At 37.0% G+C, this 72,089-nt stretch overlaps 1 protein-coding gene across 1 annotated transcript; it reads right to left on the bottom strand.

Annotated features, from left to right (window-relative positions):
• Positions 1–14,196: 14,196 nt before the first annotated feature.
• On the bottom strand, positions 14,197–70,058 carry LOC149578541 (formyltetrahydrofolate deformylase 1, mitochondrial-like). The gene is made up of 8 exons (XM_089829724.1): positions 69,734–70,058; positions 69,533–69,645; positions 60,611–60,761; positions 60,158–60,231; positions 59,877–60,036; positions 14,957–15,055; positions 14,759–14,845; positions 14,197–14,636 (listed from the first exon to the last, which is right to left on the bottom strand). The coding sequence occupies exons 1-8, from the start codon at positions 69,905–69,907 to the stop codon at positions 14,487–14,489; spliced, it is 1,008 nt and encodes a 335-aa protein (XP_089685850.1). The 5' UTR covers positions 69,908–70,058; the 3' UTR covers positions 14,197–14,486.
• Positions 70,059–72,089: the final 2,031 nt, after the last annotated feature.

Raw genomic sequence — 72,089 nt, 5'->3', positions numbered from 1 at the left:
CTAACCATTTGACATAATGAATCCTCCTAATTTAGTCAGTTTTCAATAGATCACCAACCAGTTAGAAGTAGTAGAAACTTAAAACAAAGCTCTAACAGATACTATTAGCTCTGTTTTCCACCTCTCTCACATGATAATTGAGCGGGTGCTTATGCTTGAATCTAAGGCCGACAGTTTAGAGAAATTGGAAGATGACAATAGAATCCTCAAACAGAGAATGGATGCTCTATAGATAGAGAACTCAAAGCTCCAAACTAAAACCCTGTAGTACGCTACCTCTATCTTTGAATTACAGCCAAGCAACACCTTGATGAGATCCCCATCCATGTTACCTAGATCAAAGACATTAAGGATATGCAAGATGAACTCCTTGATTGCCATAACATGTTGGAAAGTAACACTGAATGACAACAACAACAACAAAAAAAATCAACTTCAACCTCCATCAGAGGAAGTTGAGGAGCTTTTTTAGTCCAAGCTCTCGAATGAATAGGTACAGCGGGCTAGGGAACTTAACCTTAAGGTTCGCAACCTCCCACCTTCCACTGCTAACCTAGTGGACAAGGCCTATACCTTTCTTCATGACTAGCTAGAACTCTTTGAGATTCTGATTGATAGGGCATGGATAGGGTATGATTCCACACTTTTCATTAGATTCCACAACACATCAAATAGGTTACAGGTCCTAAGGGCCCATAGAAAGCTCTTCTTGATGCCTTCAAAGATATACCTTGATGAAGATCTCACTAAAGCATAGGTTACAGAACTCAAACACGCCCAAATTTTAGTTGCAGCAACCCACCTTGAGGGTAAGTGGGTGGTTATCCATAACCTTAAGGCAGTTATCCAAAATAGTCCTCCTCCTAGTTGGGTTTTTGGGTCAGCCCCCAAGCCTAAATGATGATGGCAAGCTCAAGGAAGGAAGAAGTGTAGGGACTCTTTGATTTTCCATTGTTGGAATGGTAATGGTACTCTTTGATCTCTTCTCGATCTTTTTATGCATTTCGTTGGTAATGCAGATAGTATTCTTGTTACAAAGACTCATGAGAATCCTACTCATCCTCTTCCTAGGATTCTTGGATTGCGTTGGCTATCTACTTATCGTGATGAGTTTAGGTCTTCTAGAGGTATCAAGGGATCTGGTGGGGTCGCATGTCTCATCCATGACCACCTTGTCAGCAGAATGATAGTTATGCATTCCAACAACCTTGCTAGGTTCATGTGGGTTTGTATTAGAGGCATGTTGGTTAGAGATCTTTTCACTATGATTTTTTATTTCCCTCTGGCTACTTCTCCTTATGTGGTCCAAGGTTCTGAGAGGGACCATTATGGTGATCTCCATGATTGGATTGGCAAGTTCTCTACTCTAAGGAATTTAATCATTTTAGGGGACTTCAATGCTCGCACCAAAGATCTTCAAGCCCCTTTCAATGATCGATGAATAGGCTCCATGTGCACTTTTGAGTTTGACAGGGATGATCTTAATCTACACCATTTATCCAAGGACATCGAGGACCCTCTAACACGATATGGTCGACACCTTCTTCATCTCTGTGAATCTTCCTCTTGTGGTTTCTTAATGGGCTCTCTTGCTTCCTTGATTTTGGTCATTTCACATGTTGGCCCCATTGTAGTGGGGCTAGTGTTGTGGACTATGTCCTTGTTTGTACCTCCTTCATCCCCTTCATTAGTTGCTTCTTTTTTTCCCACCTTCCATTAGCAGGCCACTCCCTCCTTTATATTGCCCTTCATGTCCCTCCACTCAACCCCCTTTCCTCTCCTACCATCCACCTCCACTGCCCTTCAGCTCTACCCTCTCCCACTTGCACCACATTCTCCTTTGCCAATTTTGATCTTGACCTCTTCCTCACCCACCTTTGACACCTCCTTCTAGTTTCTTCCCTCACTGACCTACCTTGTGCCTCTAGTTTGACCTTATCTCCATGGCACTCTATAGATCGGCCACCCTCTCTCTCCCTCACTCCTCTATCACTCTTTTTCTCATCCCTCCCACCCTAGTTCTTGTCCTTAGAATCAATGGTTTGATGATGACTGCAAGTCCTTCCACTGCCTACTCTTTTCCATGCACATGGCTCTAGATCCCTCCTTTCCTTTGGTCAGGTTCTCTTACTATAGCTTTCTTCACTAGAAGAAGTGTTTCTTCTACCTTGAGCAGTGTAGGTCTCTCATCTCCTCCCTTCAGGTCTCCCTGAAACACTTTTGGTGCATGCTTTTTCCTCACCCCCTCACTCTTCCTGCAGACTTAGACTTTGGCTCCCTCCTTTCCCACATCATCACCCTTTACAATATCCCTAACCAGTTTTCCTCTTTACATCACTCCCCCACCCCCCCCCCCCCCCCTCCATTGCCACATCTTTACCATCTCTACCATCTCTGAGATCGTTAGAACCATGAGTTTTAGTAAGGCTACTGATGAGGAAGGATTCTAGGTGGAGCTCTTCAAGATGGGGATCTTGGTCCTTGGATCATCTCTTTCTGTTCTTTTCAACAAAGCAGTTTGCACTAGTTTTCCACCTTCTTGGTCTCACCATATTATCCACCCAATCCATAAGGCTGGTTTGACATCTAATATGGGCAACTACAGGACTATTATAATTAGGCATACCTTTGCCAAACTCTATGCCATAGTGCTACATATTGTTCTCACGAGACAGCTGGATAGTTTGGGTTGTAGGGCTAGAGGTTAGGCAAGTTTCAAAGAAAATTTCTAGACCACTAACCATATTCTTGCCCTTAGGGCCATTATTGAGGAGGCTCAGCACCACTCTATGAAATTTTACTACTACTTTGTTGACTTTCACAAAGCCTTTGATTCATTCCCTCGTGCGACATTATTTTATGACTCGGAGATATTGGGGTTTTCGAGATTCTTCTCACTACCATCATGAGACTTTATGAGAGTTTTGTTGGATGTCTTAGGACTCCACAAGACCTATCTAACTTCATTCAGAGTTTTATCGATGTTAAGCAAGGTTTCCCTCTTTCCCCTATGCTTTTTAGTATCTACATTGATGAGCTTAAGACTTTCCTGAGGGGTGTTTCACATCCTAAGGACGGATGTTACCTTGATGAGGTTTGGGTGTCCATCCTTCTCTTTGCGGACGATGTGGTGCTTATGTCATCCTCACCTGGTGGGTTACAATGGCTTTTGGATGGTTTGGCCTCCTTTTGTGATTCTCAGCAGTTGGTGGTCAACTTGGGTAAGACCCGGGTTATGGTTTTCAATAGCTTGAAAACTTCAGATCACCAATTCTTTTTAAGTGGGACTGAAATCAAGAGGTGCTCTAGCTACGCCTATTTGGGCTTTTTTTTTTAGGACCATGTTTCAGTTTGAGACCAACAATGACACCGCAACTTAATAAGGGGTTGGGTTCATTGGCCTTGCTTGAGCGATAGTGCTTTAGACACCATTTCTAGGATACTATGTCTAAGATGTCTATCTTAGACTTCCTGGTTAGACTTACTGCCCTTTATAGTTCCACCATCTATGGGCCCTCCCTCATGACCACCGACTTGGCTTCGATGGAGAGAGTTCAGACTCTTCTTTTGTGGCACCTCATCCATTGTCAAACGACTACTCCTACCAGTATTATGTTAGCCAAGTTTAGTGCTCATCCCTTCAGACTCTACATGATATTTGGTCTAGTTTGGTTACTTCACAAAATTAGGGATTTTGTAGACTCTATTGATTGCAGATACTATTGTTCTTACCTAGCTTATTATTCTTCATCTTTGATTGTTTCCTCGAATTTGATTGGTCATACTCATTTCTGGTATGCTCAAGTTTCTAGGCTCCTCATCACTGTTGGTATTGATATTGATCACCTTCTCCCTTTTCAGTATTCATTGGATGCTCTTGCTCATCTCCTTCCCCTTCGATCAGAGTTGAATGAGATTACTAGGAGTTGGCATTTAGAGATTCGCTAGATGTCAGGATTGTTGGTTAAGTCTTCCATTGCGATCTTATTGGTCCTCATATGTTGATTTTCGTGTGCATCCATACTTGTTCTTAAAAAAAATCCTCGTTTTTTATTGATCCTTGTTCCCAGGATCTCCGAGTAGGGCATTACACCAATAATGAACAATAGTAAAAAGATAAACCCTATTCTCCTTCAATGTATGTGGTTCTCACTTAGAATATGACTTTGGAAACAATATTGAATTGGGAGAAGACACTTCTTGGGCCTCTAATTAAAGTAAGGATGTTTAGGATGGGGATAAATTTTGAAGTGTCTATGTTACCATTTGAATGCAATGCTCTATTGACTATCATTTTCAAAATTATGGGTACAATCTAATTGGGTTCCTTGTTTGTTGGGTTGTCGGCCACAGTTATTACATTGAATGGTCATTAACAATTTGACTGGCCTCTTTTAGCAGAGGTGGGCATGTTCTCGATGGAGGCCTCAACAATTATTTGCCTACTAAGCTACTTTAAAATGTGGGAAATATGGACAAGCAACGTCGGCCCAAGATGGTGGTTGACCAAGAGTTAGAGTGAAGGAAAAAAAAACATGGAAGAAGCAAAACAACAAGTGGTTGGACAATGGAAGATCAATTCCCAAGAGTGCCCAGACACTAATATAGAGATTTAAGAAAATGGGTGTTAGAGATGTTTAGGATTGCCAAGTGGACAAATCAGATAGGTAGAAAAAAAGCCTACTACATCAGAGAATTTAATCCCAGATGGAAACATGGGGATAAAGAATATTTAGGATCCGCAATTAAAGAAAAGGAAAAACCCTTAACTACTCAACTCAGAACCAACGCTCATCATTTACATTGTGAAATAGGTAGCTGGAAGGTTCCTAAAGAAGGCTGGGAAGAAAGGATATGTATGTTTTGCAACAAATGAGTGGTGAAAACAGAGTGGCACTTTATCAAAGAATGTACTGCTTATGAAGATATTCACAACCAATACAAGGATATATTACAAGTGAACAACACAAAAGAACTATTTGATAAGACGACAATACACAAAGAGACTATATTCTTAATGCAGATCCACACAAAAAAAGGGACAACCTAGAGAAACTGCAACAACTTGAGTGATTGATCTTTAGTGTGCTCCCGATCGTTTGGTCTCATGGACATTATTAAAAAAAATCATTCATTCATTCACTCTCCATGCAATGTGCTATGTTCTGACTATGCTACTTCTACTAATGCTCCACATGGACTTCATCTACTAATGACGAAAGGTTTTTTAAAACAATCAATCCAAATCTTCATCTCTTTCTTTCATCATGGAACGTTCACTAGTTATCAACTTATTAGGTTATGATTTAATTGTTCTAGTTATTAGCATAAGGGTCAACATAAAAATCATATTTTCTCTATGATGACAATACAAGTTTGGAAAATCTTACCTAATGTTATGAAATGACTACTCCTTTTCTTGCTTTTTTTTTAGAGGATGAATATAGTCGATGTATAACTTAGTTGCCAGAAACGTGAACGATAATTTTCCAAAAGAGGGAAAATGTTGATTAGATCAAATTTATTAATTTTTAATATTTATGGAGGACCACTTATGTTTGGAGATTGAGAGAGTGATAGTTCTTTAATTGAAAGAGGAGTATTAATTTTTTAATACTTAGCTTTTGTTGATGGAGGATTTAGTGCATTATTATCTCAATTTTACCATACCAATAACTTTTGTTAATATATCATAAAAAAAATTATCTCCAGCTTTCATAAAGTTCTCTTGATTACTGTGATTTTTTTATCACATATATTCATAACTATTATATTTAATCATTAAATTAATAGAATTTTAATTCTCTCTTGATTATTGTAAGTTTATTATTACTAAAAAAATTTAGTATATGTTTATAACTACAATATTTAATCATTAATAATATATTGTATTTGAATAAATTATCCCTTTCAAAGTATATCCAAATCTATAGGAATGGAGCGGGAGCAAGAGCAATTCAGGTGAGGGCAACAAGGGATACCTACAACATGGGCAAGAAAGAATGGAGGGCTAGCAAGTGCTTGTTCGAACTTCAGACAGCATGAAGGATGGTCTTACGGGCAGCATAACAAAAATCGTTAGCCTTTAAATTGAAATGAACAAACAAGAAACTAGTGATCTATGCCCTTTTCACGGAGTTGTGATCATTTCATACCACCACAAAGGTTTTGCAGAAAAGAATGGGGGAATGAGAGGACATGGGGAAAATATGCACAAGGCCAAAAGCCAGTCTACACAAAGTTTGATAGATTCGACTTCACCAAAATAGCTCATAAATTTTATAGACCAAAGAAATTTCAACAAGCAAAGGCAAAGGAGGCAGAGGCAATCAGAGATCCAACCCAACAACCAGATGCTCACATCACCTATGAGGTAACATCTTCCATTCAAATTAATAGTGCAAAATGGCAAGAAACTATTGTTGAGCTACAGGAGAAAGCTTTCTTTTTCAAATGGCTTGGCCCATGGCCTTCTGTAACAAAGATCAGATTGGGTTGTAAAACAATATGGGGTAAGGAATGTAGGCTAAAAACCCTAACAAATGGTTTTTATATGGGGGTAGCCCCTAGTTAAAAAGATAAAATTGATATCCTAAACAATGGCCCTTACCTCTTAGAAGGTCAAGGAATCTATCTGAAAGATTGGGAGCCAAATTTTGATCCAAACAAAGAAAAGTTGTAGGTTTTTCCTATATGGATAAATCTTTACAATTTGCCAGCAGAATATTGGGGAAAGGAGGTTTTAGCATTGACTGGGAATGTAATCGGAACTTTTATTAAAGCAGAGGAAGTTCTAAACTTAAAAGATTCATCCACACACCCAAGGGTTCTTATAAATATGAAGGAAGGAAATCTTGTCCCTAACTTTGTTACCTTATGCACGCATACAGGAATTGGCAACAATCTATTGAAGTATGAAAAGGGGTGGAAAGCCCGATTCTGGAGGAGGTGATGAAAAATAGTAGGCTTTTAAGAGGGAAGGGACTAGAAGATGACAAACTATTGGATGAGATGGAATTGATGGAATGCTAGCGAGAAATGGAGAAAAAGTCAAATGAACAAAACCCCTTAAAAGAGCCTAGCAAGCAACAGGAGATCTTAAACACAATAAGGACAACAACTACTATGGTGAAATTTTTTTGGTATTGGAGGAGAGAGAGCAAGGGGATAATGTGGTCTCTACCCAAGTGGTTAAAGAAACTCCTATGCAACAATGGCAAGAGAAAGAGGGAATGATCTGCAAAAGGAAGTCCTCGACCCTCAGGAGGAAACACCTATGCTAGGAAAGGTTAGTTTAACTCCCTCAAAAATCCTTGTATTGGGCAATCATGTAGATAAGAGTCTACCTTTAAACTTAGAAGCATACTTCAAAGATATTTCAGGCACAATGATGGGGACGCCCTTGATAATGCAAGCACAAAAGGAACTACTAATGCAAGAAGAGAAAAACAACAACTATAAGGATATAGAGGTCTCACCAAGTAGAAATCTTGGTGATTATTTTGAGGAAACAATGGAAAGCAGTAGCATGAAGGAAGTAGGAGATTCAACTCAAGAGGAGCTAGATGGGGAGAAAACCTAAATGATTTAGGTTTATTGGAGCATCCGAATATTTTGGATGAAAGATCTATAGAGCAAACAAGCTCTAAAATGCAGAAACCAAAAGTGGGGAGTAAAAAGAAAAGAGGCCCCAAATCTATCAAGACAAAACTAGAATTGCCAAGCAATGTAGCAAGTCAATCAAAAAATTTAAGATCAGGAAAAGGTTTAGCCTTTTCTTGGGAGCCATTAAACCCTATCATGGAATGTTAGGGGTTGCAATGCCCCTGACAAGATAAGATTGGTCAAAAGATGTCTTGATCAATCGAAACCAAACATGGTGCTTTTACAAGAAACAAATATTAAGGAGGAGGATTTTGCAATGTTCAAGAGTAACTTCAGAAGATGGGAATGCTTGTTGACAGGGACTCAGGGTGCTTCGGGAGGCATGGCTATTTTATGGAAGTCAGAACTTCTAGAGATAATTGTTACCCATGTTGACACAAACTGGAAATCAATAAAAGTTTATGTTAAATAGTTATATTGTTCCTTTTAGTGATAAATATATATGGTCCAAATAATAATGCTCAGAAAAGGACCTTATGGCAGACCATTGTTGATAAATTACAAGGTCTAGATAATGAGGTGGCAATTTTAGGAGGTGACTTCAATGCAATTTTGAACCCGGAAGACAAAAAAGGTGGGAAAGAGTGGAGTTCAGAAAGCCAACGAGATTTCAGCAATTTTGTAAATGATAGCGGACTAATGGAAATCCATTTCAAGAAAGGTGATTTCACATGGACAAATAGAAGAGAAGGTTTTGTGCATATAGCTGAAAAGCTGGATAGATTTTTCGTGGCAAGCAACTAGACGGGGGCAAATTGGTCATGTTCTGCAGAAATCTTCCCTTTTCATGTATCTAACCATTTCCCTATCTTTTTGATAATTCAAGTTGAAAAAACTTTGGATAGATGCCCATTCAAATTTGAAGCTATGTGGCTAAAAATAGAAGGCTTTGCAGATTTGATCACTGAATGGTGGGATAAAGCTCCAGCAAGAAAAGGTAACAAAGCCTTCATTTTTTTCAAAAAACTACAATTTCTTAAGGACCAATTGAAGACTTGGAATAGAGAGCACTTTAGTAATATTTTTGATAAGAAATTGGACTTAGAGGAGAAATTCAAATCTTTGAGCCTTCGAGTCATTGAAAATGGTATGTTTGAAGAGGATTATAAGGAAGAGAAATTTCTGAGAAAGGAACTAGATGAGTGTCTTGCCAAAGAAGAATCTTTTTGGAGGCAAAAATCAAGGGAAGTATGGTTAAAAGAGGAAGATAGAAACACACAATTTTTTCAAGTCAAAACTAGGAGGGCAACTAATAAAAATTTTGAAATTCAAAATCTAGAAGGGGCTCTCATACAAGATAGTGAAGGGATCAATTTAGAAGTAGTAAATTTTTTCTCTCGAAAGAGCCAACAAGTAGAAAAAAATCTAAATGAGGTGGAAGAGGTCTTGGGTGTCATCCCAACTTTGATTACTGAGTCTCAAAACATAACACTAATGGACCCAGTCATGGAGTGTGAAGTGTGTGAAGCTTTAAAAGGCCTGGGGGGAGACAAAGCAGCAAGCCCAGATGGGTTTCCTACAATGTTTTTTCAGAAATTGGGGTTTATTTTTCAAAAAGGATTATGAGAAGTGGTCAAGGAATCAAGGCAAGTGGGCTTCATTCTTAAAGATTTCAACAACACCTTTATAGCTCTAGTGCCAAAAAAAGCCACACAATTGACCTTTGAAGACTCTAGACCAATATCTTTATGTAATACAGTATATAAGATCATCTCCAAGGTTAGGGACAATAGACTTAAATAGGTCTTAAGCTCAATCATCTTGGAAGAATAGAGTGGCTTCTTACCAAAAAGATCCATTTTTGAGGGTGTTGTTGTGGCACATGAAGCAGTCCACACAATTAGAGCTTCGAAAACGCAAAACGTGATGGTTAAATTAGACTTAAAATGTGCCTATGATGAAGTAGACACATGTTTCTTGTTGAGTGTTTTAAGGCGGTTTGGTTTTGGATAGGAATGGTTGCAATGGGTGGAAAGCTGCATTTTTACCCCCGGTTTCTCAGTGCTCATAAATGGACACCCTTAGAGTTTTTTTGAACAAGAAAAAGGTATCAAACAAGGGGACCCCCTATCCCCTTTTCTCTTTATTATTATGGCAGAGGTTTTGGGAAGGTTAATCAACAAACAATGGGAACAAGGGTTGTGGAAAGGGATTAAAATTATAGAGGCAATAGAAGCTCTAACTCACTTGCAATTTGTAGATGATACCTTTCTAGCAGGAATAGCAAATGTTGAGGAAGCAAAGGCTATGAAGAAAACTCTAGAACTTTATGGAAGAATTTTAGGACACTTTATAAATTGGAATAAATTAGAGATCTTCTTCTTCAACACCCTACATTGTGTTGAAGACAGAATTTGTAGGATTTTGAATATAAAAATTGGAATGTTACCTAGTAAGTATTTAGGGATTCCATTGTTCGAAGGCAGAAATTAAGTAGACCTCTGGAATAATCTAATAGATAAATACCAGAAGAAAATGGAAGGATGGAAAGGAAAATGGTTGTCTTCAGCAAGAAGAATCCTAATGCTCCAAACAATAATCTCAGCCATGCCAGTTTTTGCAATGATGTGTCTAGATATTCCTAAGAAAGTTGTTTGAGTTTTGAAACAGAAGATGAAGAAGTTCTTTTGGAATGGGTCTAATGAAGGAGATAAAATACCCTTACTAGCATAAGAAAAGATTTGTAGACCCAAGGACAAGGGAGGGGTTGGGATTAGAATTGGCAACTTATGAACAAAGCTTTGGGAGCTAAACTAATATGGGCAATGTATGAAAACCCACAACTCTACTGGGTGAGAGTTCTGAAAGGAAAATATTTAGATTCAGATGAAGACCATAGGATTTTCACGGTGCGAGATCCACCGAAAGGGTCAAGAATATGGAATTTCATGCTTTCTTGCAAGCAAATTATTGTAAAGCATATTTCTTGGCGTATTGGAGATGGGAAACAAGCAAAATTTTGGGAGGACTCTTGGAATGGACATTAAGTTTTGGAGTAGGATGAAAATTTCAATGAGCTAAAAGTTTACTTTAAAGAAAAATGGGGAGATTTTGTGTCTGATTATGTGGCAGAAAAGGATGGTTAGGAAGGAAAGGAATGGTGTTGGAAGTATTTCTCAAGGGAGGAGCTGACTAAACAACAGAAGCTACAAATGAAGAGCATCTTAGAAGAAAGAAGAATGCTTTTGCACTCAAAGAAGGATAAAATTATTTGTTGTGGATCCCTTTCAAGCAATTATTTAGTCAAACTAGGCTATAATATTATGGTTGAAACAAATAGTGAAGCTTTCATTTCCAAAGACCTCTGCTAGAACAAGGATATACTACCCAAGGCAGGAGCTTTTGCATGGTTGGCTTACAATGGTAGAGTTTTAACTACGGAAAGGCTAAGGAAAATAGGCATAATAGGACCATCAAGATATCCTTTGTGTGAAAAGAATGAAGAAACATTATATCACCTTTTGGTTCAATGTAAATATGCAAGGAAATGTTGGGATTTGGTTCAATTTAAATAGAGATGGCAAGGACCAAGAGCCCAAAATGTAAAGGAGGTTTTGATGGATGGCCAAGGGAGCACAACAAATCAACCCTCTCAAGCATATGGTTAGTTGCTCCTTCACTGATTGTAAGGGAATTATGGAAAAAAATGAAATAGAAGAACTTTTCAAGGAGAAAAGGAGACTCTAAGAAGATGTTTAAATAGGATTATTAATGCTATCGATGAGACAGTAAGTGCCTTGGCCACAAAAAAGCAAGCGATGCAGATACCCTATACAAAGGAGGACAATGTGTTACAAGCCTCATGGCTAGAGATAAGATTTAAATCTCCCTTAGGAGCACTGGTAACCAAAAAGACAAAGTTGAAGTTTGAAAGGATAGAATGGAGAGCCCCAATGGAAGGATGGGTTAAAGCAAATTTTGATGAAGCTGCGAGTGGAAACCCAGGGGCTTTGGGTGTTGGGGTTATTTTGAGAGATAGTGCAGGCCACATTTTATTGAAAGGAGCAAAAAAGTTACCCACAGGCACCAATAACACAACAGAGTGTAAAGTAGCTATGTTAGCAGTAAGGTTAGCTCGAAAGAAGGGGATCAAAAAGCTACATTTAGAAGGTGATTCCCTCATAGTAGTGTAGGCAATATCAAAATTGCAAATTAGCGCATGGCCCCTCCAAATGGTAATTGAGCTAATTGTGCAAGAAATTGGTAATTTTGAGGATTTTAAGATCACTCATATTAAACGTGAAGGAAACATAGAGGCAGACACACTATCAAAAAGGGCAATATCCTTTAATGATGAAGTGATGCAGATCGAGTATTCAGATTTTGGGGTAGATTTGAATCACCCATGTCAATGATTATGAAATGTAGGAAACATTAAATGAAAATGCCCCCAAAGGATGGGCCAATTAGAAAAGGGTGATGAAAGTATATTAATTGGTCCTTTGGCTTGTGTGGGCAGTGAAAAATGTGAGAAAACAGGGGCAAGTTCAAAAATCAAACGCCAATGCATTAAATCAAGACAGAGTCGCATCAACAAAGTGTGTGAAAGACTCTTTAAATAATAAGGGTGGGCAGCTCAAAGCACAATTCTAAATTAAGAGAGAGCAAGTGTGAAGTTTCAATGGAGCTGACATTTACCTTCAAAACAGAGAAGCAGCAGAAAGCCCTATTTGGAAGGGTGGTGGACTGACGTCTCAAACAAATGGTTAAGTGCCCATCAGAAGATGTCATCCATGCGATGCAAGAGACCCTGGGTCCCCTCTTCCAAGAGGCAAACCATTGATGGAAAGTGCAAATGGACATAGCAGCAATGTTGATGGCATGGGGATTACAAGTGGACGACCATGAACAAAATGTGGCTTAGGTAATGGAGGCTCTTTTTGAAAAAGCCTTAATTTTGAAAATGGAGTCGCTTCTGGAGTGGGCACACCCTGGGTGGGCCATTGATTTCAGCGAAGGATATGAAGATGATGACGAAGGGAAGAAAAAAGGGATTTTTCCCTTTGTCAACTGGCCAAGGGGGTAGATGGACAAAGAGGCTTATATCAATGAACGTCGTCAGACATGGGAAAGTCTAAAGAATGCAATTCGACTTCATTATGAACAACAGAGAAAGACCACTTTTCCAACTGGTTTCCCAAAGAAAAAGAGGTCTGCAAGGAAATTTCGTATAACTTAAAGCAATGGAGAGCACTCTTTTTTGTTTCGAAGATAATGTAACCCCATTTTGTATAAAGAAGGATAGTGGGGTTTTTCGGCTGGCAGTGACGAAAGGTAGTGTAAAGAACGTTGCCACTTTTTTTGAAAGGACCTGTGGAGCGAAAGGCAGAACAAAGGGAGGTCGACTGGCAATGAATATGGCGTAAAATTTCGAGAAGAATGCAGTCACCAAAAACATTTTTTGTTTTTTGGCTTTGTGAAAGAATGTCAATTTCGGCTATGCTGAGGTCATCATGACTAAGATAGCAGTAGTAGTAGTCATATAGTTTTTGAGTGTGCATATTAAAAGTATAGTGACGTCAATGTAATGGGAGTATAGGAGGAATAAGGCATATTGTAAATGATGGTCCTCAAAGATAGAGAATATGGACCTTCTTGTTATCCATGTAAATCATATTATATCAATAAAATACAAAACTATTACCAATCAATATATATATATATATATATATATATATATATATATATATATAGTATTTGAATCAATTATTAAATATTTTTTAAATGATTTATTATATTATTAGTCTTTATTTTATTTTATTTTTTATTTAATAAATAGATATATTTTTCAACAAATAAAATTGTGATATTTCTATTAAGATTCAATTATATAATTTTAAGTCATACTAATTTATATATACATGCATATGCGTTTCTTGTACGCAGCTTTAAAAATTTCTGTTTCTGGTAACATAGGTGTATAAAGCCTTCATTATGTTTTCGTAATACGATTTATCTGTGTGCAATTGTTAATCGGCTTTCAAGTACTCACAAGAGATTTATAAATGGACTTTGCATAGTTAAGAAAAGTAGTGAAGTCCTTAGTTGATCATCTTTCGTCTTTATTAGTGTTAGCTCAGTATCAGTTTTATTAGGGTGACAATGTGGACTACTTTTTTGTGGGACTTTGTGACATGATTCCATTCCGTCTGACCTTTTCTTAATGTTTCATAACATTATGACGTTGTGACCTTTTCTTAATGTTTCATAACATTATAACGTTGTGACCGGGTTTTCCTTTTGAGGCTGAGATCGTTTCGTTTTGGAGGACCATGTCGTCTGTCTTCTGTTTCTGTGCCTTTGGGTCACGATTCCATAACATCTACTAGTTTTGAGGAAGGACCTTTTTTAAAAAGTAAAATATATGTACTCTATTTTCATAAGGGAAAAAAAACTTTGATTGTTGCACCTATTTATGTTGGCATTTTGGTTTATGACCCATCGAGCCATAAAAAATTGCTACCATAAACAAGACTAACCTACAACATATGAACTGGATATTAGGGAAATAATTGAAGCTGAGCCAATTCATAATCCCCAGGGGAAGAAAAACATTCTCAATATGAATTGCTAAAAACCCAATAAATATTTCTCCTCGACATATACTTAGGTGATGCATGCTTGTATAATCACAAAACTACATCACTTGAACATGGTTCAACAGGGTCCAACAGTATTACAGAATAAATTATTAAATTAATAAATCATTTGGATCTGGAGATACTTTTGTAAAATACATTACCGGGGACATCATTATGACTGTAAATATGTTACTTAATTATAAGTAACTCATGCAGGAATTCAATTCTCAAATTTCATAATCATTCAAACACAACTGTTTTGGTATCACCCAGCCGCAAAACACGAAGCTCGCAATAATATTTGATTGCTCTTGCTAGGCACTGTTTCTCAAGATTCTCAGATTTTTGTGCAAATGACAGTAATGTATCCCTGTGAGAGATGCGTTGAACCTGCACACACTCATCAATAGTACATAAAAAATAAGCAACAAAATAATTATGATGGCATGCTTCTTCAGGCCCTTACAATCAGAAGAATGCAACAGATAGGAAAGTAAATGTCATTCTCTTACCAGTTGCTCTATGATAGGCCCACAATCAAGTTCTGCTGTTACAAAATGACTGGTTGCACCAATCAATTTCACACCTGCATCAAAAGCCTGGCCAAAATTGACAATTTTCAACAATACAGCCACATAACACTCATAAATTGGATAAACGTGGAAATATGACTCCAGTGGCAAGGGAAAACAAGAACCAAGATTACTGACCTGTCTGAAAGGGTTTCCTCCCTTGAAAGATGGCAAAAGCCCGTGATGAATGTTTATGACATCCTTTCCATAGTTATCTAAAAAAAATTGGGACAGGACCTGCAAAATTGCAAGCAAGAGTATATATCAAGATCATTTCTAAAATATCTAAGCCATATTTCTATAAGTAAAAAGGCTTATTCATCAAACCATACTAACAGTGAGTTGATCTAATGAAGGATGTGCCATTTAGCATTCTAGTTTAGATCTGGGTGTGTAATGTTTCTTCAGTTTATTGGAAGAAAATATCCTAAGCTAAATAGGGAATGACCTTGAGAATTATTTGGGCTCATTACAGCTCGCTTAGGAGTTAAAACTAACCTATACACAAGACTCTGCTGATATGGATTTTAGCAAGCCTGTAATGGATGCTGTAGATATCCAGCTTGAGGATTATGATACTGGAACAACCTTTTGATTGCGACGCCATGCCTCTCTTATGGAACAAATGTCATCTCTGTGGACATTTGGCCCAAGGTTTCCCTTCAAAACACCTCCTCTAGGAAGAGAAGCCACTTAGCAATCCCAACATAAATTCAAGACCACCAGGAAGATGATGGGTTTCTCCAGATTCAAGGTCAGGTTTGCAGTCGTGGTTGTGACAGTGGTTATGGAGTTAGTAAATCTCAGACAAATGAAAACAAGTTTGAGATAGTAATGAGATCCCTGCAAATTTGAAATTGAATTTCATTGAGAGAATGGAAGCAAGGACGCTAGACAAGGGCTTTGCCTACTCTGATGCTTTTAGATCCACTATCTTACATAATATGGTCCATAGAAATCGTTACAAATTTGATGATAGAAAGCCTTAAAGCCTAAAGGTGTTCTACAATGATCTACTTCAGGTTATCTTGTCAGAGCAGTGTGAATTTGACAAGGGCCCGCAAGTCCTGGTCGGTATCACAAATTTCCATGAGGCAGTCCATTTGAGACAGAAGGGATAAAGCCACATCTGAACATGTCAAAGACCTTGTGACACAGTGGAATGAGACTCCTTGAGATGTTAAACTTGATTGCAAGCTTGCTTCTTGCCTTGCTTTATGGCATTTTTGAATGGTTGAACTTTTGAGCATCTTAATGTGTCTCAAGAGCTAAACCCAAAGGGTCCCTTTGTTCCCTTAACTTATCACAACCATGGCAGAAGGCCTTGGACAGGTTCTGAAAGAGCTCAAGAAGTAGAAACTATTTACATGGTTCAATTGTTGATTTAATTCAAAGGCATTTCTATTAATTTTTTTAATTTCAAACTTTAGGGAATTGTCTCGAATTCTTAATATTTCCCTTACAAGATCACCTCTTCCATTTCAATATAAATAAGTCATAATCCATTTGTTATCTTAAAATTTGAAAGAGCATTTTTGCATATAACATTATAAAGCATAAGGCCTGTAAAAAAATGAATAATGCAGTCCCTGAGATCAACCACTAGATGATTAATGGTGGGAGACCAGGATGCCGATGGCTTAAGGAATTCCATATTCTTTCCAACTGCATGTGATATGATGTAAATACATTGGTCCAAATGCTTGAATTTACTTAAAAGCATTCTTGGTGAAATTGCAACCAAACCAAATTCCCCACTAAGGCATGCGGTGTGTACATGATACACTTCATACTTTTGTTGTTGACTGCACTAGAATCTGGTAAAATTGCTGATGCATTTGCTGAATACACCAGAGACATTTCTTTGCTCTGTCTATCTCTCTCTAAAGCATACAAGTGTATGCTGATAAGTGTGTGTTGTGCGATGTCAGCGTATGCAGATGGCTGGATCCAAACATGTCTTAAATAGTTTATGCCTTGTAACTCCGCAGAGCTCTGTTGTAGGCAATGCTGAAAGAAGGACAAGTTATCGGCATGCGGTGTGTATCATGATACACTTCATACTTTTGTTGTTGGCTGCACTAGAATCTGGTAAAATTGCTGATGCATTTGCTGAATACACCAGAGACATTTCTTTGCTCTGTCTATCTCTCTCTAAAGCATATACAAATGTATGCTGATAAGCGTGTGTTGTGTGATGTCAGCATATGCAGATGGCTGGATCCAAACATGTCTTAAATAGTTTATGCCTTGTAACTCTGCAGAGCTCTGTTGTAGGCAATGCTGAAAGAAGGACAAGTTATCATGCTAGGTATGCAGACGTGCACTTTCGGGCATAGACAACAAATGGGCAGTGCCACAATTGATCATTTTCTAGTTATTCATCTTTTTAATAATGGAGAGAAGTAGACTGATCCAATTGACTGTTCAACATCTCCCACAAGGCATGCCAGAAGTAAACGATCAACCTTGAACCCCAGCAGAATGATGGATGTTGTAAGTCCAAAGTGAAGCTAAAAATGGCTGAAAACCTGGTCGCTGATGCACTAACACTCTTGCTACTAGAATTAACAAAGAGTCATTCTTGTTCCATCTTGGGTATTGAAAACAAGAAATACATTTTCCTAGGACTTAATTTGAACCGGCAATGATGTTAAGAGCATGAGCACGAGATTCTCATTTGTTATTTTGGCAATGTAACACAGCATGCATTGATAAATGCAGTACTCTACATCTTTGCACATATGAAACCAAAAGAAATGTTGTAAGAGTGCTGCAAGTATTTTTCTTACCCCAAACTGCTCCCCCTTCTGCATGAGTCACTGGTAAGGTACTCAATTATGATTCCAGAAATGCCCAAGCTTGCAGAAAAGATGGTTAGTTGGGTTAAAGATTAGCAAACTTTTGCCCTATAAGAGAGTGGTATAGGTGTGTGCAAAGTCTAAATCTGCTGAGTAGAGAAGAGACCAGTAAAAGAAGTTATAACCTTCCGTACCAAGCACTGCGATGAGCATCTAGACAGTAGGGTAGTTCTTGCTTTCATTTCCTTTCTTGTGCTTGATCACCAAATATAACTGCTACAAGTATGTTATCCACTTCATGTAAGGCAAATTTGCCAACTTATCCTATGTATGCAAGATAAGAGGTGGTTTATGGTTAGAGTGAATGATTATCTCTTCCACTACAGTATGTCATGACTGTTTTACAAGTTGTGCAGTGGCAATTAGTTATCTCTCATAAGTGGATTATTGTTGCATGGTTTCCCTGGAAGCTTATAAATGATGTCTGATTGGGATGTCGGTGAAGAGCGAGTTGCACCAATGCAGTATTAGAATAACACTCCAAAAATCTTGTTTACTATTATTTTAATGGTCAATATTGTAAATCTTGTAAATCTTAGAATGTTTCTAATATTGTTATTTTTCTTTCGAACACTAGAATGTTTCTAATAGCATTGACTGTTTCATAATAGAAACATTGTCTTTGTAAACTATAAATAGGTGTCTTGCTCATTCATTAAATTATCCAATATTTTACCAATTACCTCTGTAATCTGGTATCAAAGCTAAGTTCGTGTTTTTTTCCTATGTTACCCCAAGTTTCTGGGATGGGGGACGGGGGGACAAGGAAACCGGTTTCCGAGACTTCTTTTTTTTGGCTGAAATAGGGGCCGGCAGGGGACAGCTATATATATATATATATATATATTCATGAATTTAAGAATTACATAACATTGTCACATTTATCATAGCAACATAGTTTAAAATTATCGATTTAATTCATCAAATGAGCATAGAACATAGCATCAAATCGAATCATCATCTAAGAATTGGAACATAGGATGACATCAAATGAGAGAATCAATCTACCATGGATTAGACTTTAGAGCCCTTTCTTGTGGGTTTTAGAGGAAAACCGAATTTGTTGTGCCAAATCTTCCTAGACAGGTAGCAACCATCTTGTTTGGGCAGTAATCAGCTACAACAATTTATTTCTAGGCAATTATTGCTGCTATCAGAGCTGTCGTCAGGAAACAATGTATTGGGATGTTCCCGACGGTGTATCAGGATGTTCCCGACGGGGTATCGAGAGGTTCCTGACGGTGTATCGGGAGGTTTCTGTCAGTGTATCGGGATGAATGCCGTCAGGCCGACATGTATCGGGATGTATCCAGAAGGTTCTATTATTGTAGTAAACATGTTGTATGTGGCCGACGGATACCTTCGAGAAGGTTCCTCGGACAGTATTTATATCTCCCTTCGGGATCATTGTAATCATCATCATATCAGAACCTAATGTAATATCTTGGCATATGCGAATAATAAGAAGAGTTCTGCTGTTTGTATTCGTGTTCATTGTCTGTGTGCAATTCTTAATTAACCTATGCGGTAAACAAAAGCATTATCAAAGCTGAAAACAATCTGAGTATTCTTCAACCCAAAAGCAATCATTTCCAGGTCTGCAATATGAATATCAAATAGAAGTCCAATTTACAATCATTTTCAGGTCTGGTTTGTTGAACAAAAGTTGAAGTTTTAATTTTCAGTCATATTTGGATGCTAAGTTTGTAATGGCTTCCAAAAAAAAAAAATCTTTCAACAAGGGTTATATTAACATATTTTGTTATTTTAATGTGGGGCCAGTGAATGGGTAGAAAACCATTTATTAATGTTTTTTTTTAAGATGAATTTTATTATAGAATCGGAAACTTCAAGCAATCCCCAAGATGGATGGGAAACGGCTACGGAGTCCTTGGGACGGTCAACACCATCTGGAAATGCATTGACCGTTTCCGAAGTTTCAGGGACAGGTTTCCAATTTTCTTGCTTGGGTGGGGACGACTTGGAAACGTTTCCGACTGTCCCCAAGTCCCCGAAATGGGTACGGTTTTCGAAACTCAAGGCTTAGGGCTGGAAACGCATCCCTGGGTAACATAGGTTTATTTTCTAAATTTATAATAACTTTCAGAAATTATTCATATAAAATTTTCAAATTTTGTCGGTATCTAAGTTTTCAATTTGCAACGTGTGGGCTCTTTTGTTAGCGATCAAGGGTTCTCTATCATTTTTCAAACTTTTTAGTATGTCCCATTCGCACCAATGTCTAAAACAACCAAACCCTTGGTTGTTTGTCCCTATCAACTCTATTTTCTAACTGCAAAAGCTTTTTTTTCCTTCTAGTGGACCGTTGTCAAACTTTTTCGACCAATTTTTTTGCATTTCTCTGTGTTTTTGGTCACGCGTGGGTTTGCTGATGAAATTCCTGGGGCTACAACCTCACGATTGTTAGCTCTTGCGTGACCAGTTCAATGCCCTCTTCTTAGCCCATGGCCCTTTTTTTTGCTTGGAGACCTTTTCTTTCTTGAACCAATAGTTGTTGTGGATTTCTTTGTGTTTCTGGTACCCACTGCCTGTTCTTTCATGGTCTATGTTGCAAACAAAACTCGTATTTTTTGTGGCTACCTTTTCTGGCCATTTTGACCAACGCGATGGTCATTTTGCTTGCAAACAGTTCTAAGATCTTTGATCAATGCCACCTAGTTCTTTTTCACCAACAATTCTACATTTTTAGTGGTCATAGACGTCTCTCTCCAGTCGGCTAGGGTTTCTAACAAAACACTCTGTTTTTTGGTTAGGTTCAAATTTTGTTAACACATTTTTTAGGCTTTTCATGAGGTCTTATGTGTTTTCTTCAGAATCTTCTAGGTCCCCTAATATCCATGCATTGGGATCTGTGCCTAGAATTTTGTTGTTAAGCTTCAAAATCAATGCAATCTTTCTGCCTCTGTGTTGTTCATTACACATTGTCTTTCCATGATTTCATGTGTTGAACATATCTTGCCTTGATATTTGTACCAACATTCGTTCAACCACCTTTGACCTCACTTTTTTGCAATGGCATCTTTGACAAATATTCTACTTGAGAGGAGTTAAAGATTCAATGGCAGAAACTACAGTACTTGGAAGTGGCATGTGATGACATTCTTTGAATAAAGATGTCTTGACAAAAGTGTCTTGGAAAGAGCTGGACAAATTTGATGAGTAAAATCAGGAAGTTGTCATGCTAATCAAATTCTCTATCACTGATGATCAACTATTGTAGGTTCCTTCTGGTAAAACGGTTGTAGATATTTGGAGCCATCTAATGGTTTGCATGAAACCTTTGATAAGACTTGAACATTTTTCTTAAAGAACATGCTCTTCATGGTCATGATAGATGAGCTGGTGTCCCTACCAGATCAATTCAATAAAATCAAGAACATTTGAGATCAGTTGTAAGAAATCAGACACAAAATAAAAGAAGACATGGTGGTAATCACCTTGGGAAGTTTTTCGACTTCCTATGAGCGCTTCCTTCAAACTCTCAACATTGCTTCCACTCATGTTAATGTGTCCTTTCTTGATCTCTGCATAATGCCATTCTCAGATTCAGTTATCTTTGGAGGGGAAGAATACACCGTCATCAGAAAGGGCAATAGTCAAATTCAATTTGGCAAGAGGAAATTGATTTTCCTTGACATGTACAATGTTCTAGGAATGGAACTCAACCTTCCCTTAGCCAAATTCTGAGACATTCTCCTCAATTAGATGTAACTTTCAGATTACATCAATGCAATATCATTGATAGGGGACTAGCTCTATTTTTGTCACGAGTCTGGAGGATCATCTATTCAAACTTGTTGATTCTGGTGATTGTCAGGAGCCTGCTATGGCAGCCCAACATTCCTCTATTAGTACACTTTGGCAATAGTAGTAAGGACAGTTAAATGAGCACTATCTTTTTTTAGCTTGTTTCCGAATATATTTTCATTGGACTATCAGAGATTCAATTCCAAAACCTCAGAGTTTGTGGAGCATGTTAGGCTAGAAAGCAGCATCACACTCCATTTTCAGATGGTGACTTCTACAGAGCTTCTAAGGTTGTAATCTCTCCATTTTTAGCAGCTGGCATGTAGTCAGTGAGCCAAGTGCATCATTGTGATCCTCGTGGTCTGCTAGGATGTTTAAAGGGTCCATGGTGATCAACTTACTATTTTTAGTAAGTCAGTGATGGCGATTTCCATTTTTGGCAGGTACCTAGGCATTATTTCCAGTCAATGATGATATTGGCACTTTTAGTGATATATGTTGGGTTTAAGTTATAAATTGCCTTTGGGCATCAAGTGGGGGTAATAAATTAATAATCATTAATTCACATGGAACATAATCCTAAGTCTTAAAAGCAATGCTTTTAAGTGAAAGGTGTCGAATATTTGCCCAGAAATTAAGATAATCAGCAAAAAGGAATAACCAAAATAGATACAACACACACAAAATTACCTTAGGAAAACCCTTTCAAAATTGAAGGGAAAAAACAGTGACACAACAAAATACCACTTTATTGATAATAAAATGTTTAAACGTACAATGTTTTTCACTTCATGCAATATATAACAAATAGAGAGACTCCTCACATTACAACCGTAAGGTCTCTTGAAAAACATGACTCTTCATTTTCAAATACACAACTCTTCATAATTCCATGCCTTAACGCATGTTATATGACACATCTTTATATTTAAGAAACAAGAACTCGTAATTCCATGCCTTAACGCATGTTATATGACACGTCTTTGCCCAGAAATTAAGATAATCAGCAAAAAGGAATAACCAAAATAGATACAACACACACAAAATTACCTTAGTAAAACCCTTTCAAAATTGAAGGGAAAAAACAGTGACACAACAAAATACCACTTTATTGATAATAAAATGTTTAAACGTACAATGTTTTTCACTTCATGCAATATATAACAAATAGAGAGACTCTTCACATTACAATCGTAAGGTCTCTTGAAAAACACGACTCTTCATTTTCAAATACACAACTCTTCATAATTCCATGCCTTAACGCATGTTATATGACACGTCTTTATATTTAAGAAACAAGAACTCGTAATTCCATGCCTTAACGCATGTTATATGACACGTCTTTGCCCAGAAATTAAGATAATCAGCAAAAAGGAATAACCAAAATAGATACAACACACACAAAATTACCTTAGGAAAACCCTTTCAAAATTGAAGGGAAAAAACAGTGACACAACAAAATACCACTTTATTGATAATAAAATGTTAAACGTACAATGTTTTTCACTTCATGCAATATATAACAAATAGAGAGACTCTTCACATTACAACCGTAAGGTCTCTTGAAAAACACGACTCTTCATTTTCAAATACACAACTCTTCATAATTCCATGCCTTAACGCATGTTATATGACACGTCTTTATATTTAATATTACACTTGTTATCATAAATGTCCTCTTCAACTAAAGGTGACCATAACTATAATAACACCCATATTTGTAGAGATAAAGATCTCTATCGCAGCTACAATCTCCAACACTCCCTCTTAGTGAGAGAGATCTTTAGCTAAACAGTCACACCATGTTGCAACCAAAAATGTCAATGATATATTCTGATCACATAGATCCAAAACATAATTCATGGAATCGCTCAACATGAAAAACTGCCGGAATCACAATCATCTTTTATCACAAACTTGCTCAATGTGATGCTGTCACGGAATCTCTCAACATGTCAAACCTGCAAGAATTACAATCAGCTTTCATCATGGACTCACTCAACGTGATGCTATCATGGAAACTCTCAACATGACAAACCTCCAAGGCTCTTACATCACAAACTCTCTCAACATGGTGTTTTCATGGAATCTCTCAACATGACAAGCTAGTAAGGTTTACAATCAGCATTTTACAATGGATTCTCTCAACGTGATACAATCATGGACTCTCTCAACATGACTTCCAACTCCCATCACGAAATCTCTCAATATGATGACATCATGGACTCTCTACATGATGCTCACTATGAATCTCTCATAAGTGAGAGAGTTATCAGGTTTACCTTAAAACTATCATTAATTTCAGATGAACAAGAACTCATAATCAATATAGAAAACCACAGTTGAGACTCTTTTCCAACAAGAGTCTCAAATTATACAATACCAAGCATGTATAAAAGTGGCAGAGATTCCATAAATACTCCCTCTTAGTCAAGAATTATTTTGATCACAACAATAAGCAAGAGAATGCAACCTCCCTCTGAATATGTAACATCAAAGCAACATCTCCATCTCATAATGTGTTGCATCCTTTTCCTACGACCAAGAGAGATAAACATATATAAAAGTTCAATATTCAATAATATGAAAACTTATCTTTTGATTCCATATGATTCCTTGCTAACCGTAACAAAGATCTCAAGTTGCTATATTCCAACGTTCCTTTACTCGACAATTTAAGATTCCAATCTAGCCACAAATGTTCTCACAGTTTAGTCATCTGTAAGTATAAAAAGCTGCAAGTATCTCACAGATACTTCTGATAAACATTTAGTGATCACACACGATCAAATACAAAAGAATTATGTGTATCGTGTCAAGCACAACACAGAGGTATAAGAATGTACATTAGACACATGAATCACCAACGCCAGCTCACATATCACTGTCTTACCCTAACCAAGACATATATAGGTCTGGGATTGCTCGTTTATAATTTTTGAATAGAGACACCCTGTGAGTCTGGTTCATTCACCTGCAAGTACTGGCCCAGAGCAAGAAGACTCGATATGCTAAAAATGGATTCTGTAATGGTCAGTAAATTACCCAAAATCGGTAAATCTTTGTCGAATGAAATATTCATGGCCAGCTTTAATATTCTTCTCAACATTTTATATTTGCACAACCTAAGCATATAACTTTAAGACTTTGGGAATAAAATTCCAATAGATACACTTTCAAATATGACATTAGGCTCATAAATAATAGATTTGCCCAAAGTTAGAGTTTAAAGTAATCTTTTACAAAATAAATATCCAAAACTACTCAAAAGTAATGCATCCTCTATAGATATATCAACATACAACTCATCTATAATATGTTAATCATTTGGACCTGTAGGGAATAAAGTATAATCAGCACTGCACAAAGCTTGATGTCTATTTCCAGAATGATTGAAGAGTGAACATGCTATGGTGCACTCAGTCAGAAAAAAATGCCATTGCAAATACAAGAGAACAGTTACGCACTTAGTCGAACAAATGATTCATCAACCATAATAAAGGCCAATGTGGAAGCATTCAGACAGGATGAAAGAAACTAGAAAATCAAAGGCCATCGTTAAGAAAAATGGCCCATAACAAAGAAAAATTGCATGATACAAAAAAAACAAATCTTTTGACCCATGTGGCCAAAAAAAAAATGGCACAAATAGTCGCACAATATGAATCACGATGATATCAACAGAGATTAAAATCAAATGTGAAAGTCGTTATGAAGATTATGAACATATAGCTCATATAATGCGACAACATAAATGGACAAAACAAAAAATCTGAACTCCATCAAATGATTCAACGTTACTAGTGATGGTGCCCAAATTTTCCAAATTTTGGCATCCATTTTTAGGAACAGTAAAAGGTAACTTGATTACAAAAACTGAGAATAAGTGGACTCGGATGAGATGGTATATGGTGCTCCTTGTATAGGTGCAGCAGGAGAAAAAAGAATCCAGCATAAAAAGGGGAACTGATGGAAATCATCCTCATAATTATTAAAATATTGATATCTAAACATACCAAAGGAGAAAACCTTCAGCAGTGCAAGATGATGCTGATGTCACAGAACAGTGCAAGATGATGCTGATGTCACGGAAATTGAAGAAAAATTTATATGTAAGGCATGTTCAGAATTGTTTCAAATTGCAGGCAGTAAAAAGGTTTCAGGTACAACTCTCATTGTATTTCTAGCACCAATATTACAACAATGGAAGATAAAGATTTCTCACCACACAAATAAAAGAAGAAAAAATTTGGAAATTGATTCGTATTGCACTAGTCACAGAAAGAAATAAAGAAATGTGATCAGAGTGAGCAAATAAGTCATAGAAATATCCAAAAACAAAAATTGGAGTGATGCCAGTCTTAAAAGCATGGCAGAGTATCTACCTAGCATAAGCATGGAACAACAGATCATGGGAAAAGACCACTGGAAGTTATTGTTGAAGGAGAATGTGCATATAGTTCAAGATTATATCACTTGAACCTAGAAGAAATTAATATAACATCATTCACAACCAGATGGAATGATAATACAAGTCTGAGTGGCACGTTCTAAGCCCACAGTGACCTGCAAATATGTATCTGTAATCACAACATGTTTATCATATTCACCCGACAGAACTGGCTTGTGCAGGTATGTTACAGTTCAAAGCCATAGGCACAGGGAAGTACACTCAAAATAATCTCGACAGTGATATGTATGAAGTCGGATATGTTGCACCGCTTCAAATACCAAAACAATAAAGAGCCCCGAATTAAGGACAAACTATGAAGTTGATTGCAACGACGTTACACAGCAAAAATTTGCAGATAGCACCGGCCTGAAAATATTTTGATGGAGTATGTGTGACTTCAAAACTATTCCATTGCGTTCAACTGATGTCCATATCTGTTAAGGAACACGGGGAATGCGATTATGTTCACTTGATAATAAAGGAGTGCTTGCAAATTTAACATTTGGGTTTCCGGACTCAAAGCAAAGTTAGGACAATATCTCGGGAGCAAGGAGGTTGTCCAGCAGCTTATTAGTCGGGCAATAAAGTTTTATTTAAAAACAAACATATTGCTTGGCCTATCGGTATTTGAAAATAACATACAATGTTAATAAAGTTAACATTTAAAAGAAGCTCCAAAGTATATTTAAGAAAACTATTTAAAGAGGTGCGATTATTAAAGGAGTATGATTTTTCATTTGAAAAGTCGGGTCTTTATATTATTTAAATATAAATAATGAGAGAAATGGGAGTATTGGAAGGGGGGAGAGAAGAGGCATTTCATATTTATATTTTATTGTAAGGAGGAATAAGGGTTCAATATGATTTTATAATAAAATTTTACTATTTTATTATTATAAAATTATTTTATTTTAATAATAAAATAAAAATGTTCTTTGTTTGTTGTTAATGGCGTAGAGATTTAAACCACAGAGGAATCGTCCTTCATAATTATATTTTAAAATTCTGTATATGATTTTGTTATCAGATAAGTGGACGTGATCAGTTAGCATTTTAAATTTGATCATCATAGGTGTTGTGAAATATTTAATTGTTTCCGCAGCTATGTCCAGTTTGTCTCAGTGGAGTTAAAATTTAATCTAGACTAATTTAAAGATTGCATTATAATTGGTCTATCGCATCTGGATTATCAGAATTATTGGCAGTACAAGTGCATTAAACATTATGAAGTTGTATGTAAAAGTTCACTGAAGTTGACTCTATCGCCCGAATGAGCAAAGGCACTGGTCTTTTTATTGAAGTCAAAAAATCTATATATTCCTCCTGCAACCATCAAATTAATTATTATTCAATTGTTCAAAACATTTAACCATTATTCAACATTTCAGTTTCATTTTGATTGAGTTCAAGGACCTTGCCAGCCGAGGAACTCGCAAAGTTTAAATTCGCTATAGAAAACCTTTGAATTGAGTAGTCAGTGTTCAATATGAAGGTTTACCCGTTTGAATGTAGCGGAGCCCGAAGTGCAGGGGAATCAAGAAGTATTCCCGTTCGTTGGCCAGAACTGATTGAGAAGTCCTATCGGAGAAGTGGCAGGCTCTTGGATTTCCAATCTACGGTTTTGGGAACCAACAACTAGCAAGTTATGGCACACGGAAACAAGCCACATGCAATCAAACACTCTGGTGATTAGCGGGCAAACTCTTAAGCAAATATGAAGACCATCCTTTTGATCAAAAACTATCTCAACTTGAAGTCGAGGTTTGAAGAATCGCTTAGTCATTTCCCTTCATCAATTGTGATACAATTCCATTGTTATAGGCCAACATACATGAAACTTTATCGCCAGAGCAAGAATAAAAAGAACAAAACACTTCCGACTTTAGCAGGACAGATGCAAATTCCATTGAAGATTCATGATGTCAACTCAAATGAACAAATGACAGTCCCACATGTCACTTTAATGTCATAAACAAGAGAAAAGTGGGCTCTATGCCCTAGGGCGAGCCTTCAAACACTGCAAGTACAATTCCTCAAGAGTGCAGCAATTATCAGCTAGAAGTCACAAATTCATTTTACAACACAAAAATAGTCCAAGGCAACAAGCGCTACAATAACTAGATGAAAAGAAAACCCTACAATTGCAAGAAACCTCACGGGAAAATACTCTATAATATATATATATATGTATGTATGTATGTATGTATGTATGTATTATGTATGTATGTATGTACATATATACATACATACATACATACATACATACATATATATATAAGAGTGGTAGAGTAAAGAATACTTCCATATCCACTATTACACTGTGCATCATTTACACACCTCCCCATTAGACATAAGATGGAAGGCACTAATCCACCTACTGAAAACGTCACAACAAGAATTAAGAAGTAGAAAACATAATATGACTTTGTAGAAGTTGACAACACCAAGAACACAGAAAACATTTAAAGGAGAATTTACGGTAGATAACATTAAAGATCTGAAAGACTCTGACACACTGATGCACAACATTGAAATAAGAAAACTTCCTTATAAGCTTTTATCTAACTTGGCTCTGATACCATGTTCAATATTTGCCCTGAAATTAAGATAATCAGCAATAAGGAATAGCCAAAATAGATACAAGAGACACACAAAATTACCCTGGGAAAACCCTTCCAAAATTGAAGGGAAAACCCAGCCACACAACAAAATATCACTTTAATTGATTGTAAAATGTTCAACTGTACAATGTTTTTCACTTGACGTGATATATATAATAGATAGAGAGACTCTTCACATTACAACCGAAGGTCTCTTGCGAAACACGACACTTCATTTTCAAATACACAACTCTTCATTTTTCAAATACACAACTATTCATAATTCTATGTCTTAACGCATGTCACATGACACGTCTTTATATTTAATATTACAATTGTTATCATAAATATCTTGTTCAGCTGAAAGTGACCATTACAATAATAACGCCCATATTTGTAGAGATAAAGATCTCTATTGCAGCTACAATCTCCAACAAAAGGTGTGTTGAAGAAGCCTTTTAAATGAAAAGTGTCCACATAAAGTTTTAAGCTTGGGAGTTGTTTAATATTAATTCAAAATTATTAAATCAAAGTGTCTAATTGAAAAGTATATTGATGAAGGCTCTTTAGAGAAAAGCGTGTGAGAGAAGCTACTTGCTTTTCATGTCTTAAAGAAGTTATCTTTATTTATTATAAAAGCAATGCTTTGTGAGAAAGGAATTCATTCTATTGCTTATATTATTTATTGTGCATTTAATAACTTTGTTTGTAGAAGAGTTTGAAACAAAGGTTTCGAACTTTCGATATTGTTGAAGAATTGTGAATTCTTCACCATTTCAGTACACTGAATCTGTGAAACAACAGGTGAATTGTGCTCTTATCTACTGAGCATTGGTCTGAAATTATCTGAGGATTTGAATGGCGTTGCATATCATTCAATTAATTGTTTAGCTGTGATTTGGTAAGAACGTGAAATTAATCATTGTGATGTTGAATCTGTTGTACAATCCTTCCAATCAAATGTCATTTTGTGGAGTTTAATACTGGCTGTGATCTGAATCATAACTTGTGACCTCTTATAAGGGCAGCATTGAGGATTTTATAGGCATCATTTGAGCTATTTGATGCAGGTCGGGTGGCATAGAAACAGCAGTTTTAAGTCTTGGGCAAGCTGCGTTCAGTTTCAAGAGGCTGCATTATGTATGTCCATGGCCTTCATTTTCACCTAGAGGGTTGTATTTTATTGTATAAGCCAGCATTGCATTTGACCATTATGCCCAGGTGGCTGGAGGTGGCTGGAGGGAATCAGGAGACATCAACACCATATTCTGAGCATTCCCAGGTTCATTAAATGTTCAAAATTAAATTAAGTGTCATTTCATGCCAAGTGTTTGTTAAAATGTTTCTTGGCGGTAGGTGTAGATTTACCTATAAAAATTCTAATATATGCATTTGAAAAGATCAAGAGTAGTTGTCATTGCCTCTTGTTCTTTTCTTAGTCATTGTTGAGTTATTTTGCAAGCATTTGAACATCATTTGAAACTATTTCAAGCAAGCAAATACAATCTGAACATAAAGGACAGCAAGATAGAGGTTTCATGCAAAGTGTTTCACAAAATATCAAACGTCTAAAAGTGAAGCAATTTGATGTTTGTTAAGAGTAAGAACCAGCAGGGTTCTTACAAAGGTATTACAACTGGTCCATGTTGACATCTGTGGACCTATGGTTACTCTTTTTGTTACTACTCCAGGTATTTTTAACTTTTTGTTGTTGATTTCAATCGTAAAATGTAGGTATATTTCCTTCATCAGAACTCGGAGGTGTTTGATTTATATCAATAGTTCAAAAGCAGTTGTAGAAAAAGTCTAGTCAGCATATTGTTACTCTTAGAACTAGAAATGGGCGAGAATTTTGTTCCTCTACCTTCTCCCATTTCTGTGAACAACATGTTGGTTCCCAAAACCCCATATTGGAATCCTACAAGTCTTGCCAACTGGATGTTGGGGTATCCAATCAGTTATGGCCAACTTGACAAGACTGATTGATTAGATGCAAGTCCTCTGTGCTTTTGGCTCTGAAAGGCCAAGGCGAGTACACTTGATCCTAAACAAAACACTTAGGTCCAAGATGCTTATAACAGATCAATTTGAATATGAATACAACAACGTTTCCTAGATGGCAAGAAATACAAAAAACCTTCAATTTGCACAATAATGTGGGAATTTGCTCAATAATGTGGGAATTTGCTGAAATAATGCCAAGTTTGTAACTTCAATGTTGACTTCAGAAAGTAAAAGCTTCAAACTTGTGGATTCTAAATTGAAGACAAAATAAATAATTATATGAATGTTTTAAAATAAAAATAATTGTGAATTATTGCAACAAATGAATATATTAATTCTTCAAAGGAAAAATATGAAATAATTGCCAGCATATGGGTTATGAATCACAAGTAATATAACGACCAATGCCAAAATTTAATGGTCAAATAGAGTCAATATTATAAGCTTATAACGTACACCTTTATAAAGTTCTATGCACTTAAACTATAAACAATTTAGCAATCAAGATGCGATGGATCAAATATATATACACAATTTTAAACTAGTCCATAATGCATTTTAACTCCTAAGGTATGGAGACAAACCAGACACAACTACCGAAACAATTAAATATTTCACTATATCTATGATAATCGAGTTTTAAATGCTATAAATGATCTCGTCCACTTATCTGACATTTAAATTATGGAATTTTAAAAATATATGTTTATAAAGAACAAAACTTAATAATATTTCTGACTCTAATGCTTTATGCAAATAAATAAAATAAATATTCTTATTGGTTACGCCAGGAAAGAAAATGCAACGAAGACTCTCATTACTGATGATCAATTCACTGCAATTTGATTCCAAGATTGCATATAAAAGTTTTCTCAATGGTCCAATATCTACGGGCTTAGTTCAAAAATCCATTTCTTTACCAATGAAAAAATAATATATCGTAGAATGCATATATAGTACGCAAAATACTTTAGGAAATGTATATGAATTGTCTGTCATTTGTTTTTTGCATCTAATATATATGTGTGAAAGGGTGCGAATATGAATTGACATATCTTTTCACACTACCTAATCACCAATTGGCAGTTGCAACTGGATGATTACGATAAAGAACACCAAGTTAAAACTTGACTTTACATAATTGCTATTTCTAGATTAAATAAACCTTGTCAAAAATTATCCAAGATGGTAATCCGGAGCTTCAATTAGGAGGCTATTAAATATATCTCAAATATATTATGGAGGTTGGACGATTGTTGCATGAACCCCTATGATTTGCCTTTGTTGATAATCTCCACTTGGGCGCTATCCTTTTGTCTTTGCAACTGATCAACTGAAGCTATTGACCAATAATCTCCAAGACATATCTTTCAGTTCTAATTACTCATAATCGGTACTAATCATGATATCCACTAGCACAAATGGTTGAACAACATCAACTAGGATTCACAATCTCATTAATTTCATCTATAAATATAACTCTGACTTATGGTCAACTTCAATAGGTTTGACATATTCTACTGCAACTTCTTGAATCGAGAGTTTACACAGGGCAAACCCATCTACATTGCAAGTGACCTTAAACTTTTGCTTGAGATGAACAATTTTCCTTGTGACAATTGGATGGTGTGGTAATGGAAGCCCATAATTTTTCCCAAAAAATCGGGTTCCACCACAACATGCAATAAAGAGTCAATTAACAACACCTTACACCCCTCAATAAAACAATGTCATTGAGCAGAGAATCCGCACAATCACCGAAATGGCTCGATCTATGCTTAACATAGGTGTGTTCCAAAAGCAATTTTGGGTTGAAGCAGCCAACAATATCGTTTGTCTTCTTAACTATTCTCCTCTAGAGGTTGTAACAAATAGATTCTAGAAGAGGTCCAATCAGGTCGTAAGCCCAAAATCAGTCATCTCAATTTGTTTGGCTCCATTGCTTTTGTCTAGAGCCTAGATGCTAAGTGCACCAAGTTGGATGCCATAAGTCACAAACTCATATTAATGAGCTACAATGATAATCACAAATCCTAACAACTAGTTGATTTCAAGACAAGTTGTCTCATCTTTAGTCATGATACTTTGATGAGGAACGAGGGTCATTTCATCTCTCTCCTCCAATTATGAATTAAGAGGATTCACCTCTTAAGGCTCAAAGACTTGGGTGTATGTCTTCCATTAGGTCCACCCAATGGGAGGGCTCCAACTATTTATGTTCTTGTTCTTATATCTCCACTAGTTCTTTCTCATATAGGCCCACCCAAAATGTAGCTATACTACCTGGTTTTCCACAGGATTCATCCAATCTTTTATTCAATAAATCTAATCTTGTTGCGCCTCTTACTATTGATGTTGGCACTTCTACTCTCTAACCTAAATGGTGGTCTAAGATGATTGGCAGTCTTCAAGATGATGAGCTCCTCAAAATTAGATCTGCTCGAAAGAAGAGAGAACCTTTTGATTCTATTAATTTTTCTCTAATGGCAACATTCACAGTCTGTATGAGCCTCAAACATACACAAACGTGAAAGCGATACCTGAGTGAGAAGAAGTTATGAAAACTGAGCATCATAATCTGTTGAAAATAACACTTAGGTTTTATTAGATCATCCTTCAGGAGAGAAACCACCATTATCGGGAGACGCGTCTCCATACCCCTAGGATGCGTCTCGAGTACTGGGACTCTTTGCCGGTCTCCAAAACATCTCAAGCGACTTAGCGGGAGCTCAAGAATCGGGTAATGGCATCTCTCGAAGTCTCATGCAGTGTCCCGTTGAAAAATCAACGTGTCCAGCAAAAAAAAAAGTCAAAAACAAAACAAAAAAATAAAAAACCGAAAAAACACGACAATTTGTCTTTTGTTGATTCAGACGGCAAGTAAAAATACATTATTACTTATAAGTTTTGACCTAAGATCTCGTCATGCTTTCTACAGCAGCAGCCAAAAGCAACGTTTTTGCAAACGGATTTGTAGGCGATGTGCAAACAACGATTGGCAAACAAAAGTTCCAGACAACTTGCAACGAAATTGCAAACGAATTTATTGTGTGACGAGTTGCAAACGACAAGCAAGAATTTTTTGGGTAAAAAGTGTTGCATTTTAACTTCTTGTTAAGGGATCTCATTTCATTATCGTACGGCAATAGAGCAATAGACTATTAAAGTTTGAAAATTAAAAGTTAAATCTATTATCATTGATTTTTTAGCATTTAACATTTTATAAAATTATAATGAAAACTATTAAAATTTAAAAGTGTAAAGAAGAAAAAATAAAGCAGTCAATCTAAGCCCAAACAAAAACAAATTGTTTTTATAAAGTAAATATATACTATGTAATATTTTATTATAATATCATACTTACAATTAAAAATATATAAAAAGTTAAACTTATTAAAATGTAAAACTATTAGTATTACGTTCATAAATTTTTAGTTTGAAGGCTAAGAATTTTAAAATAGAATTTTAATTTTTAAAATTTAAAATTATTAAATATCATAATATGTAAAAGCTATAAAGTTAAAAATTAAAATTAAAAAATGTTATTGCAATTTTTAAGAGCACTAAATATAAATTATATATATATTATAAATTTTAAAAATGAGATTACAAAATAAAAAATTTAATTTATAGAATTACCAATTTGAATTTAATTTTTAAACAACAAACGTGCAAATTAAAATATCAATTCCGTGTAAAATGAAAATCACTATCAAAAACTTTTTATAGTTCTAAGTATTTTAAAGCAATTTAAACAAAGTATGAAATGAAACAAAAAAATATAATTACAGTTTGATTAGCTTCCTATTATTCAAGTCTAACTCCCGCATTTGTCTTGTAGAGAACAGCGAAATTTGAAATTATGAATGTCATTACAGTCTGATTACTGCATTTCCTATTATAAAATAAAGTCGAACATTTTCTTTTGCTGTCGACTGTCATCTTCCATAGCTAAAACTCAGAAAACTGAAAATTAGCAGACATCATGACTTTTTTTTTTTTTTTTTTTTTTACTGTGCAAAATATTGGTTGGGGGAAGACAAGGCTTATATCCCTTGTGGAAGTATGTCGACCGTGTTTTGGGGCCAAAAGGTTCAGGTGGAACAGCCACATTCAAATGCAAACTTTGTCCAATGGCATGGCAAGGTACTTACACGAGGGTGAAGGCTCATTTCCTTCACCAATCTGGAAAAGATATCAATCCTTGTGTAAATGAAATAGAACAATATGAGGCTGTGAGGGAGCAAGAAAGGGCTGAAGGAAAAGTTTATAATATGAGCTCCTCTCTTGCTTCAACAACAAGGAGAAGTGTTTCAATTGCTGATCAGAATAGAGAGATAGAGGTGGATGTGTCTTCTATACAGAGATATAGAAGCACAACAGTCTAACAAGATACCACATATTGGCAGTTTAAACCTCATTGGAAGGCTATTTGATGTGCAAGGTTGAGAAGCAGTTGATGCAGCAATTGCACGGTTCTTTTATGCAAATGGAATACCATTTAATGTTGTTTGCTCACCCTTCTATACAGAGATGGTTCAAACTATCAATAATGGACCAGATGGTTATAAACACCTTGGGTCTGAAAAGCTTGGCACAACTCTAATTGATGAAGAAAAAATTTGTTTAGAGCAACTAGTTGCACCAATGAAAAGAGTGTGGTCTACAGAAGGATGCAGTATTGTGATTGATGGGTGGACAGATGCAAGAAATCGTCCATTGCTTAATGTGATGGTGACATGCAGCAAAGGGGCTTATTTTTTGAAGGCAATAGATTGTTCAGAGCAAGAAAAAAATGCAGAATTGCTTCATAATCAGCTATTTGACAGCATTGAGGAGGTGGGTGCATCACATGTTGTCCAAGTTGTCATTGATGCTGCCCCTGTTTGTAAAGCAGCAGGTATGATGGTGCAAAAAAAGTACAAGTGTATATTTTGGAAACCATGTTGTGTGCATTCATTGAATAATGCACTCAAAGATATTGGTTAGTACGAATAAATTTCAGACCTCATAGAGAAGAGCAGGAAAATACAGATGTTCATTTGCAACCATCACCATGCACAAGCTATTTACAGTAAATTCACGAAGGTGGAACTTCTCAAACCTGCTGATACACAGTTTGCTTCCTACTTTATTCTTCTTGAGCGCCTTTGTGAAGTTAAAGGAGCTTTGTGTTCTACAATTGTTACCGATGCATGGGCAGGTTGGAGACAATCTACATCAGATACTGCAGTTGAGGTGAGATCTTTGGCCCTTGATAACCATTTTTGGGCTGAAGTTCAACTTGTTGTGGACTTCATTCGGCCCCTATGTGAGGTGATTTAAACTGCAGACTCAAACAAGCCAAGTTTGGGTGAAATTTATGAGGAAATAGATTCTGTGTGTGAAAGAGTCAAGAAAATAGCAGATGCAAATGATATTTCTTTGTATCCTTCGATAGAAGAAAAATTACATGGAAGGTGGAACAAATTGAGCACACCTCTTCATTGTGTTGCATATGCCTTGAATCCTAAATGGCATAATACAAAACAGACCAATAAGAGGGCCCCACGTGATGATAGAGAGGTAATGAAGGGATTTTGGGATGTAGTAAAAAGGATATATGGTCAAGGTGAGGATGCCTCAATCATAAGGACTCAATGGAATAAGTTTTCACATGGGCAAGGTGATTTTGCTTCAATGGGGGCTTTATGTGATATGTGAGCAAAGAAAGACCCTTTAGAGTGGTGGTGGAACCATGGAGGTGAAACACCTGAATCACAATCAGATTGTTGTCACAAGTAGCTAGCTCTTCAATTTATGAAAGAAGTTGAAGTACTTATGGTTTTATTCATTCACAAAAGAGGAACCAATTAGGGTCAAAGAAAGCTGAGAACTTGGTCTTCTCTCTCTTGTTGATCCTAGATTTAACGAGGGTCCTTCAGCAAAATGAGTCCTTCAGTGAGCTTTCCAATGACAGCAAAGCAATCAACGTTGATATTGAAAAAAATGACAGACCCAGTTATATTAATAGGTGTACGATCAGTGTAAGAGGGTAGTTCTTTGGAACATAGATAAGGAAATACTTCCTTGTGCTCTCTTAGATGATCAATTATACTCCATTTCTGATAGTTCCTTTGTGCCAACCTCGGTCTTATACCAAACTGACATGTGAAACAAAACTCCATGAGATCAATAAATGTATGCACCCCCCAAAATGCAAAAAATAATTAATGAACTCCCCCTAATGTATGATTTTGGCACTTTATACTTAGTGCGATTACAATAGGCCACTTGTCAAAATGGACAAAAGTGGACTTTTGATGTTGCTATTTACAACCTCCTCTTGTAATTCAAATCTAGAACTTTACAATATAGCTCAGAAATACAACAATTTTGAAGCAATACAATGCAAAGAAGGGCCTATTTTTGAAAGTGGTATTTCGGTCTACACAAGCCTATAATCTAATAGCAGATCTAGCAGATCTGGAAAGTAGACGAAAAATTATTCACTTTCGAAAAAAATGGAACCTGAAAATGTGTCCAGATGAGCCCGAACAAAGCCTTTGAAGTTGCAAAAATCGGGATTTGCAATTTGCAGAAAAATTCAAGAACAAAGATCTCAAACATCCTACACAAATGTGTAGATCACGAAATTCTACCCCAAAACAAAAAAAATTGCTCGAAAAAAGGAGTCCGTGTGAGGGAGATCGCTGTTTGAAAATCACCTCTGTAATTATTTTTCCTGAATCATCGTCGTTGCACCTCCAAAAATCAAATGACTCTAAATTTCACCTCAGATGTCTGATTTTGATGAAACAAAAGTCAATTTGGGGGTATTTTGACCTTCTAAATATGATGCCAATATCTGATTTGCACCAGCAAGCTCCAATCTTGTCCTACAAAAAATCTCTCCTATTGGCCTAAAATGCAATTTTTTTGCAAAATTTCGAAAATAAAATGCAAATCCGAAAAGCAAAAATGCAAAGACGCAAAAAATATTCAGATCTAAAAAATTAATTGCACAAATCTAAAGAGATCATACCAATTTCGCAAATTGGGCCTTCGAGTGCCAGTTTGTAAAAAAATTTTGCCTCGAATTTGACTATGACCTACGGTAGGCAAATTTATAGTCAAAATTCTCCAAATCAATCATCTGGATGCAATGGTGAGGTCCACTTTGGCTCTAGATGCTCCCAATGACAACGGATACTCCAGATCTGAATCGGAGTCCTCTGAGAGGTGAAGCAAAAATGATCTCCAATAGCTATGTGAAGCGAAGCTCCCTCAACTCTAGTACCATGTAAGAATTTCCCTTAGGGCAAAATCATGCAAGATCAAGAAGCTCAAGCACTAGCACAATATGGACCAATAAAGTATGATTAGAATAACAATATGAAATTCAATTGATGTCTGAATCTTTGGATATCAAATCATTCAATAATTGATTGATGTACAAGTACACTAGAAGTGCCTCTATATAAAGGCCTCTAGAATGACTAAGAGTTAGCAAAATATTAAGCTTCGCAACTAAGCACATGTCCACCAAGAGTGGATTATCCTCCATTGAGCACAGGAGTTAGTGCGATGATGAGAGGATAAGCTCACATAAGTGTGTCACATAAAATTATGTTGTAGACACCATGTGCTTAATTAGAGTGCGAACAACTGTGTTGCTACATGACAACTCAATTGATTATGCAAACTCCAGTGTTGTAGACACCATGTGCTAAAATAGAGTTGCTAACTCTTGTATTGTCAACATGACAACTCATATGAGTATGCATACTCCTAGGTGTCTAACTTAATAAATAATAAAATAATGCATTTATCCTGAGTTAACTAAAGTGTAACTAATAATTATTTACACTAACACATATCTCGCGTTATGATGACTACTTCAGATCATTGGGTTGCAGGGAAGCACGTACTATGCAATATCAAGGGCACTTGTAAAGTTTAATTGTTGTTGCAAGAGACCAACTAAAATGTATTTCTTCTTATGTATATCTTTTACTAATAATAATAACTCTTAATTTAATTTATTCAATACATTTATACTGTTTTGATTTCCTGACTGAGATCTATATGCCTTGTTATTGATATGATCTTTTGCAGTTTGAAATTGCACACACACACACACATATATATGTATTGAAACACGATCACATAGGGGCATGACCCTATGTGGTCATGCCTCAATACATATCTATAGTGTACTGCTTATATATCCGATATGATTTAGTAACTCACCCGATACATATCCAATGTAATCGGTGGTGATGTCACACAACACATACCAATTATAATCGATGATAACCTGCATTTGATACAAGGTGCCGTTAACAGATTTCCACCGATACGATGATTAGTTACTTTGTATTTTAATAATATAATTTTATGACAGTTTATATATATATATATATATATATGTATTATTGTATGTATTGTAATCAACTCTTCATAATTAGATTTATTATCAATTATATAATATTATCATATATTATACTTTCGTCAATTTACTACGAGGCTAACATTCTCAACACTCCCTCTTTAGCAAGGAGAGAATTGAAGAAGATATAATACAAGATTAAACACCACTTTGAGTGTAGTCTATCAAGTTATGGTGTCCGGCAAAATCCAGCCCGAAAAACAATGATAACACTTTGCTCCAACACTTTTGGTGTTAAGAGATAGATCAACTATTAATAAGGTTGTCACCTTACAATAGTGACCTTACACATGTGAAAAATTGTCACCTTCCATAACACAAGTTTGCAAACAATATAATTTTCAATTATTCATGAATATATAACACTTACAAATGTATTTACAAATTTGTCATACCAAGTTTACCTCTGAAGTACTCTATTTTCAACTTTGCAAGAGGCTTGGTGAAAATGTCAAAATCTTGCTCATTAGTGCTGATGTAAATCAGCTTGATAACATTTCTGTCAACCATGTCTCTTATGTAATGGTAAGGAGTCTCGATGTGCTTTGATCGATTGTGGAAGACAGGATTAGTAGAAAGTTTGATGCAGCTCTAGTTATCACAATGAATCACAGTGTGGCTTAGTTGCTTTCCAAAGAGTCCAAATAATAGTTTTTTCAATCATATTGCTTCACGAACTCCCATGAAGGCTGTCATATATTCAGCTTCAGTGGAACTCAAAGCAACTGTTGGTTGTTACTACTGAACCAAGATAAAATTGCTGATCCAAGGCCGAAGTAACACCGTGTAGTACTCTTGTGGTTTATGGAACAAGCAACCCAATCAGAATTAGTATATCCTTCAAGTTTAATCTCAACATTTTTGTACTTCAACCCAAGACCAATAGTGCCGCGTAGATATCTCAAAATATGTTTAGCAGTCATCCAATGAATTTTCTTTGGTTCACACATGAAATGACTTAAAATATTGGTGGCATAGCAAATATCAGGCCTAGTATTTACTAGATACATAATTGATCCAATGATATGTCTATAGAGAGTGGGGTCGATAGTCTCTAAATTTACAGCTTCTTTTAGCTTGTTTAGATTTGTTTCCATTGGAGTTGCTAGGGATTTGTTGTGCATCATCCCAAATCTAGTCAAGATGTCATGGGTGTGCTTCCCTTGATTTAGAAAAATATGATCTTTCTTTTGACATACTTCTAGACCCAAAAAAAATTTAAAATAGTATAGTAGGACTAGATCCTTCATTTCAAATTCAGCTATAAGATCTTGTTTGCATCTTTCAATTAAATGATCTCCACCTGTTATTAATAAGTCATCATCATATAAAACAAGTATTAACATGTCACCATTAGATATTTTGTATTACGAAGTAATTGGAAAATATTTGCTTGATATTAACAGAGACTGAGAGGTCAATTTATACAAGAGGATAAAACAATGTTTCCTTAGGAAACGATCGTAAAGAACAGAAACATTCTATTCTAGTAGAGAAAGCTAAAAAAGCTAAAGCTAACCAAAGCAAACAGTACAAAGCACACTAAGTAGATAGAGTTTGCCTTTTACACCTTCATGGCTAAAAGACCAGCAGATTATGTGAAGTCGTATGCCTGGTACATTGATTCAAGTGCCTCTCGTTATTTCACTCACCGCAAAAACTGGTTTACTGACTACCATCCTTATTCAGACTCTGTTATTTTTGGTGACGGAGAAGAGTACACAATTGTCGGCAAAAGCAACATTCAAAGTCAGTTTGTTGGGAGGAATCACATATTCCTCGATGTGTACTACATTCCAAGGATGGAACTAAATCTACTCTCAGTCAGTCAGTTGTTGCGACATTATCCACACTTGGATGTCACCTTCGGTTCACATTAGTGCACCATCACTGATTGGGTGATACAGTCTACTGTTCTAGTGGGTCTTGAGGATCATGGTCTTTTTAGACTTACTGATTCTGGTGATTCTCGAGACTTAGTTATGGCTGCTCGGCGGTCTTCTATCAGCACACTTTGGCATCAGCAATATAGGCACTTAAATGTGCATTATCTCTCACAGCTTGTTCGAGATGAGCTTGTTCTTGGATTGCCAAAGATTTGGACTCAACAACTTGGAGTTTATGATGCATGCAAGGCTAGGAAGCAACATCACACACCTTTCACCAGTGGCGATTCATGGCAAGCTTCTCAGGTACTTCAGCTTGTTCATGCCGATATCTGCGGCCCTATGGCCACTCTTTTTGTTCTTGGGTCCAGGCATTTTATGTTGTTTGTTGATGATTTCAGTAAAAAAATGTGGGTGTATTTTCTTAAAAAGAAATCAGATGCATTTCTTGTATTTCAAAAGTTTAAACCTTTGGTTGAAAAAGAGTCTGGGAAATCTATTATTACTCTTAATCGGACAATGGGGGGGGGGGGGGGGGGAATTTTGTTCTAATGTTTTCTCTAGCCTCTTGGATACACATGGCATCAAATACCAATTAACCACACCCCACACGCCACAACAGAACAGTGTACTTGAACGTCGGAACCAGACAATCACCAAGATGGCTCGCTCCATGCTTGAACACAGACATGTTCCAAAGAAGATTTGGGCAGAAGCAGTTAACACTGCAGTTTATCTGTTGAACCGGTCACCCACAGTGATAGTCAAAGGTAAAACTCCAAAAGAGGCCTAGTTAAGTCGCAAGCCCAAAATCAGTCACCTAAAGGTTTTTGGCTCCCTTGCTTTTGTTTGGATCCCTAATGCGTCACGCACCAAGTTGGATGCCAAGAGTCAGAAACTCATTCTTGTTGGACACAGTATTCTTCACAAAACCTACCGCTTGATCAATGTTGAGACATCTTGACTCCTCTACAGTCATTATGTAGTCTTTGATAAGCAACGAGGACCATTCATGCCTATTTCTCCTATCCTTGATCCAGCAGACCAGCCTATGGAGGCTTGTGATTTGGAAGTTCGACTTCCATTAGGTCCATCTGATGGGAGGACTCCAGTAGCTCCTACAACTCTAGTTATACCAGCGATCTTGGTATAGACACCTCCAGCTTCTCTTAGAAGATCACCTCGATTTGTAGATGCTTCGCCTGACTTTGATCCAGATTCTTCTAATGAGGAACCTGATCACCACGCATCTCCTGATACTAATGTTGGTCATTCTCCTCTCCGGCCTAAGTGGTGGGTTAAGACACTTGTTGATCTTCATGATAATGAGCTCATTGATGGGAGAACTGCTCGGAAAAAGAGCAAACCTACAGAGTTTGTTAACTTTTCTCTCATGACCAACATTCACAGTGTGTTTGAACCTCACACATATTCCGAGTCTAAAGGAATTCCAAAATGGGAACAGGCCATGACATCTGAACACCAGAACCTGTTAAAGGACAACATCTGGGTCCTTTCTAATCTTCCACTAGGGAAGAAACCCATTGGCTGCAAATGGATTTACAAAATCAAATACAAATCGGATGGTACTTTGGATAAGTACAAAGCTCATTTAGTGGCGAAAGGGCTTTTCTCAGCGTCAGGGCATTGATTATGAGGAGACCTTTGCTCCTAATGCAAAGATGAGCACCATTAGATTAGTCTTAGCCATGGCAACACAGTTTGGCTAGAAGATCCATCAGATGGACGTCAAGAATGTTTTCCTGAATGGTGATCTCCATGAAGAGGTCTACATGACACAGCCTCCTAGTTTCAAGGTTGTTGGTAAAGACCATCAAGTTCTCAGATTGGTAAAAGCTCTCTATGGCTTGAAGCAGGCCTATTGGTACATCAAAATTGATAAGTACCTCAGTGATCAAGGCTTCAAGAGGAGTTCTTCAAACTCAAATCTATACATCAAGACTACTGACAGTGACATCATCCTCCTAGTTATTTATATGAATGATTTGATCATCACTGGCAATTCGGCATCTTTGATTCAAAGAATCAAACAGAATTTATGCCAATCTTTTGATATGAATGACATTGGGCTCATGCATTATTGCCTAGGTGTTGAATTTTGGCAACAATCTTCTAGTATATTCATCTCTCAGTCCAAATATATCAAGGCCCTATTAGAAAAAAATTGTATGCAGGATTGCAAACTTGCATCTATACCTATGGAGAAAGGTCTCAATTTATCCGCAAAGTCTGATTCTCCTTCTATTGATGATACTACATACAAGCAACTAGTAGGCAACCTCATCTAACTCTCCGCTACTAGGCCTAATATCAACTTCACAGTCAGCTATATCTCACGCTTTATGACAACTCCTAAGGCTGATCATTGGATGGCAGCAACGCATGTGATTCGTTATGTGAAGGGCACTTTAGATTATGGACTTTTGTACTGTCAAAGTTCTAATCCTAAACTCAGTGGGTTCATAGATTCAGATTGGGTAGGCTCTATTGATGATAAAAAGTCAACTTTTGGATATGTGTTCAGTTTGGGATCCGGTGCAGTTGCATGGACCAGTAAGAAGCACTAAACAATTTCTCTCTCCTCTATAGAGGCTGAATACAGAGGGACTGTTAAGGCAAGTTGTGAAGATTTTTGGCTTCGTCATATGCTTGGGGATAGACAGATGTCACCAACAGGACCGACTACTCTGTTTGTTGATAACGAAGGCATTATCAAGTTAGCACGAAATCCAGTCTTCCATGAACGAACCAAGCATGTGGATGTTCACTGTCACTACATATGATAGCTGGTTGACAACGGGACTATAGATTCGCAGTATGTTCCTACCACAGATCAAACTGCAGACATTCTCACCAAACCTCTTGGTCCTAATAAATTTGTCAAATTCAGAAGACAGCTTGGTGTTCTAGATAGATTAACTACTAAGGGAGGCTATTACGATAATAGATAATCATCTATTATTAGTTAATGGTAATCTATTGTAAATATCTAGTTAGCTTTAATTAGCTTTAGCTTTTTTAGCTTTCTCTACTAGAATAGAATATTTCTGTTCTTTACAATCGTTTCCTAAGGAAACATCGTTTTATCCTCTTGTATAAATTGACCTCTTAGTCTCTGCTAATATTAAGCAAATATTTCCCAACAATCAATCAAAAAGCCATGATTTTTGAAGTGAAAAATTAATCAAAACTTGACAATACAAGCTTCATTTTTTTTTAGGAAAAACGGTAAAACCCAACAATAATTTTTGAGGAACAAAATTTAAAAGCCAACAGAGGAATCCCACACAAATTTGCGAATTACAGAATCAGAAATTTTTAAAAGAAAATTTATAGAAACCCATAAGAAATTTTTTTTAGGGAAAAAAAATGAAAACCCATCAGATTTGTTTTTTTTCTAGGAAAAAGATTATGAAAAAACCACCAAAATTTTTAAGAGAGGCAAAACACGAGACTTTGCATGGTAAAGCAGTATATGCAAGTACATGCAACCCTCAAAATATAGAGCCAGAAAATTTGAAGGGTGACCCAGAAGAGAGCTCGAAAAACCCAGAAAGAATATATTGTCAGTTTTTTGATCAGCTGGCTTGAAAATTGAGGCACAAAAAATGAGGCACCTAGAAAAAACAGACAACCCAATTGAAATCTCAAAAAACCCACCAAGAATCTGTAAAATAATTTTTGATCTGATACAAAAAAATTTAGGGTTTTGAACAAAAATGGCTCCACTGCAAAAAAACCACAAAAAATGGCAAAAATATGTAGAAAAAATAGACAGATCTAGACAGAAGTGGGTTGCAAAACCGGACCAGAAGTCGGCGATTTCAAATCTCTCAGAACGGAAACCCTAGTCAGATTATAGAGAGAGTTGGAAGCGAATATGCATGTAAATAATTTAGAAAATAAAAGGTAGATAATTTCAACAAAGAAATTATAATTATTCTTGAAAAAATTTAGAGTATTGGCTCTAATACCATATTACGAAGTAATTGGAAAATATTTGCTTGATATTAACAGAGATCGAGAGGTCAATTTATACAAAAGGATAAAACAATGTTTCCTTAGGAAACGATCATAAAGAATAGAAACAATTTATTCTAGCAGAGAAAGCTAAAAAAGTTAAAGCTAATTAGATATCTACAATAGATTACCATTAACTAATAATAGACGATTATCTATTATCATAATATTTTGAAATATACGTTAGGATCAACTTCATTTTTGGAGTATCCTAGTTTGGAGAGGTAGCTATCTATCTTTTCATACCAAGCTTGAGGTGCTTGTTTGAGGCCATAAAGAGCTTTCTTTAGTTTACATACATATAGGTTATGTTCTTATATAACAAAACCTTCAGGGTCTTCAATATATACTTCATTAATGACACCATTCAGAAATGCGGTCTTGGCATCCATTTCATGTATCTCCAATCCTTTGGATGCTGCAATTGCAATATTGTATTGGCCCAGTATGTGTTTGGGCATTTTAATTACCGCACCCGTTGCAGTTAACTTAGACCTTTATCCATGTCGATTTTAATTATTAAATAGTTATCTTATATTTTCCAGCGATTTTATCGTAGTGCTCTTTATTTAATTGGAATTGGTAAAATTAATCCATGTTGAGTTTGGGTTAGTTTTTGGGGTTTTTAATTGTTCAAGTAGTTTTATTTTAGCTTTTTTGGATTTGAGTGAATAAGGAAGAATTACTCATTTTGTCACTTTTGCATTTTCGAGAGCAAAAATTGCTCAAACTCTCTTTTGAACATTTTGGAGATTTGTTGTTGGGTGAGTTCTTCATTGAATTTTGTGGTTAGTGGCTCACTAGAATCGTGCAGCAGTTGCTACGCTTTCCATAGAAGCTCATTTGATTTCAAGAGTTGTGTGAATTTCCTTCTCCGTTTTGGTGTTTTCCTCTTAATACGAGATGGGGCTTTTTTGAATCTTTCTTTTTTCTTTGGTTTTTGAAGAGTTCTTGATTGCTATTAGTTCATAGGCTCAGTGCTATTAGTTCATAGGCTAAGAACTAGTGTTCCCCCACAATTTCATCATTTTTCGTTACCCGGTTGGGTGTATGTATATTTGTTGTTTTGAAATGCAAGATTTTATGCCATTATACTGCTTGTTCTTCTGTGTGAGCCTAAAACGAAAAATTTATTTAAAAAGTTTTTTGTTGGGCATATGGGAACCAATGGGTTTTCCTCTTTTTGTTTTGTTTGAAGTTTGATATTTTGGGCTTTTTTGTAGATGCATTGTTTTGCTTGTGATCCAAAACCTGCCAATCACCATGCGCAACATGATTGAATTCTTGTAGTTAGTAGTCTCTACTGTAGTGAGTAGGATTCTGGAATCAGAATAATAATTGGGCATTCTAGGTATTTTTCTATCACGATCCAAAAATGTGTTATTCCAACGCTTAATGTTGATTTTGGCACCTTGATCAATTTTTTTTGGAATTTGGTATTCTTATGCTTTTGAGCTCCTCACTTGAGTTTTGGGATGTGAGACACATCTAGGGATGTTGGTATCCTGTGTGCATGTATGTCAGACCAGATCCATGCTCTTGATGGGGCCAATAGAGTGTGCTTGTGTGCAATCTTCTTGCCTTGGTTTCTTGGCCTCTTATGCTTGCTTTGGATTTACTTTGGATTTGTTGATGTGTGTGTTTGAGACCGCATCCTTGCACATAATTGAGCTATGCCTATTTGACGAGAACTTGAGAGACTCGTACTCTCGGTTTGTGGCCAATCGAGTGCTTCTCATATTTTGATGGAAGCTTGATTTTGAGCCTTTTGTGATCTCGTTGTTATTGTTGTGGCTTTTGCCCTTGTGTTGGTATACTCCACAATTGAGGTTGAGCTCGCATGTGATATGTAGACGGAGGGTGTTGAGACCACATCCAAGCATATGGTTGAGCTATGCTCTCATGCCAAGGTTCAAGAGACCCGTGCTCTTGGTACTAACACCAATAAAGATTACCGTGATCTTTATGGTTTTTGTGACTTTTGGGTCTTTCTTTGCTTTATGCCTTGTCTTACATTGTTCCTTGTGCCTTGTGCCTTGTTGGAGAACAAAATGAGCCTAGTGTTTAGGTAGTGGTGTGGAAAAGCTCCTTATGTGGTCCCCATCCCATAAGTGGTTGGAACAAGACATGTGAAGGGGTTTCTTAATAAGTGACAACATAATAAATTAAGTTGGGTAAAGCACATAATACAAAGAAAAGAGAGCTGACTACCTCGCCACCTAAGGTTGCTACTTGGAGGTGAGTCTGTATTTGTCTGTTAAGGGCGTTGACTTGAGATATGTATTAATGTTTGTCCATATACAAACGTTGACCTAAGACTCAATGCTACTTGAGCTACTAAGAGCCAAGTAATGACACTCCACCTTGAGTCCCTGCACTATAGCCTTAATAGCTCTGAGTAAAGGCCTTTTGTTCTTGGATCATATTTTATATTTACATTTTGTGTATTTACATGTTGAGTGTTCTTCGTGTATTATTGTAGTCTACATCTGTGTTGTATTTGGCTTACTATATCATCCCCTGATTCTTGCACTTAAATGGTGTGACTGTTAGCCTACTTCTTGCATGTGTACTATGTGTTTGGGTCATGTGACTATCTCCACCAGCACAGTGGGGTGGGTCTGAGGGTTCCACATAATAGGGTGGTGTTGCACTTTACCACTACTAGGGACCTAATGTACAAGTGATAGACTTCCTCCAGCGACATGGACATGGAGTTTGAGAGCTCATATGTATCTCACTCATTTCTAGTAGCATTGGTTTATGCTTTATGTATATGTACATTGATGTTCTTGGTATTTAGCTTAGTTTCCTTTATGCGCTCCCTTGATGTATTTATTGTTGCATCTTGTGATCATGGGCTCAATCTATGTTATCCCATACTCCCTGATGTGCAGCTAGGTGTTTATTAGTTGTTAAGGCCGACTTAGGAATTGGCCTTTGTGTTTTGGCCTAGTTTCGTGAACCGGCATTTGTGCAAATTGAACCTATATCAGCATCTCTAACTCAATGATTTGAGATTTTTTTGTCTCAGAAGTCTACCAGTCAAGAACCAATGTCTTCTCAAACTCTCATCTCTTCCATGAATTAGTTCTGTTCTAAATCTGCACTAGATCATTTCATTTTATCCTTCTTCATCTTTATATCTTTAGTGAGTAAGGGTCACACCTCTTCACCAATTCTAGTGGTCACAACCTTTTAAAATTTCCACATTTTGAAAGGGTCACAACCATTCATCTTTTGAAAGTCACTCCCTTATTTTCTTCTCTTTCCTTTCTTCCTCCCTTAATCTTTCACTAATTCTTATACTTCGCTCTCTCTTCTTCCTTCTTCTCCCCCTCAAAAAAGTTATCTTCTCTCCCTTTTATACCTCTGATTTGAGGGAGACAACTTTTCCATTCACGCATTTTGACCATTTGTTTAATTTAACTAATATTTCATTATTTTTTAATTTTATTCTTTTACATTTTTTATTTAATTGTTATTATTTGTTATTTAATTCTATTTCAAAAAGGGGACATGACACTTAATCAAACGCCTGATTTTCTGCTCAATGGTGTCTTGCCATTAAACATTTGTTATCATCTAAGTTACCCTGGTTCATCCCCAGATCCTGCCAGACCAGCCTGGGTACAAAAGGATACCTAGTCCCAGTCCAATTCACCTACTGGTCCTGTAAAAACCCCAACCAGTTATACCTCAAATAACACCAATTATCTATACTATGTAGTTGTTTGACATTTTGTCAAACACTTGGGAGGCTCCACAGATATCACTAAATATATGATTTTTAAAAATTTTGAAACCAAACAAGAGAATGCAATTAGTGCTTATAATATCTAGATCAATTATGGTCAAAAGAATTTCACATAGATGAATGCAAATTTTTTATAAACGATTCTGCCTTATGCAAACAAATAATCTTTTTCGAATGACAAGGGTTTCACATTTAACTTCAGAATTCTATGAATTTTATCTAAGTTGCCGGTTCGTGGTTCGGTTCCGGGTTCGGGTTCGAGAACCGGTTCGCTGGTTCGACGAAATTTTGGAAAGGGGTTTGGGTTCGTTTGGGTTCGTTAGTACAAAAACATGTAAAAATTTAAAAAAAAAATATATATATATATATACATTTTTATGAAGCATGAGTTAAAATTAGAATGTAGCATAGTACCATAAACACATTTAAAACTTTAAAACAGCATAAACAATAACATATCAATGTATCATGGTGAGCATACCATCATATAGTAACATAATTCAATCAACTTCAACATCAAAGATGAAAGATTCAAAACATTTAAAATATCAAGTTCAAGTGTCATTGTTTCACGTTCAATGTTTAACAGTAACTAATAGAATGAAAATCTATTAAAATTCTGAATTTCTAGTTCTAAGTTCTCCATTCTTCATCTTCATCTTCTTCATATTCATCTTCTTCTTCTTCATCTTCTTCTTCATCTCCTCCTTCTTCGCCTACGCTATTACTTGCACCAAGGCCAATGGGATCAGCAGCAGAATCAACAATGGTATTGGCATCAAAGTTATCAAAATTATCAATTGTAAGCGCAGCAATGGAAGCATCCAAGTCCGCAATCTCTGCATCTACATCCCACTTCTTTGTCTCCCCTTCTTTGTATTCTTGACTCTTGTGTGAAAGAAGGCGCAAGTTGTTATGCACAAATACAAGATTCTCGGCTTTTTTTGATTGCAACCTATTGCGCTTCACCGAGTGGATGAAAGAATAGGTGCTCCAATTTCTTTCTAATGCAAAAGAACTAGCAACCTATAAAGACAACATAGGGTAGGCAATTAAAAAGGAATTAATTCAATCTTATTAAAAAATTCTTTTGAAGATAAAGTGAGCTAATTTTTAAAAAAATAAAACTTACTTGTGATATAACTTTGATTGCAAGGGGCTGCAATGTTCGGAATTTTTGGCCATGGAGGTACCACCAACCATGAGCATGCTTCTTGAACCGATGACGAAGAGCATCATTACTTAGACCTATAGCATTGACAAATGCTATGAACTCATCCATGATTACATCTCTTATATCATCATCAGGAAATATTCTTCTAAATGCTGCCTGGTACCCGTCAGACACTTCCATATCTCTGTATGGTGGCAACCTTCCTAGTAGATCACAATATTGTGAGCTATAGTATTTGGGGGTCAAGGCATAGGCAAGCAAATGTAATGGAGTGGTCATTTTGTTCCATCTTTCATCAATAATTTTTTGCACTTGTTTGAAAAAGATCTCTTGCGGATCTTGCTCCTGCTCATTTATAACTTGCCTGATCTTCTCAATCATTGAGTCTATGCCATCATAGATCTCTCCAAGGCAAGGCCTATCCATGTCAGTGTACCTAAGCATGCTCATAATGGGCTCGGTGATCTTAAGGAGATATTCCACACGTTCCCACCATGAGTCAGCCAATAGCCTATCCTTTATTTTGTTTGCCCTTTCAGTGTTCTTTTGCTTCCATACACCCCAATTGTTGTTGATTACCATACCTTGAAGTGCATCTTTCACTTGCACAAGTCGTCTTAAGACGATTATATGTGATGCAAAACGGGTCTCAGCAACCTGTGACATAAATTAGAGCAAAAAACAACTATTAGATACATATTTTAGAAAACTAAGAAAAGTATACACATTGGCAATTGCACAAGTAAAATATGAAAAATCAGAAATTGTCAAATATTAAAAATTAAATTACTAATTTGAGTTCAAGTTCATTTACCTTCAATAGCTCCAATTTTGAGTAGTTCCTGAAAAGAGATTGAGTCATGTGGTGGTTTGTGACAAACATTTGTATGTCCTCAGCCTCTTCATACACTGTTTTGATCCACTCAATTTGGTTCCCAATCTTTTGTAGCATAAGATTGAGTGAATGGACTGCACAAGGTGTCCAAAAGATATGTGGATATCGTGATTCAACCAACAAACCTGCTGCTCTACAATTCTTTGCGTTGTCCGTTATGACTTGGACAACGTTTCTTGCACCCACTTGTTCAATGGCCTCAATTAAGATATCAGCAATAAATGGCCCATCTTTTACTTTGCACTCACAATCCACCGCTTTCAGAAACATTGCCCCTTTAGGGGACACCGCAAGGACATTGATCAAGGGACGGTTCCTAGAATCCTTCCAACCATCTGAAACAATTGTCACCCCTGTCTCAACCCATGAGTCCCTTATGGGCTTCAATTGATTTTCAACCCATTGGACCTCATCATCCAACAAGGTGGTGCGCACTTTCTCATAACCGGGGCCACAATACCCTTTTGGAGCTTCATTGGCACCCCTCAACATGTCCTTCCAAAACGGAGAGCGGACAACATTAAAAGACAACCCATTTGCATAGAGGCATCTTCCCACCTTAATGTCAGCAATATCCCGGGCCTTGTTTTGAAAAGAAGTTTCTATTGGCCCCTTTCTTTTGTGTACAATGGGGACAGATTCAGTGTCAGTGTCCATTGTAGTATTGAAGAAGGGATGGTCTTGTACAATAACATTTGAGCGGGGCTGCATTCCCTTAGCTTTTTTACTTTTATTGCTACTACTACTGAGTTCTATTGCCCTGTGTCCTTCTCTCTCTTCTGCTGCCTCATGCTCTTCAATATATTTTAACACGATGTGATTTGGTATAGGGACACCATTTTTGCCAGGGCATTTCTTGACTCCTCTTCCAGTATAACCACATAGGTGGCCTACCACACGATAATAAGAACTATTTCTTTCTACATCACATCCTCGACATCTCCAACGGAATGCACCACCTCCTGGAATGGGTTTTATAATGTCTACATACTTCCATAGAGGAGAATCAGAGTTGGTTTCCATTCTTTGTTCAGTGTTGCCTATTGATGAAGAGGTAGATGACATTACTTTTGAACCTTTCCCTATGGCAATAAATTACTAATTAGCTATATGTTCATAATCTATATGCAAGAAAATGACGAATTTTGAAATAATGGAAAAGATTCAAGAACTTAGAACATATGAAGATTGAAAGAGAAATGAAAAAAAAATGGAAAAACTAGAACAAAACAATAGTAAATGGAATAAGATCTTACCTCTTGGTCCTTTTCCAGCCATTGCAAGTTTGCAAATGTGTATAAATGATGCACAAACACTTCAAGAACACCAACAAGTCAATCTTCAAACTCCTCCTTGCACAACCGGATGCTTGCTCAAAAACTTATGTGCTCTCCTTCAAGGCAAAACAACCTATTTAGAAACAACAAATGACTATGAGAGAGCAAAAAACCAATTCATAACACCTTTTTAGGGTAGGTGGACCCCAAAAATTATTTAAAAACGCAAATAAATAACTTTATTTCTGCGTTTGTGGGCGGGTTCTTGGCTGGGTTCGAACCTGGTTCGATTTTCCCAGCCTGGTCCGCCCGAGTTCGAACCAGTTCGAACCAGGATTGGAAAATCGAACCCTGGGCGAACCTTGGTCGAACCGGACTAGAATCTCGAATCGATTCGAACTAGTTCAAGGTCCGGAGGGGGGGGAGGGGTACCCGTGTAACTTAGAATTTTATTGGCCAATGAAAAATAACTAAGTTTGACAATATTTTCTTAAACTGAATTCAATTTTCAACAAAAACAGAACCTGATCATTAATCGCATGACCCTTGACTGCCAAGTGGGTAGAACTCCAAAATTGATCAATATGCCAGGCTGAGGTGAATCGCAACTTCCTACCAGTTCACTTGCTGCCTCTAAACTCAAATCTAAGCTTGGGAAATACACGGCACAGGTCTGCAATTAAATGTTCTTCCCAATCTACTGATCGCTACCAATAAACAAGAGCCGCCAGACCTCCAATCCAAATCACAGGTCATACAACTAGATCGCAAGTAAATATTATAAATGTGGGCTTGCAAAATCGTCCTCCAACCACAAATGCAAGTCACACACAGTCCATCCAACCTTGGAAAATGACATCCAATTTTGATACAAGGTCTCAAAAAATGTTGTAGCTCACCCTCTGCCACTAGATGCAAAACGACAGTCTCTATTTGCCCAATTCGAACCCTAAACACAGTGCCAATTTACTGGATTGTTTTTCAAGCGTTTCCAAAACTGATTTAATCAATGGTGCTAGCTGTTCAATAACACAGTTTCAGACCTCTGATCACTAATTCTCCAATAGGCAGTAACCACAGTTTGGAGAATCCAAAAACAGATCGCAAGTTAAATTCAATTCAATTCAATTTACATCAGCATTGAATCAAATTACATCTCAAAATTTTACTCACTTTATTCCAAGCGACAGTAATGACAGAAATGGAAGATGCAAACCTTGAGAGACTGATCCACAATACCTCAGCTATAGGATCAATGCACAATTCAAAACTCCAAACCCCTATACATCAGCAAGGGCACAAAACTTCAGAATCTCTGAAAAAGCCACAAAGGCAACAAAAGAAAATAAATATTCAAGCGTGCTTTTTCCAATGAAATGAGTCTCATATTTGTAATCCCTTGTTAACAAAACTTTCCCAAAAGACTCAACTTCAGAACTGCAAAAGTTTCCCAAAGAACTCAGCTCTTGAAATTTCCGTACACACTCTTTTTAGAGATATCTCTTAATGTCATTATTATAATAACATAAATATTATTATAATAATGCAACTTAATAATTAATTAATAAATAAGAGTTCATGCAATTATTAACCTCATCCACTACCGGGGATGACTAACTGCCAGAGCCACCCACTACACTGCCAAAAATAGCAACTACTAAAAATAGACTTACGAAAAATAGTAAGTCCACAACTGGGACCCCCAAATCACCCTGCCAACTCACGAGGGTCGCTATGATGAGCTAATTTCATCAACCGCACAGACTCACCAAAAACATGGACATTACAGTCCTCCCTCCCCAAGATCCTCAAGCAATCTAGCGTCACACTAAAACCTCCACCAGGATCTCATAAGAAACAAGTGATATCCTTGTCCTCACTGAACCAACTGCATGCCAGTACCATCACCATAACCAATAACATGACCTGCAATATAGTACCGAACACTTATGTTGATGATGTGGAAGTCATAACATCACTAGCAAACAAATCCATAGGAGATCTCAACACACTCTCTTTAACTGTACCAACCCAATCAACCTACAAATAGTCCAACTCAAGCCCAACTCTGCACTCGATGCAAATCCTAAACATGTGAGTCAAATACCAGGTAGTAAACACTCATCACAGTATAAACTCTATCATCAATATGATCATCTCTATCGTCATCCTCATGCTGCTATGATGACTCCTCAATCACATTAGTGTAGACCCACATGTGATGCAAGAGCATCCTAGGTTGCCTTGCTATCCTACTCATCTTTGTGCATTTTGTCAGTTATTGCCGAGTTTCCAGTATTGGCCGCGTGCAGTGATTGTCGAGTGCAGTATTGACCAAGTTCCTGCTTTGGCCGAGTTCTGTTGCTATCGAGTTCCTTCATGTGTCGAGTTAGCTCACTAGTTTGCTAATGCTCAGTTCCTTCTTTTGCCGAGGTTGTCTATGATTGGTTCCTAGTATGAGCCGACTTGTTTATTTAACTTGAGTCATGAATTCAATGTATGAATCGTGCGTTGGGATGCATGTCGACCGTTATGAGGTCAGCCTTCTCTTATGTAAAGATCTAGAATCTTTTGTAAGCCATTTTTGGCAAGTACAAGTAGCGAGTCTAGTTTAGATTTAGGAGAGGGAGGACATAGAAGATAAAAGTAGAAGAATTGCGAAGTTAGCAAGTGAGAGTCTAGATATCTGATCGCAGTCCTATCATGTTGGATGCATTTTGATGTATATTAGATCTTGTATTGGTTGTACCTAGAAGGCCTCACAACCAGGCATGTTTATGGATATTTGATGAAACAATAAAGATATTGTTGTTTCTTCTCTCCTTGGTGTTGTTCTCTATTATTTTGCTTCCGTTGTGTTTACTTAGCAAGGTGTTTGGATAATTAGGTGTGCCTCGAACCCTAAATTTTCCAACCTTCCCTGCATCAACATGCTACGGTTTGCTGCCCCCTTTGGCCTCAATGCACAAGTATGACCTTTAGAGAAAGCCCCCTTGCACCAATAGCAGAGTTGTCGCCTCCTCAAATCCTCTCTAGAAGTATCGTCAAATCTCCCCACTGACTTGCCCTTGTCCTCTACAACTAGTGGGGACTCCTCATCATCAGGCGGAGGAGCAAAGGATTTTCCTCATCGCTACCTATAAAGATGGGTCCAATGACTTCACCCAACCATAGAGTGGCTTAGTCAATCCCTCCATAAATAACATCACTCGTCTGCACTCCGAAATATCATAAACCATGATTGAAAACCTTTGGAACTCACTGATGTAACTCTCCAATCCACCAGACTACTTCAGCTGAGCCAACTTACGAAAGTACACCTTCGGATCATTCCTATCAAATCTCTCAATCAGGCAATCCACGAACTCTTGATAGGAAGTGATCTGATCATGTTGCGAAGAAACTAACCCATGGTACCACTAGTCATGGGCAGCTCCATCCAGATGCAGCACTCTAGATCTAATAGCATCCACCTCTGACATAGGACGCAAAGCCAGATATGTGTCGAGCTTATGGATCCAAGCTCATGCTGTAACTTTCCCAATACCATCAAAGTGCTCCAACGTCATCTTATTGGCAACATGTTGTAACTCATTCCGTCGAGGCCTTTATCTCTCAAGTGTTAGCCTCGCCCTAGAATGCTCTCATTTCTAAGTTAGGAACCTATAAAAATTCAAAGCTTATGGATCCAAGCTTGAGCTGTAGCTCTCTCGATACCATCAAAGTGCTCCAATGTCATCTTACTGGAAACTTGTTGTAACTCATTCTATCGAGGCCTTTATCTCTCAGGTGTCGGCCTCGCCCTAGAATGCTCCAGTTTCTGAGTCAGGAACCTATCAAAATTTAGATGATCTTTAATCCCCTGTGGCAAAGCATCCCACTCTGCAAAGTGTGCCACCACATCATCAACAAAAGGAGCGGCCTTAGACTCAACACTATCCGCATCCACCTCAGTGTTCAAAAACGTGGGCCTTTGCCGCCTATCATGAGTGCCAGTGTGTATGACAACTCTATCAGCTAACCCACCACGATCCTCAACTTGAATGCGATCTACGTCTCTGTACCAATCACCATCTCGGGTTCTATCACACGAACATCTTGAGCTCTCTCCCTACTCCATCCTTGAGGTAGTGTTATCTACTACAAAGTGTTAGACAGTTATTGCAATGTTCCTTCTATCTGTTGTCGTCTGGCAGCCAGGCTCCTAAATGTTTGCATAGCCTCTCTATCAATATTAGCATCTCTAACTCTTGAACCGCCTAAACCACTCAGACTACCAACAAAACCAAACTGTATCTCAGGTTCACCTTCCCTAGGTGGAGTGGTATGACCTCTTCGAACATAGTACATACCCAACACAAATCTCCTATCATCACAAATGTCACTGAATAGAAGATAATAAATCAAATACTACCTGCAACTCTAACAAAGCACTAACTGAATAATTCTGAGCCCAATTCCTGCAGGCTGGCAGGAAACCACTCTGATACCACTGTAAAAACCACAACTGATTATAGCTCAAATTACACCAATTTTCTATACTAAGTAGTTGTTTGACATTTCGTCAAATACTTGGCAGGGTCTACAGATATCATTGAATATATGATTTTTAAAATTTTTGAAACCAAACTAGAGAATGCAATTAGTGCTTATAATATCCAGATCAATTTGATCATAAGAATTTCACATAGATGAATGCCAATCTTTGATATACGATTATGCCCTATGCAAACAAATAATCTTTTTGGAATGACAAGGGTTTCACATTTAACTTCAGAATTCTATGAATTTTATTGGCCAATGAAAAATAACTAAGTTTGACAATATTTGCATAAACTGAATTCAATTTTCAACAATAATGGAACCTGATTATTAATCACATGACCTTTGCACTGCCAAGTGGAAATGTAGAACTCCAATATTTATCAATATGCCAGGCTGAGGTGAATCGCAACTTCCTACCAATTCACTTGCCACCTCTAAACTCAAATCTAAGCCTGGGAAATACACAGCACAGGTCTGCACTTAAATGTTCTTCCTAATCTACTGATCACTAGCAATAACCAAGAGCTGCCAGAACTTCAATCCAAATCAAAAGTCATAAAATTGGACCTCAGGTATATATTATAAACATTGGGCTTGCAAAATCGTCCTCCAACCACAAATGCAGGTCAAACACAGTCCACCCAGCCTTGGAAAATGACGTCCAATTCAGATACAAGGTCTCAGACAATGTTGAAGCTCACCCTCTGCCACTAGATGCAAAACGACAGTCTCTATTTGCCCAATTCGAACACTAAACACAGAATGCCAATTTATTGGATCGTTTTCCAGGCATTTCCAGAACTGATTTAATCAATGGTCCTAGTCATCCAATAACACAGTTTCAGTTCTCTGGTCACTAATTCTCCAATAGGAAGCAACCACAGTTTGGAGAATCCAAAAACAAATGGCAAGTTTTATTCAATTCAATTCAATTTACATCAGCGTTAAATCAAATTACATCTCAGAATTACACTCACTTTCTTCCAAGCAACAGAAATGGAAGATGCAAACCTTGAGAAATTGATCCAGAATACCTCAGTTGTAGGACCAATGCACAATTCAAAACTCCAAACACTTATATAAGGGCACAAAACTTCAGAATCTCAAAAAAAGCCACAAAGGCAATGAAAGCAAATAAATGTCCAAACGTGCTTTTTCTAATGAAATGAGCTCATATTTATAATCCATTGTATTGAGAACTCTGGTACAACTCCATTTGCTTCTTAGAATCTAATCGGGTTGTACTCAATTTAATAATTTTGGCTCTTCTGAGAATCTTAATGATATGACACTCCAATTTTCAATAAGCAGTGATGCTATTTTTAAATAGCTTTGATTCTATCAGTGTATTTGAATTTTCCTTTGATGATCAAATATACCTAAATATAAATATTTTCAGATATTTAGAGATTATTTGTCAATATTTGTCCTAGGCTTTGTTGGTATCATGGCAACCAAGGTTCAAACCCTACTGGGCTATTCTGCTCACAAGCCTTCTGTCTTCGCTGGGATAATGTCCTCATGGGTTTGATCCAGCAATGTGACCCTCTGCAGCCTCCCGGTGGCTGCGCCTTACCGATTAAAAAAACTTATTTGTCAATATTTCTTCTAAAGCAATGAAAATCTCCTCTTATAATGCTTGTAATATCAATTTGTATGGCTTTATAATGAGTTTTTTATATATTCGTATCTAGCCATATTCATATTAGAGGTCTTGCAAAATGGTTTTATCTATATCTGTAACAGCATCTGTATCCATGAAACTTTGGATTCAATGCCACAAGCATTTTAGCATAGGTCATACGGTAAATGAGTATTCCTTTGTAAAAGAAAAATATCATTGTCAATCTAAATGGTCCAAGGATGCCAATCCTTCCCACTTTTAAGTTTGTGCAATGGCTGTTAGGGCTCCCTTACAGTCTCAGCATGCCAACTGGGTCCTCCCTTACTAGCCAACTCCCCCTTCTTCAACCCTTCCTCTTGTGGTGGCCAGACTGGCATCTAAGACTTCTTCCACTAGGGTTGAAGGCTTCTAAATGTTCCTTCCCCCTAAGGTAGGGTTAAAGGTTCATAAGGGTTCAAGTATTCCTAAGTTCTTCCCTCTTCGGACTTTGTTGGTCTTCCTCTGTTACATTCTATGGAGCAAGCTTCTTTTTGAGATTGCATTTCTCTCCTGCTTTCTTCACAAAAGATGTTCTTTCACGCAGTTGCTTTTCCTCCCACCCTGGATCCTTCCTTACAGCATTTGACTTTGGGTTCCTCCGCTGGACTGGGTAATTGTCGGCAAGTCATCAATGTCCTAATTGGATCTGAATAAGATCGGGATGTTTAGACTCTTTTCACTTTTAGAAAATGTAGAAAGAAAGAATCCTTGCAGTGAAGTTTTGAGATTTTAAAAGATTTTGTGTTAGCATCAGCTGGCCTTCCCCTGCTTCACCCTTGTTAGGGTTGGTTAAGCAGGTCTCTTGCTGATCATTTATGTGGGTTTGCTCTATCTTATCTTTATTTTTGACTGCTAGACTCCTTCAGGAGCAGCTCTAGCCTTTTCATATCTGTTTTAGTATATTATTCTGGTAATTGACATCTTTTGCTCTCTTCATCCTGATGATGGATCACTTGGTGTGATTCGAAACGTTGATGGTAAAAAAATCTTTACACAATCGAATCCAGAAATATATCAATTTATTTATGCTATGGATTGTGGAAATTTGATCTCTTTAATTGTTTATGTCTTATGAGCTGAGGCCCCTAATACATTAGAAGATTTTAACTTAATTAAATAATATATATATAGACTAGCTTTGATGTCATATTATGGTGTATGCTCAGGTATAATTCTCAGTTGGACTGCCTAAATATTCAACTATCTGAAATTCTTGAAATTGTTTAGCTTGCAAAGGCTATAAACTAGGCAAAGTTTTATTTTCCAGATATGTAGTATGAATTCAAATTGTTGATAAAGTTATAATAAAAGATCCTTTTACCTGTGCTCAAAAATATGATTTTCTCAAAACTTCTGATCCTAATAAATCTTCAGTCGTGCTCAAAATTCAATGAAGAACTAAAAACTGGAAGGAATTTACTAGAAGAAATCACTTCTGTGATTTTTCCAATAAATGAGAATTCTTGATTTCATTTATAGAATTTTATAAATCAAATATTACTTTACCAGACTAAGTTTAGGTAGAAATGTACTACTTGCCTGTGCTGAAACGCACAAATCTATTATTTTCTACCAAAGAAACAGTAGACTGAACTCGAATGATGACTAGTGCAATATGATATAGAGTGAAGTTGAACACCCCAATATTGAGTCACAAGCTCATTAACAGGAAATCAGACTAAAAATTCACTGTAAAGAATTACCTGCATGTATCGAGCAAGTACTAAGAAATCTGTGTTGCCAACCAATTTCAAGATTTCCTCCTCCCTCTTATTTTCTTTGCTTGTTGGAAAATAATGGTATGGAATTCCGTGGCGTTCAAGAAACCGAATGACATGAGTGTTTGGCTCTCTATCATGGTTGCTGACAGTGGAGGAAACTAAATTAAATATTAAATACTTCTGAGATCAGAAAGCCTGAAAGAAATGCTCCCAACACACTAAGAGGTGTGAGAAAATCAAAAAAAGTTCAGACTAAGCCTTACCTTATTACACAAGTGATTTCAACAGGAAGTTTCCCTTCCTGCCATTCATGCAATAAATCTACCAAGCAATGATCCTGTCCACCATGAGCTTGATTAAGAAAATATTCTCCCTCAGATAAAGCTCAATAACGACAACAGAGAAGCTTAATTCCTGTGGCTTCTTAATCTATAATCCAAAACCAATGATTACATCAGACTTTAAAAGATTTGGTAGCAATTCTGGTATAGCGTAGAAAAATCCTAACCATGCATATTCCTTGATTTTTTTCCTCAAGGCTCTAATGGAAACCATGTTTTGAGAAAAAGCTATACTTTTCCCTTGAAAATATCAAATGAAAATATTGAAGTATCCATCTTGAAAACTTAAAATAAGTCAGATGACAGCACATGAACGTATTGAATATTTCCTCAAGTCTATTTTAAATCTACAGACCAATCATGGCAACAAGATACCTGTCGTGAAGCCAGGACAGCAATCTTAAATTTGGCATCTATCTCTGGCACTCTCACAATTGATTTCTGGGCGCTGAACATCTTTGCCAGGTTCCCAAAATCCTCATCCATAGCTACCCGTGGCCACTGCAAAGGATCATAGACAAACTCACTGACATTCTGTGTGAGAATCCATGTTGGTTAGTTTGCAGAAGAAAAATATGGAAGCTAAATATAATTCCTGCTTGATATCGAAAATATCTAAATTCTGACTCAAAATGAAAAATATCGGTTTTATCAAACACATTAAATCTTACTAAAGCTAGCATAGAATCATAAGGCTTTGTAATATTTTGACCATCACAATGAGATTATCTAAAGAAGTATTATTTGAGGACAAGAAATTCTCCTGCGATACAACATATTTCCTTAAATTTATTTCCTGTTGTGAAAGGGAAACCATTTGCACTTAGTATGCAATGTGAGTGCTCATCAGGGTGATAATGCCCTGAAGAAAAAAAAATTAAAATAAAAACCAAGGACAATCACAAAAGTAATGTAGTTTCCAAGGGCAACAACCACACGAAAAACGCTGCTCATAAACCAGGACCTGTACCATAATCAGAACCTCTGTTTGCTGCATGGAGGGCTTAGCAAATACTATATAGGATTATTGTAAGGCCAAGTAACTGCATATGGGGGCAGGGAAACCAACCTTGTATGTTATGCTGCACTGGATAAATATAATATGCTTGATGATCGTTGTTGTGTTTCTACCTAGACATGGATGCTGCCAGTTCAGACTGGTGTAGGACCCCCATAAAAACCCCTATTATTTTTACAACCAAAAAGATAAGAAAATTCTCTCTCATTTAGATGGATATTCAAATTATGTCATGTTCCCTTGTCAAAGTTAAATCCATTGGGCAAACCTATTATCTAATTTTTCATTTTCCATAGGCTGTGGAATAAAATGTGGGAAATGACTAATAATAATACTTTAAGTTGTGCCCAATTACTCTTTTTAAAAGGGCGCCTTAAATATTATTATTTTATTCTAAACAATATCTTAGAGGAAAAGAAAAGTTTTTTGACATTGGGAGGAAAAAAAGACATTCAAATTAAGGACCCAAGAGGAGTTTATAAAAGGAGGGTGAATTAGTCATTTGTATCATCCATTGTTGGGAACAACTCTGTTTTTAGATTGAGTGCTTGGGAAAACCCTTTTGTGTGGGAGATCTATGGACGAAATACCGATCGGTTTCCATTGTTCAATTTGAGAACGGAAACCCTCATCCATGTCAAGTGATTCCATCTGGAGGTCACATTTGTGTTGATTATTGAAATTTATTTGTGGACTTTAGTAGTGTAGAACCAAATCAAATGATCTTTGAAAAAAAATCATGTGGCATTTCATCATTGCTGATTGTTAAGGAAAGTGAGGGCATTATTACTTCTGTGCAGCCCTTTTATTGGCTGCAACTGGGTCTCTTTAGCTATTGTACAACATATTGCAGACGCCATAAGGTATATCCAACAACTGTATAGTATATTCCAACCGCCATTCAACAAGAAACTCAAACCATATTGCCACCATTTGCAGACCTGTCACCACTTTTCCCAATTGGTAAACCAATTTGCCAATAGTTATACAATGTCAAACATTGTCAGAAAAATTTTATTTCAACAACCATACAGTAGTGAATTAAATTTGACTTGACTTTAGTATCATATCCTCTGCACATACAACAGTATGGCAACCAAGAAGTGTGCACTTATTATAATTTTTTAAAATTTCCTTTCCAGCTCTGTATATAGTACTCAAAAAATTCTCAACCTTCTCTAATAAATTGAAAGCCAAATCTGAGGGTTTCATCATTTAGTTTGTATTGTTACTATTCAGTATTTCATTGCAAGTGTTAGAAATCATAACACAGATTGCATATTTGATTGAAAATCTAAAAGGGGACACTACAATGGTATCAAAGCTTTGATCTTGCTAGCCCACAAGGTTAAATCTGAATTTTAATGCAGCCCAACAAAAGGGAAATCACATTTTACCCAAGAGAACAGATAAGGTTACAAGATCAAAGTGAAGAAATAGAATTCATAGGGAATAGAAACAGGAGAATACTTACACATGAGGTCAATTATTTGCATAAGATCATTACTGAAGATCAAAGAAATTTGAAAAGAGCACTACACGGGTCAATGGCAAAGCTACCACAAGCCTCACAGACTAGTAATATAAGAGTTATGGAATGAGCCCAAGCTGGCTCTAATGCTTAAGCTGATGAAGTGTGAGATTTATTTTTTCCCTTGTTTTTTTGGTATTTTTTTGAGATATGTTTTAAGTATGAATTGAAACGCTAAGAGTAAATGGGCAATTTCTAGAGCAGTCCTCAAATGACTGCCTGCAAGTCCACGTGAATCCAAAGTATAGCTCCCAAAGATGGCATGTGCTGCCAGTAGGAAATAAACGCCAAAATGGCGTTGATAAAGCAGGGTCGATCAGGGTGAATAATCACCCAAGAAGAACAATCTCTTCTGCTGCAGTATGCCACCAATGCCAGGATAATGACAGCTCCCAATAGCAAATACAAGCAGCTCTCAATGTGCATGGCCAACATCCAGAGGTGACGTTATTATTCACAGCCGATTGGGGTAGTAAATAAACTTCCAATGCCTCCAATTCACAACATCTATGACAGAGATTCACTCAGAATGCATGGAGAAAAATAGCACCAGATTGCAATCATATCAGACATCCCATGTCCACGCCAAAACCCCAAATTCTGAATGAACTCCATAATTTGCAGGTAAGATTGCAATTAAATCCTCAGTCACAAGCAATGTCTCCTTAGCCACAGCAAGTACAGAGGGAAGACTCTAGATCTCCAGCCTCCACCCGGATCGCAGAGGAAAAAGCACGTGACATCCCTGTCATCACTAAGTCATCTCCATACCAACAACACCATCAGACAAAACAACATAATCTATAAGACAATTCACAATACCTGTGCTAATGATATAGGAACTACAGCATCACAAGAAGGAAACTCCATAGGCAGTCTCGGTATACCATTTTTCATTGCATCGACCCAGCTATCTTGCCAACCATCAGACTTTGGTACAAGAAAACTTTGCACCTGATAGATATCCTGTACATGTGGATTAAATATAAGTTGCATGCACTCATCACTGTACATACCCTACTGGCACTCTGATTATCCCCATCCAAATCATTAGGCTGGTGTGATGATTCAGCCTCAATCTCATCATAGTAAACCCACATGGTACAGTTTGCTACTCCCTTGGGCCTCAATGTGCAAGTGTGATCCTTAGAAAAAAGGCCCCTTGCACCAAAAACTATAGTTACACCACCGTGGGGCACGAGGGGACGACAGAACGGGTGGACAAGTATTCGAGATGGGGGAACAGAGGGGTCTTAATTTGGGGACAGTGGCGAGGGATGAGGGGGGTTGTATAAACTATACATATGGTATTTAAAATGCTAGTTATGAAAAGATGTATTACAATAGAAGATATGAAAAATGTAAAAGAGTAAATACTTGAACATTGCATTCAACTGGAGCATTGGACATTGAACATAAATAGTCAGATCAACAAATAGTCAACACCGAGACTGGCCCCCATCCTCAGTGGAGGTGACAAAATCTGGCCGCACCATTGGGGACGAGGGAACAGAGTCCCCAAGTCCTCAGTGCGTCCCCGTCTCCGGGACGTGGGGCAAAAAGGGAGGGGATGCGTCCTGGTGTCACTATGCTAGAAACAAAGTTGTCTCCTCAGATCCTCTCGTGAATCCTTACCAATCTTATCAGTTGATTTCACTTTGTCCTCAGTAACTAATGGGTGCTCCTCACCAACAGGCAAAGGGGGCATAAGACTTCAAAGCAAACTTCCCTCAAGAAGATGACTCAAGATCTCTCACTTTCCTCATTGCCTCCTATAAAGTAGATGGGTCTGAGGACTTAACCCACCCTCAGAGTGGCTCAACTAATCCCTCCATGAACAACATCACTCGCCTTCACTCAAATGTATCATAAACCATCACTGAGAACCTCTAGAACTCACTGATGTAAGCCTCTAAGTCACCAATCTGCCTCAACTGAGCTAACTCTCTAGAATGCACCTCAAGATCCTTCCTATCAAACCTCTCTATCAATCACTCTACGAACTCCTAATAAGAAGTAACCTAATCATGTCACAAGGAGACCAACCCATGGTACCACCAATCATGAACAACTCTGTCAAGGTGCAACAAATCAAATTTGATAGTGTCCTCCTCAATCATCAGACGCAATGCCAAATATGTGTTGAGCATATGGACCCAAGCTCAAGTTGTCACTCTACCACTATCATCGAAGTGCTCTCAAGTCATCTTATTGGCCACTTCTCATAAATCAGTTTGCCTAGGCCTCTATCTGTCAAGACCAGGCCTATCTCTAGAATGCTCCTTCTTCTACGTTAGGAACTTGTCAAAATTTAGGTTATGTTTGATTGCTTGCAGCAGAGCATCCCACTCAGCAAAGTGTGCTACCAAGTCATCTACAAAAGGTGCAGCCTCAATCTGAGTACAAACTGCATCTACCTCAAGTCTCAAAAACATAGGCCGTTGTGGCCTATCATAAGTACTTGTCCTGTCAACTCTACCAACTGTGCTAAACCAGTCCTCTACTTTAATCCTGTCGCCATCTCTAGACTTGTCATTTACTCGTAACCTATGTGAACTAACAAAAGCATCACAAGCACCTCTCTCCCTACTCCAACCTCTAGTGAGTGCAATAAATTGCAACATGTCAGAAAGATGATGCAACACCTTGGCAACATGGTGTTGACCATGTGCAAGATCCTTAAATGTCTTTCTTGCCTTGCTATCTATCTCGGAACCTATGCCAACATCTCTGTAACCTCTACCTATTGATCCTCCTGCATCACTAGCACCCCTATTGCCCACAATACCAAACTTAATATTTGGCTCTCCATCCTTAGGTGGATAAGTGCAATCTCTATGAGTGTAACACATACTCGGAATAAATCTTCAATCCATAATGCACTGAAATCAAATGTCTGAACAATGTACTGAACAATAAGTCACTGAATAAGCACTAATCACTATGTTTCTAAGCCCAATTCCCTGCAGGCTAGCAGAAAACCACTCTAATACCATTGTAAGGAGCCCAAGCAAGCTCTATTGCTTAAGCTGATGAAGTGCAAGATTGTCGAAATTCTTTAGAATAACTGGGGGGGGGGGGGGGGGGGGGGTGAATCAGTTATCCAAGGTCCACATGAACAAATAAAACTTTTCACAACTTAGTGAACCCATAAAACATTTATCATCATGCATGCATGCATCCATAAGATTATGCAATCACTTAAAACTTGTAGGTTACTGTCAATCAATTTGCTGAAATGTAAACATGAAACATAACAAATTCAATAACACACTTGACACAATGATTTACGTGGAAACCCAATTTGGGGAAAACCACCTCTTTTGAAGTGATGGCGTGTGAAAGGCCAACTCTGTCAAAGGTTACAATGCACACTGTTAAATGTGACTTGGTTAAAGGATTTCAATCACCCTATTAGGAGTGAGCCTTATTAGAGGACTTTAGACCATTCACTTGGAATGTCGCCCAGTTAAAGGATTTACAAATGACTGTTAGGTCAACCTTAATCCAAAGGATTTACCCTAGATTGATACAATTATTAGAAAGTAACAGTAAGGTTTGATCTGATAACAACTTACAACTTCATTTGCAGATTACAGATCTCTATTTCAGTCCTCCATTCTGCTTAGCTTTCACACACTTCAGCTCTGATAGCTTGTTTAGCCTTCAAGCTTTCATACCATTAAGCCTTCTTGCTTAACTTGCCAATGCAGACTCTTCACTTAGGTCATTGAATGAAGCAATACCCTAGAGTCCTCGTCTTTCTTAGGTTCTCGCACATTACAACCCTTGCTTCTGATCAGCCATCCCTATAAATAGAGAATTAAGATATTTTGCCGTTCATTCTCAATCATCCAATTTAGGGTTTGGACAGATTAGGTAGGATTCAATGAATCTACCCCTTATTCCATTTCATTTCTGGAAACTTCTCCTTCAATCCTCTTTGAATTCGCTTCAAAACGATTTACCATGAATTCTATGCCACCAGCTCATCAATCTTATCTTCCACATGGTTCACACAATCCAAGAAAACAAACTTGTCGGCTCAGATCCATAGAATTCACAATCTTTCTAATAATGCTAACAGTCAACATTAACTTGCTTCTGATGCTCAGCACAAATTATGTTGCTTGGCATCCTCTGTAAAATCACTCGGCACGAACTAAAGTTTACTAGTGCTCGGCATCAACTATTTTACTCGGCACACACTAAAATAGACTTTTACTCGATTCCAACTGATTTTCTGCTCGGCTTGCACTAACTTTGCTTGGCACCTACTATCCACTCGATCAAGCTTGGCAGACAAACTTTGTTTAGCTTGTTCTTCTAAACTTGCTTAGTGTAACCAACCTTTGCAACCTTAAGTAAATTATCAATGCACTATGATATCACTGTCTTGGTTAATTCTTGTACTCCTTTTCATTTCATAACTCAACCTTTCCTCTAGGTGCTATTGTTACATCATTTGATCAAATCTTCTTCATCAATCAAATAAGTGATAGTACTTAAATCATATAAACAGTTGTCTTACCAACAAATAGTAGGTTTGACATCAGCGACAAAACAATGATTGAAACACATTTATCATACTCGTATCAATCTGTTTTCAACAGAGATTTATTTTATTTTATTTTCCTTGTTTTTTTGCTATTTTTTTGAGGTATGTTTTAAGCATGAATTGAAACACTAAGAGAAAATGGAAAGCATACAAAATACTGAAATGAAACTTACAGGAAACAACAATTTTTCAATGTATTTGCATTCCCAAGGAATTACAATTGTAGAACTTGTTACAGCTGTCATCTTGCTTGGAAAAGACTCCTACCATGTTCCAGCAGTCCTCATGTGACTGGCTGCAAGTCCATGTGAATACAGAGTACAGAGCCCAAAGATGGTGTGTGCTGCCAGTAGGAAATAAACGCCAAAGTGGCGTTGATAATGCAAGGTCAATCAGGGTGAATAATCGCCCAAGAAAAACACTCCCTTTTGCTGCAGTATGCTGCCAATGTCAAGATAATGACAGCTCCCAATAGCAGATACAAGCAGCGCTCAATGTGCAGGGCCAATGTCCAGAGGTGATGTTATTATTCACAGCCAATTGGGGTTGTAAATAAACTTCCAATGCCTCCAATTAACAACACCTATGACAGAGAATGTAGACGCTTGTAAGCAATCATAATCGGTTTGATGATGTGATGGATTCCTCCAGCTTGGAGATACCTATTCAATCTTCAAAGGTGCATATTTGGAGACCTTCTTTCTCCTTTCATTGGGATATGGACTGGTTTGTGGCATCATCATCATATTTCATTTGGGTTCAACTTCCTATTTCATGTCCAGAATGGGAAGCATTCCTTCATTTGTACTTGGTAAATCTTCTTTCCACAGGGAGAAATGTTATTTGTAGACATTGAACTATGCTTTGTCTTCAAACACTCACCATTTTTAAGAAGATTCTTCATTATGGGGGGGGCATCATGTTTCCTAGTATCCTTCCTATGGGGAGATCATTTCCTTTATATAAATGATGTATGAAGTCCTTGGGGAGTCTTGAGTACTCTATCCATCAATGCATCTCGTGTGTTTTCATCTCTCTTTTTGGGGGAAAGGTTTTCCCATGAGGTTTTCCCTCTTTCTTCGCTTCATGAGAGATTGCATTTAATGTATTGCATTGCACATTGTAGATGGTTACTTAACATGGCCTAGTAGTCAAGACCCATCTTGCATTGTGAGTTTAAGTGCACCCCTAAGTTGCACTTAAAGTGGGGATTGATGTAATTATATGCTCCTAATTATACTTTACTTAAGCTTACTTAGGCTAATGCATCGCATAGTAGTTTACATATGAGACACCCATGAGTTTATGCACACGATACAGGCCAATTCCACTTTATATGTGAGATCCACCTTTAGTGCATATAACACATTATCATCCTCATCATGGCACACAATTCATTGCATAATGGAGGATAATTCACCTTTGGTGGTCATGTGATTCTACCTTGCATAGGTGATATCTTATCACTCCTTATCAATCTCTCTTATCGTTTTGCCTATATATGTAGGCCTATTATGTACATTCAATCATGGAATATCCATATCCATTATCAATAATATCATTCTTGCATCTTAATTCAATTGTCTTGCCATTTTCTTGCGGAAATTATCTTGGTCTTTAAATTATCTTGTCATTTATTTATAGAAGTTATCTTGATCTTTCATTTGATCTTGGAGTATTGTAGTCACCTAATAACAGTCTCCAAGTGAGGATCTATATTCTTGTTCCTAGAGGTTCTATGTAGATACGCTAATCTACCTTTCAGGGAAGGCGTGAGCGCACTAATCACAGCACAGGGCAAAATGCATCTGATGGACCGAATGGGCTGAATTTCCGGATCCAACTAGATCCCGAACCATGGCATCAAATGTACTGAATCTACAATCTATTGGTTGAAAAGGAGATGGTACTAAATCTTTTTTTAGCAAACGAAAAGACGCCTTCTTATCGCTTTTATTGTTGCAGGAAATCACTGAATACAAGTGCAAAAAATGAGATGCTCCGTCAAATTCTTCGAAACCAACAACAGAGAGAAAAACTAATTTACCCAAGACGACCTTCTTATCGGACAAAACAACCAGGTAGTTCGCAGCAATGGCTTCCTAAAAAATGTAAAGAGCATTCTCTAATGGAAGAATTAAAGAGGGTGACAGAGATAAAAATGAAAAATGTGGGTGTGTAGAAATACACCTCCTAGAGTAGAAGACCTGCTTCTGACTGCTGACAAAGACGTCCCCAGTAATGAGATTCCCGCCATGAGTGGCTATGCATTCTGTCAATTTCGCCATAATTCCTGTCTTGTCCTGAAACACACCAAAGCCTTATCCATAAATTCTAGGGCGAGAGCAGTTGAGATGACAGGAATAAACCACAAAGTTTTACAGATCCTACCGGACACTGGAAAGCATGGACGCCATTCAATTGTTTCTGCGATGAGGCAACTTCCCCTGCAACCTTCCATGCATACGTGGGCGAATCTGCACTTCCTTCACATGAAGAGTAAAATGAGCAACTTCTCGTCAGCAACCGGAGGTTGCTCACATTCAGTGACAATTTTTTTATCATCTTTAAAATCTAGGCAATATGCTGCACACAATCCATTCCTTCCATCGCCACACTCAACTTGATGAGCAAACATAGATAAACGTTATTAACGCCAATGGATAAGACTCATCATGCTCTGATCCTCATATTTCGTGTGGGAATATTAGATGATAAATCAACAAAAAGCTTGCACTTCTATCACCTATATCAGATGAGAGATCGGAAAAAGAGTGAACGAAAGAGGGAGTTCTAATGAAATTATGTTGACAACTTTTGAATCAGAAATTAGTTTTTTTTTTAATGAAAGCTTGTTTTTTAAATATTTCATTTCGATTGCTTTTTAAAATAGTTCATTTAGATTGTTCATCGAGAAGATCATGATCATCTAGTTTAAATGATCAAATTTTAATCTAAATTGACATTTTTTTATTGTAGATTTTGAGGAGAAAGTTAGGGAAGCTCTCATTCTCTTATATTAATTGAAATTTCTCTTATATAAGTTTATTAAAATGAATCTTATGGTGAAGCATTAAATAGTCACTTCAATATTAGTTCTAAAAGTAATTTTATGAATCTTAAAAAAGAAAACTAGTTATATGATGTCACGTCATCAATTGAGGGGCATTTTAGACACCTAACTATATCTTGCATCATATTTGAATTGTAGGCTTTAAACTATATTGTATAGTATGGGTGTGATATCCCCATTTGACCTGTCATTTGCAGTTTTAGTTTTGCCAAAAAAAAAGTATAATTGAAGATAGCAAGGGATAAGAAAGGGACAAGCTAAGCTCCAGACAAGTCGTCCATGCCTGAGTGTTACATACCCATACATTAAAACTAGTATCTTAAGTGCATTTAGTAGTTTTTATGTTTGTCAGTGCCTTTGACACGACTAGACCCCAGAATCTGCCAATCATTACCATTCACAACCCACGTCATCGTCCACCGAAAATCCTGACCGAACTAATCCCCAATTGTGATATTGTAACCATCATCAACTCCAATTGCAGACTAGTAACTACGTGCACTATAATCGTGTAATTTTTAACCCCGTAGCCAATTAAATTGTGGTTAACTAACTATACCACTAGTATTTTTTTTAATTTCAACATTTGGGTGACAATATGTGGTGCGATAATCAGCAACTCACATTTTTATTTTTCTATTTTGTGTTGGTAGTCTTGCAGAGCTACGAAAAAAATCATCTAAATAAAAAAGGCGAACAAGATCTACATGTTATTGTACAGACATTTGGGCAACATCCAGTATGGACATATTTATATTTTGAAATTTATGTCATGTATTTTGGGAAAGAAACCTATAGGGTTAGAATATTGTTAGTTTAGATGATATGAATGATGGATTAAGTTGTAAATCAATATATTTTGTTTTGTTGCATAGTTGTAAATAGAAAGTATAGATATGCAAGTATGCAGGTAATCTAAAAATATAAAAAGTTTCTCATTTATCTTCTAGGGTTTGTAGTGGAAATGTGTAGGATTGGTTTGTTGTACCTTGATATAGAGTACATCGACTTCGAACATTGTAGGGTTTGTATTATATTCACAATGTTTGTTATCATTATATGTACATTGTGTTTATTGACGAACATGTTATGTGTCGGTATTGCCATGTTGTTGAATAATAGGTTTGTGCTTCAGTGCAAAAATAGGTCACTTATATGTAGCAGTGGCATGAGTAACCAGTTGACATAGTAATAAGCCCTTTTGAAACATGAAAATAACATAAGAAATACCATAGACCCTGTTGTACTTAATTACATCACATATTCCCCAAATAAGCTAGAAAATTTGGTATACCACAATATTTATAAAGACCACAATATAAATAGAAGTGAACATTAAACTATGTTAAATTTTAACCACATTAAAAGTAACCTAATGACCATGGAGTCTTTTATTCATTTTTAATCATATCAAATGTTTATTTGTTTTGTAAGGTAATATTTTAGAGACAAACTAAGCTATAAATAACAGGTTTGTAGCAGTGGTGGGAGAAACAGTTGCGCAACCAGTTGACGTAGTAATAAGAGGTATGTAGCATCAACTATATTCTCCCTAAAATACAACTAGTGTGGATTGATATGCGGGGGGGTTCAATAATTAATTTAGTTATGCTTAATAAGTCGTAATTAAGTTATTTAATGGCCCAAAATAAATTTTTAGAAAAATTGAGGACA

This window comes from Cupressus sempervirens, chromosome 1, assembly GCF_028749045.1.
Source record: "Cupressus sempervirens isolate cs-2001-9-10 chromosome 1, ASM2874904v1, whole genome shotgun sequence".
Classification (NCBI taxonomy): Eukaryota; Viridiplantae; Streptophyta; class Pinopsida; order Cupressales; family Cupressaceae; genus Cupressus; species Cupressus sempervirens.
This window is presented reverse-complemented; position numbering and strand designations above follow the sequence as displayed.

Coding starts and splice junctions, on each gene's coding strand:
- LOC149578541 (XM_089829724.1), bottom strand. CDS start 69,907: ATGATAAAAAAATTGTCACTGAATGTGAGCAACCTCCGGTTGCTGACG. Junction 69,646..69,733: donor TCCATGCTTTCCAGTGTCCG/GTAGGATCTGTA, acceptor GGTGTGTTTCAG/GACAAGACAGGAATTATGGC. Junction 60,037..60,157: donor GAAATCACTTGTGTAATAAG/GTAAGGCTTAGT, acceptor CTCCACTGTCAG/CAACCATGATAGAGAGCCAA.